Source organism: Epinephelus fuscoguttatus, linkage group LG7 (genome assembly GCF_011397635.1).
Source record: "Epinephelus fuscoguttatus linkage group LG7, E.fuscoguttatus.final_Chr_v1".
Classification (NCBI taxonomy): domain Eukaryota; kingdom Metazoa; phylum Chordata; class Actinopteri; order Perciformes; family Serranidae; genus Epinephelus; species Epinephelus fuscoguttatus.
Genome location: NC_064758.1, coordinates 30645747 through 30716742, shown reverse-complemented (window position 1 = coordinate 30716742; position 70996 = coordinate 30645747). Strand labels below are relative to the sequence as shown.

The 70996-nt window shown below is 43.6% G+C and overlaps 4 protein-coding genes across 5 annotated transcripts in view; 2 read left to right on the top strand and 2 right to left on the bottom strand.

Moving 5' to 3' along the window:
* LOC125892232 (protein Wnt-7a) overlaps nucleotides 1–4471 on the bottom strand; it is an 8751-nt gene extending 4280 nt beyond the window's left edge. Inside the window, exons 1-3 of the mRNA XM_049582114.1 lie at nucleotides 3981–4471; nucleotides 3122–3348; nucleotides 234–505 (exon numbers count right to left, since the gene is read on the bottom strand). Coding sequence (XP_049438071.1) covers nucleotides 234–505; nucleotides 3122–3348; nucleotides 3981–4051 — 570 coding nt within the window. The 5' untranslated portion in view covers nucleotides 4052–4471. The remainder of the gene's footprint in view (nucleotides 1–233; nucleotides 506–3121; nucleotides 3349–3980) is intronic.
* A 521-nt stretch (nucleotides 4472–4992) lies between these two features.
* fbxw12 (F-box and WD repeat domain containing 12) lies at nucleotides 4993–13022 on the top strand. The gene is made up of 10 exons (XM_049581999.1): nucleotides 4993–5168; nucleotides 5266–5303; nucleotides 6851–7017; nucleotides 7111–7235; nucleotides 9685–9891; nucleotides 9972–10136; nucleotides 10327–10537; nucleotides 11826–12007; nucleotides 12110–12240; nucleotides 12363–13022. Exons 1-10 carry the CDS (start codon nucleotides 5070–5072, stop codon nucleotides 12460–12462), a joined length of 1425 nt encoding a protein of 474 aa, XP_049437956.1. The 5' UTR covers nucleotides 4993–5069; the 3' UTR covers nucleotides 12463–13022.
* A 54-nt stretch (nucleotides 13023–13076) lies between these two features.
* ptpdc1b (protein tyrosine phosphatase domain containing 1b) lies at nucleotides 13077–16277 on the bottom strand. Its single transcript, XM_049580977.1, has 9 exons — nucleotides 16229–16277; nucleotides 15828–16113; nucleotides 15628–15708; nucleotides 15418–15536; nucleotides 15203–15340; nucleotides 14061–15109; nucleotides 13616–13795; nucleotides 13407–13517; nucleotides 13077–13302 (listed from the first exon to the last, which is right to left on the bottom strand). The coding sequence occupies exons 1-9, from the start codon at nucleotides 16275–16277 to the stop codon at nucleotides 13168–13170; spliced, it is 2148 nt and encodes a 715-aa protein (XP_049436934.1). The 3' UTR covers nucleotides 13077–13167.
* A 7573-nt stretch (nucleotides 16278–23850) lies between these two features.
* Nucleotides 23851–69268, top strand: LOC125891272 (protein bicaudal D homolog 2-like). Of its 2 annotated transcripts, XM_049580400.1 has the most exons (11): nucleotides 23851–24395; nucleotides 43090–43302; nucleotides 52526–52678; nucleotides 53623–53837; nucleotides 53926–54172; nucleotides 56527–56784; nucleotides 56916–57119; nucleotides 57213–57761; nucleotides 58309–58460; nucleotides 63532–63763; nucleotides 67002–69268. In XM_049580400.1, the coding sequence occupies exons 1-11, from the start codon at nucleotides 24156–24158 to the stop codon at nucleotides 67002–67004; spliced, it is 2466 nt and encodes an 821-aa protein (XP_049436357.1). In that variant the 5' UTR covers nucleotides 23851–24155; the 3' UTR covers nucleotides 67005–69268. The 2 variants fall into 2 exon arrangements, with proteins under 2 accessions (XP_049436357.1, XP_049436356.1); XM_049580399.1 differs by having other exon boundaries at nucleotides 63532–69268.
* The last annotated feature ends 1728 nt before the right edge of the window (nucleotides 69269–70996 follow it).

Sequence of the window (70996 nt, the reverse complement as noted above, 5' to 3'; positions counted from 1 at the left end):
TACTGCAAGTGGATTTGCCTCTTGGCAAAGCTGAATGAGGACAGCAAACGTCAACAGGTGAAAACAGGTAGTTAATTTATTATATATACTGATAAATGTTATTAATGTTTGTTTATTAACTGGCCCCTGACCTCCTGTCACTTTTGCCAAAAAGCGCCCCAGGCAAAGCAAGGTGAGTATTCATGATCTGTACAGTCACTGTCCTGTAAAGAGCCTTATTGCTAACAACTTACCTTGCGTCCCACCTCGTTATTATGGAGGTTCATGAGTGTCCTCGCATTCTGTTTGACCTCCCGAGCGTCGATAAATACTTTGGAGAAGCCCAGGCCGTAGCTGATATCTGCCGAGCAGCCTCCCCACTTCCAGCCCTGGTCTTTGCTGTAGAAACCCTGCTTCTCCTTATCACAGCTACAGTCACTCAGGTTGCCCTGTGTACAGGCAGCTGTAATGGCGTGTGCCACCCCTGCTGCGATGATGGCGTAGGTGAACGCAGCCTCTTTGCTCCCTATAGTGGAACAGAAAAAAAAAGAGGGATGAATACAGTGTTGCAGGGTGAGATGTTTTTGAGTAAAGAATGTTATGATGTTACTCCTACAGTTGAAGCACCAGGATTTTTTAAGAACTAGATTAATCATTAACAGTATGTGTGCTTACATCACAGTGCTGCTGACATATTACTAAAGGGCTGCAGTGTTTTGAAACCTGACCTGGAAACTGTCCTGCCCGTGAACCAAAATGGCCACTGGCGGCATAGTCAACAAAGCAGTATGAATAAGAGGGTTGTCGTCAAGGAAGGGCTATTGATCCACTCAGAAACTGTCACATTCTGTGCAAACTCATAAGGCACTGACATCTGAGTCTTCTTCCTGTCGTTATCTCGCCCAAGTCTGGCTAACAAATCATTTACATGCACACAGAAATATCGACAAAACACTAAAGGTTAATCTGACAGGACTCATACAGACAGATCCTGAAACAAAGTTCTCCGGTCGAATAATAAGCAGAGGAAGAAACACTGATATATCTCATTCACAGCTTTATATGATGCAACTTTTCCCTCATAATACAATATGAGAAAAGCCCATACTGTAATATTCATATCCATGATCAACAAGTAGCATCTTTTCACTTTCAGATCTGTGATTCATTATCATGCAAACAGGAAACTCCTGATTATAACATCCATCATATCTATGTGTAAATAAACTCCTCTTGTCTCTGTTTGTTCAAAACAAACACCATACCTTCTTTGTGCTTCCTCCTACCACCCGCTCCACTATGTAAAGCCGCCATGTTTTTGATAAACATCTTGGATGTGTGCCCTTGCCATTGAAAAAAAAAAGAGCTCATATTGAGGCATCAATTATGTGGACGTTTTTATAGACTCGATGGGCTCCAAGCCAAAAAAGAAGGTGTGTCAGTCAGCTCTGACTGCACCGTTGTTAATTTTTCCCCTGCAGTTCTGAGTGCATGAGTTCACCGCAAGAGATGGTATGAATTCTTCCTAACCGTGTAATGAGAGGTGGAAGATATTAAAAAAGAGAGTGGACGAGAGAAAATCAAAAGCCTTTTTAAGTTGAACTAGAAGTGCCAGTTCACTGTTCTTCTGCCATGTTTGTTCCTCTTTCATCTCTGCAGAGTCATGCACCCTTCGGCCTCTTTATATGGACCTCATCTCATACAGCTTAGTGTAACTACAAAGTTCAAGTGCAAACACAGTCGAGGCCGAAAATGGCTCAAAGCTGATGCACCTTGCGTTACCCGTGAGGATTATGTCAGTTCACGGGTCAGTCCTCCTTCGCTTTAAGAACAATTGCGAGCACCACAGCTCCACTCAGCCTGGGCATCAACAATGGCGTTCATTTACAACCAGTGGCCTTCTACCCTAATCTGATCAGTGAAACCAATCTATTTGGTATGGCTGTCCAAGCCATAGACTTAAACTCCTGTCTTGGAAACACAAACCAAGACTCTTGATGGGCTAAAACCACTCATTCATAAAGGAACAGATTGTCAAACACCACTGTTTTCATTTCAACAGCATGAAGAGATAATCCTTTCTTTCCAACAGCAGCAGCAGGATGGCCTCAAACAGCTGGTCCAAGCTACTGACCATTGTGTGAAAGGGTATTTGGATTCTTTGTTTTACTTCAATAGCTGTGCCAGGATGAAAATATTTAAGAATTCTTATCTGAATGGTTTTACAAAGCATCCTCTGTGGTTTTTAAACTCTGCACGCAGGCTGTAGCCATAAAGGCATCATTATACTTCATTATAGATCTTCCTGGTATTGGTATCCTTGATAACTAACAATCTCTAATCCTCCTTTTCAGTTTATAGTCGCCAACAAACAGGTCACAAAACTCCAGCCACAATTTCAGCATTCCCTAAAGTCCGTCCACTCTCCACAGCAGACTTTTGTCTCAGATTTGAACTAATTTGTTCTTCTAATTTAGTACTTTCAGGTCTTGCTTTCCTCTTGGCTTTGCCCCGCTGTAACTTATACCCGTGGTAAGATCTACGTCCGTACAGTGAGAGCCACAGCACCCATCGCTAGACAGGATAAAGACCAGTGAAAATGTGTCTCCAGAGACTCTGCCGGGCTGAAAAGAAAGGCTGCCAACATTCACAAGAGCTTTGTTACAGCGCTGGCTTCAGATGCCTTTTGTAGAAAAAGCTCCACTCTGTGAAAAGTCTGGAGGAAAAACTAGGGCCTGATGTAAGTGACACTGACTCCTTTTGGGATGCTATGGATGATGCAGGGCAGATGATCATTTATGTGCAGGAGAAGTTTGTCTGGTGGAGAGTTTGGCTTCAGATAAAGAGCACCTGCTAGGAGATTAGATTGTGTAAAACATGTGGGAAAGGATGCATGTCAGTGTCATTTAAAAATAAAACAAAACTCCAACTTATTGACAGGCTAAATCCCGAACTTCTATTTGGCACTGTTTTATATTTAAAGGAATTTTGAGGGAAATCACAAAAGAGCCAGAGATGAAGCCTGTGCGCATTTTACGCACAGATGCGCATGGAAGCGTGAGGTGATTCAGAAATGGTGTTAACTGCTGTAAATAAAACATGTTTCAAACTGTAAAACAAACGTTAACAGACAGCAACATACCCACTTTCAACTCTTTTCCGAAGACTGTCCTCTCTCCAAGCGCAGAGCAGTTCCAGCGCCCGTTTTTGAACTGAAACTGACACTCGTTGATGCCCATTTGGGCTCCCTCTCCGATGACGATAATGGCATCGGGGCGACTCTGGCAGATAATCCGTTGTCTAGGGGCCAAACCGGGGATCTTGTTACAGATTATGCTCGCACCTAGGGCCACCACCGACGAGAAGCCACTGTGAATGGAAGATGGATATGACTGAGAAAATGCAGCCATCGACCATTTATCTATTTTCTGACATTTTTGGCTGTCACTTTGAGTTTATTTTTATCTTAAAGATCTTACATAACCTTTAAAATCAAATGTATTTTCACAGTTTGGTTTATTAAATAGTAGCTGGGGGTCATCATCCAAATATTTAACATATACCTCTGTAGAAAATACACTGGATTTTAACTGTATTTTAACAGCAGAAATTATCACCAGAATTATTAGTTCTACTTTTCTGTAACATGTCTGAACTAAAGTGCACCACTACACTGATTCTTAAATGCTGCGTAAAAGTTTCAGATACTTTTAAAGTCTGGTAAAAGCACGCTGGCATAAATATCAAAAGTATAATAAAGGAAATGTCATTGAGGTAATAATCATAAACCGGGAAATGCCACGAGTCTAATAAAAGTTTGCGCTCTTTCCTTTAAGCTTTGTATCGTTTATAAAATCACCTGCCTATTTATGAGCAAATATAAAATACATTGGCGCACAAATGGTCCAACAGCAGATTAAAGTCTCCTGTCATTTGTCAGTTTTAGTGTTTGAGAATAACCTACAACAATCTGTGTGTGAAGTCAAATAAGCGCAGCTCACCCAATTTTCAAATAAACAATCCCCAGACAAAGTAAAACTCTTAAAATCCAGCGTCTCGTTCTCCGACTCATTGCGGCCCCACTCTCAGTTTCATGCAACGATCTGCGGAGCTGATGAGTAACTCGGTTCGCTTATTCTCCGATCGATCACAGCCCAGGTAACTCCAAAGGAACTCCAAAATGACGAAAAGCATCAAAAAAAAAAGGAAAAGCACACGCTCGGGTGAGTTGTTTCTCTACAAATTGCCGGTTAGGGTATCCTCCAAGCTCCTTTTACGTGGCCCCCTTTCGCTGGGCCCTCTTGTCATTGCGAGGGTGTCACAGGTAACCCTTGGGGTGAGCAAGTGCGATTATCTCTTTCTCACAGTTCCTCTGCTACCCGCAGGTCTTGGCTATATATCTGGCTCATCTATCTGGGGCGTGTTCACAGGAGACATGGGGCCCTGCTTAAGAATCCCGCCAGGGCTGAATCTCAGCACACATACACACACACTCACACACACACACTCCTCTGCTGTGAATTCACCTTGACTGATTGGAGTGGCCTCTTATTTGGTTATTAAGTGGGTCAGGGCTCGATGTAATGTGCCCATTTACGCGCATTTTTACGCAGTTTATCTTCTCTAAATGATTTTTTTCCACACTTACAAAAAAGCATCACAGAATCCTGCAGATATATTTAAAACAATAAATAAAAGACAAGCAAGAAGCAACTTTTTAAAGCAATTACCTCAAAAAGAGAGTGCTGCTCTCTTCAGTCAGACAGCAGGTGGTTAAATCAAACATTTATGAAGTTAAATACAAGCATTCATGTCCTTTTTGAATTTTTCCACATTTAAAATTGGGATTTATCCATTAATAAAGCATCTGCTGCGCGCAACCGGCCGTGCGCCTCCGTCCTGTCCCTCACCTACCTTTTACAATGGCGACATCTGGTGGCGCAGTGGAGACATTGCAGGCTACCAGCTAAACAAACCACACCCCCATGTCCTTGTTTTGTTTCCGTAGTTTGCCCAAACATTGAGCTGCTGTTGCTCTCACTTACAGAGGAGGAATAGTAGGTGAAGGGGTGCCTATTATAGATATCAGTATGGATATTGATCAGCCGCACTTGATCAGTGATTGCCTTATTCTTATTTTTACCTTTCTGCCCGAGGAAGATTTAATCAGTGCCTCCAGTGTGTGTAAGGTAAGGAGTGTCCAAGTTGCGGAAGTAGTGACTGCAATATGAGCGAGCCTTTTATATGTTTTGTGTCTGATTAATATGCTATAATATATATTTTTAGGAGTGGAATGAAGCTGCAGAGACTCCCTGGCTATGGAGGTGAGATTTGTTCGTACTTTCATTTCTGTCTTTTGCAACGTCATGCACCTGTGGATAATATCTCAAAACAGAATAAAATGTCTTAACCTTAATGTAGGCTATTTTTTTTAATCAATATTAGGCCTTTAAAGTCATTAAATGGTTTTAATTTTTAATTTGTGAGTTCTTAATAGCCACAGAAATTTTATCTTATTTCATTTATTCATGTTTTAATGTATTTTTGTCAAAATGAGTCAAGCTCTTCTGTGTGAAGGTTCACATTTCTGATGTTACAAAACTTAAAACCTACCACTGAACCCTGACACTGTCTTTTTACTTTATACTTGCACTCATCTGTTGGCAAAATGTCGCTTAACTTAACTCTAATAACTATATTCCTACATAAAACCTACCTCTGCACGGGACTACATGTACTTACCTGCAATGAATGAATCAGAAAAAGATTATTTGTTTTAAATTTTGCTAAAAAAATATCTTGATAAGGTCTTAAAAAGCATTGAATTTAAGTGTCTGATACCTGTAGACACCCTATGTGTGCTATATAATATTCCAGCAGTTTCACACTCGTGTGTTTTCCCTGTTTTTGGGTTTTTTTGTTTGTTTGTTGTGTTTTTTCACTCTTGACCGTCCTGGCAGAAGGGGCAGTCTCCTGTTTTGCCCATATTGATGACAACTGACAGCTTTGGACTGGAGCTCTAGATATTAATCCCCTGCCTTTTTTTCTGAATGGCACTGGGTGCTTTTATGCAGTAGTTCCCAACCTGGGGCGCGACCCTCCTAGACAGGCACCAAAGAGCCGTGGGGGGTCGCAGAGCCCTCTTGATTTTAAGGGATGTGTTATGTGTCAAAATTTAATTCATTTATCTATTAAAAACAAAAGAATTTAAGGGGTATATTAAAAGTGTATTTGTTTATTTAAAAATGAATAAGTAAATTAGCATAGACATTTTTTAAGATATGCATCGTGAGGATGAGGGCGTGTGTAACATGTGTAGGGGGCACCAAAGTCTACAATGGTAAAAATATGGGTCCCTCAAGAAAAAGGTTGGGAACCACTGATTTAAGGTAAGGTAAGTAAGGTAAGGTAAGGTAAGGTAAGGTAAAACTTTAATGTCCCTAAGGGGCAATTTGAGATACAGACAGTACAATACATAACACACAGAATCCAGTATCACACACTGCTGCATTTAGGGAGGCAAAACCTCCGTCCTGATGGAAGCATCTGAAACTCAACATGAGGGGATGTTGAGAGACAGTAAACGTAGCTTTAGAGGTGATGCTCTCTTCACACAGATGCTGTAGGTTATCAAAAGTAACACCAGTGATCTTACAGCACAACTTGACCACTTTATCCAACTTGTTTTTGTTTTTAAGGCTCAGATTACCAAACCAACAGACAACACTGAAGGAGAGAACAGACTCAATTAAAGCAGAATAGAACAATGTCATGATTGTCCTATCTACATCATGTCTATTGTGTTTGTTTAATTCTTTAAAAAAATGAATAAAAAATATTCTTAACATCAAAGTCTGTGTTTCCCTCTCAGGAGGATGTGTCTGCAGCGTTGGAGTTTCTGTAACCTCGCAGTCCTGGGGAGTGAACACGTGAATCACTCGTGGAAGAAATACTTCCTGCGTCGTTGCCACTTAGAGGCGAATATGACGAAAGGCAGGTCAGGAGGTTACACCTGCAAAAGCCTCAGAGGACACACAGGTATGTTGTTTGTCTGTTTGTCTGGAATCTCCTGCGCATGCCTTCATGATGTCTCTCGTATCTCATTTCCATATCTGACGTGCTGTCCATCAGGCAGGGTGGTCGGGTTGGTGTACCTGCAGGGGAACTCGGCTCAGTTTCCTAACGTCTGGAGCAGCAGTGCCACAGTGTGCAGCGCCTCCTCTGATGGTACAGTGCGAGCATGGGACGTCCAGAATGTAAGTGCAACACCTTCAGCAAATCATTATGCATTCTCAGTATATATTGCAAAATGTTGGCTTGTGTGGAGGCAGAGTTTTGATTTTTTTACCCCCCATCTGACCTAAATTATATTGTATTACTTTAATACAGTATTTACAGGCAAAGAAAGGAACACTTCACCCACAAAATGATCATTTGTACATCAATAACTCACCCTGTTGTACTTTAAATTTAGGGGGAAAAAAACCTGTTTTTCTCACATGCCTCCACAATGAACAAAGAATCCAAAAACAAGAAAACATCCCAGATGTCCTCACATTGTCTGAGCGCAGTTGTACGAACTCTTTCAATGAAGGAGCAGCCAGATCATCTTGCTCAAACATTACTTCCACATAAACTCTCTCAGGCATGGACAGGTAGTGTGCCTTGGCAAGTGCATGTGTTTGAACTCTGCACATCAGAATGCACAAGCAGAGTTCAAACGCGTACGCTGGCCCGGACATGCTACCTGTATGTGGAAGTGCTTTAGTGAAGTGCATGTGTTTGGAAAGTACTGAGCATACGACTGGATGAATGAGGCTGTGATGATATTGCATGAGTTGTGTGACAGCTTACAAACGGATGTTTTCAGAAATCAGAATCAGAAGTACTGTATTGATCCCCAAGGGGAAATTATGATTCGTTACAGTGACTCCGATGTAACGAATAGAGAATTATAAGACTCAAGAATAAGAGTATGTAAAAAAAAAAAGTGTGTAAATATAAAGCAATAAATAAAATAAAGTAGGTATGGAATGTGCAGTAAAATAAAAAATAAGATGTGCATTATGCTACAGTGATTAACACTAGAATTTAAGATATGAAATTAAAATATTAAAAGAAAATATCATCCTTGTCAGTGTGAAAATTTAACTACAATATATACATCAGTAGAATAAAACAACAATAGAATCAGGGTAAATATAAGAAATATGTACAGTTATGTGCATTGTATGTTGAATTAATATATTCAAGAGGTGAAAAATATTGCACAGTTCAATAATTGCACTGAATATTGCAGCATTTGAAGTATTGCACCCAATAGATAACCAGGAATTATAAATGCAGAAGGTTAAAAAGCCCAAGTACCAGTCTATTGACTCTGACACTGATTTCCTGTGGCGCTCTGTGGTGCATCTTGGGGGAATGAGTCTGTCACTGAATGTGCTCCTGTGTCTGTCCAGCACATCATGGAGTGGGTGGGAGACAGTTTCCAAGATGACGCATATCTTAGGGAGGCACGGTGGTGTGGTGGTTAGCACTGTCACCTCACAGCAAGAGGGTTCCTGGTTCGATCCCTTCTCGAGCCCTTCTGTGCAGAGTTTGCATGTTCTCCCCGTGTCAGCGTGTGGGTACTCCAGCTTCCTCCAACAGTCCAAAGACATGCAGGTTAATTGGTGACTCTAAATTGTCCGTAGGTGTGAATGTGAGTGTGAATGGTTGTCTGTCTCTATGTGTCAGCCCTGTGATAGTCTGGTGACCTGTCCAGGGTGTACCCTACCTCTCACCCAATGTCAGCTGGGATAGGCTCCAGCCCCCCCCCGCGACCCTCAAGAGGATAAGCGGTTGGAGAAACAAAAAACACATATCTTAGACAGCATCCTCCTCTCTGATGCTGCCACCAGAGAGTCCAGCTATGACGTTACTGGCCTTGCTAATCAGTTTATTGAGTCTGCTGGTGTCTGCTACCCTCAGCCTTCTGCCCCAGCACACAACAGCAAACAGGATAGCACTTGTCACCACAAACTCATCAAACATCCTCAGCATTGTCCGGCAGATGTTAAAGGACCTCAGCGTCCTCGGAAAATAGAGGCGGCTCTGGCCCTTCTTGTAGAGAGCTTCAGTGTTCTTGGACCAGTCCAGTTTATTGTCAGTATGCACTCCCAGGTACCTGTAGTCCTCCACAATGTCCACACTGACTCCATTGTCTTTGTCACATTAAGCTATGGATGGTTCTGCTCACACCATGTGACATCTGATATAGTTTTGCTGATGTTAAACGCTGCCCTCTTTTACTACAATTATCAAGAATTTTCTGTTTTTGAACTCTGTGGAGGCATGTGAGAAAAAGAAAGTTGTCTTCATCAGTTGAATATAACCAGGGACGACTAACTGATACACAAATGGTCATTTTGTAGGTGAACTATTCCTTTAAGTGTCACGCTATAAGCTCGTATCAGTCCATTTCCACAGTACATTTCCAACTGGTGTTCTTCTTAGATCTGAGATGCCATGAAGTAAAGCCCGAGTTAAAAGTGACACTCATTCAGACCGTGATCCGTACTGCCGTCATGTGCCACTGCAAGCTGCGTGTATGCAGCTTTCATTCCAGCTGAACATGACTGAAATTGATTTTCACAAGCCACTGGAATAAATAAATGCCCTCATCAAGACATTCACCTGATGTTGCACCTTTCTCTCTCTCAGGGTGAAGTCCTGTGGTGCAGTCCTGTGCAGAGTCCCCTGACAGCGATTGTAACTGATGAACAGCGTGACGTTGTGGTCACAGCAGACTCCACGGGCCTCATCAAGACCTGGCACGGTCAGACTGGCCAGGAGGTGGCCTCCTTCTCTGCTGGATCCCCACACTGTACATTAGTACAGTACAATATCAGCAACAATTGGTTTCTGTCTGTAAGTTCAGAATTCTCTCAGAAGTCTGGAAATAATATTTTATTTCGTCTAGGAATGGTTTTCATTATATTCTCCTCCAGGTTGGAACCAGTCAGGGATCTGTGTGCACACTAGCTGATTCAGCTTTGACTAAAAAGTCCAGCGTAATGGTGTGTGACACCTTTAAAGTCAACACACTCCTAGTCTCACCTGACAAGAAATGGATTACTGCTGGAACCAAGGACAATGATGATTTAAGTCCAAAGGTATTTCTTGTTGTCTTTGACAGGCTGACTGTATATTTTTGTTTCCTGCTCTGGTCTGTTCTCGTGTGTTTCCTTTTGCCAAATTACCTCAGTGCAAATAACACAGTGGGGGAAATAGGTGTTCTGGGATGCCAGGAGTGAAACATTACACACAGATTTTATAGACTTCTGTTGTTTGGTTTGTTTGCAGGTGATTTATACAGAGAGTTTGACCTCGCCTTCTGAGGATGAAGATCCTCTGTGCCAGTCTGTGCCAGTTACTGGGTGCCAGGCTGCTGTCTTCATACCCACCCAGCCTGCCAGACTGGCCATCATCCACCACAACGAGCACCCAAACAACAAAGCCCTCACTGTGTTCGATGTCAGCATTAAAAAGACGAAGTACAAGTCAGATATCCTGGGTGAGGACTGATATACGTGACTTTGAAATGCTACAGTATAAATGTGGTGCAGAATCTTATATTAGTCATTAGAAAACTGCAGTCAGTCGGTGAATCATTGTAGGAAAATCCACTAGTTCCTGCAGGTATTGTTAAGCTGCTGGTACAGATGCTGCCAGACAGGATACATTTGTCATTGTGTATTTTGCTTATTCCCGTGGATGACCGGCATGCCAACATCTCAAGAGTGGAAGTTTAAAGGGACAGTTCCTTCCAAAATCAAACATACCTATTTTACCTCCTACCTGTAGTGCTGTTTATCAGTCTAGATTGTTTTAGTGTGAGTTGCTGAGTGTCGGAGATACCAGCTGTAAAGATGTCTGCCTGCATTACAATATAATGAGACTAGATGGCACTCGACTTGTGGTGCTCAAAGTGCCAAAAAAATACATTTGAAAAACTCAACAGCAATGTCTCTTTACAGAAATCATGACCTGATTACTGAAGATAATCCACAGACCTTGTTGTGAGCAGTTTCATGTAGGAACTATTTTCTTTTTACCAAACTACACCCGCTTACTGCATCACAGCGCAGAAGGAAGCGTGCATCTACTCACAGAGAAGGCTTGTGCTTCTGACAGTGCCAGATATATACATTTATGGCGTCCTCCTCAGCTGAGCTGTAACAGTAGCTCAGTGGTGTTTTGTGAGCTAGCAGTAGATGCACGCTGCCCTCTGTGTGGTGAAGCGGTTGACGGATGTAGTTTGGTAGAAAGAAAATAGTTCCTACATGAAACTGCTCACAGCAAGGTCTGTGGATTATCTTGAGTAAGCGAGTCATGATTTCTGGAAAGAGACATAGCTGTTGAGTTTCTCAATTTTTTTTTTTTTTTCAAATTTTTAAAGTAAATAAATTAAATTAAATTTCATTTCATTAAATTTAATTTAATTTAATTTAATTTAATTGTATTTAATTGTATTTTATTTTTTTATTATTTTATTTCATTTTTTTTATTTTATTTTATTTTATTGTATTTTGTTTCATGTCATTTCATTCAATTTTATTTCATCCTTGGTGTTTTGAGCACCACAAGTCATGCCATCTAGTTCCACCATATTCGAGAGAAGGCAGACACCTCTGTCCCTTTAATATTAGTGTTAATATAAGTGGGTACTTCAGAAAATGAATATGACAACTCTACATCTCAGAATTACTCCTGCTCAGCAGTTCAGGGGTTTAAAAGGTGGATGGATTTTTCCTAAATATTGCTGTAGGCTTGTGCTGGTATGATTTTGAATCTCTTTTTAGTCCAGCAGGTGGAGTCCTTCCCATTGACACTGAACACCTGGTCCTCAAACATCCTTCTGGAGGCCAAGGACAGCAACTGCTTAGTGCTGGCATCTGGCCAGGAGCTGTGGATCTACTCTCTGAAAGGAGCCCAGCTCGCTAGCTTTAAAGAGCATGTTATGCCAATCTCTTCTATATGTGTGGTAGGCTGTTTTCTCATTTGGAATTCAAAGAAATATCCCTTCACTTATTGAAAGTATTTGTTGTACACACTGCAATTATGGTCTTTGTCCTCACATTTACAGGATAGCTTTCGAGCAGTGACAGCATCTCAGGATCTCTCCTTACGAGTGCTGACATGGAAAAATGACAGAGATCGTGGGTTGACCCTGGAGAGCCAATACCACTTACTGGGAGGCTCTCACACAATGTCAAGGTACTGTATGCTTTAGCACTGGTCCGCAGCCAAGACACTAGTAACTCAACAGCCCAATTACGGGTGGGTTTTCTAATCTACATTTCCTAACCTCACTTCATGCTTTGTGTCCTGTTTTCCAGAGGGTTCACTCATGTTGCCTGTGACTACTCAAGCATTGTGGCCTCAGTTGAGGGAAACGACGGGAAGGATGTCCTAAAAGCTTATTCCTTCACCTCCTAAGCGTCACTTGCTCACAGAAAGGTGCCTATAAGCAGTTTGCACAACCCATTAGAAGGAGGAACATTTGCTTTTATTGTGAACTCCATCATATATACTGACATCTGGATGTTCTTTGGAAAGTCTATGTTTACAGCAAACAGAATGTAACAGTCATTAAAGATGATATACACTATGTTATGAGACAGGAAGGCATTGATATGCTGTGTGATCAACATGCTTGTGAAGAAAGAAGTCCAGCGGTACTCAACTTGCTTTGCCCAGGGGCCACGTTTGCAAAATGACAGGAGGCCAGTGGAGACCAAATGGTCAGTGGGTCACCCGGCACCTTATCGCTTGTCAGATTTGGCCCATGGGCTGTAAGTTGAGTATCAGTGGAGAAGTCTGTAATAATATGTTCTTTAACTACTCTTTAGGAGCTGAGGTATGTGCTGTTGATTATGACCAGTCTTAAGGCATCATGTTTAAAAAATATATTGGTCACCTGTTTGTCTATATGTTGCCTCCACTCATGACTGAGGTAAGAAAATACTAAGGCGTATTAAACGACGATAATCTGTGTACCACAAGTGTTTATATTAATCCCACAATGACAAAATCTTGAAAAAAAGTTGTCACAAGGCACAAAAGCATCCCTTCCTCTCTCTCATGCCTCCACATGGAGGTACAGGCGGTGCACCACATAAAGATGAATGGTGGTATCTATGTTTAAGGGAAGGTAGGTGGAGACATTGGCGTCTCATCTGCTTTGAGGGCCATGCATCTCATCTCCTCAAGGACACTCCGTAGGACTTCAGTCATGGACTCATACACTTTGCTTCCATCCTCTGATTTATTGTCCAGCTGTTGAAATGCAAACAAGACTCAAGTTGTTGAAACAAAACCAATAACAAGGTCATTAAATTGTAAAATGAATCCCAAATAATTGGGTGTGTTGATTTTCTTACCCAGGTGAAAGCCTTGATGGTACGATTCAGGAATGCATTTTCAACCTCTTGTGGTATCTCCAGCATGTGAGCCATACAATCTAGTATGCATGTTAATGTTTGTTTAGAGGCCTGGGAAGAGATGAAAACGAGGGTTAAGCCAAATTTGGGAACTTTGTAGTCCTATCTCCGTTGCTTTAAATGTGAATCAATGTAGAGTACACACTGACCTGGTCAAGTGTGTTGAGGACAGTTTGAGGATCAGTGAGAGGGTTCAGGGCTTTGGCGTCCTGGATGGAGATGACCGGCTCTTTAAGCTGCTCCAGCCATGCCCACATGAGCCCAGTGAGGATGAAGGGATCCCGCTCCATACACAGCCTCTCCCAGCCACCGCCTTGGTTCAGCTCTGCCTGCACACATTTAGGGAGTCATGTTAGACCCTGTCTGCCTGTATGTGACTGAGACAACTTATTCTATGTGAAGAGTTTTCATGCCATTAATAGCTGCTTTGAACTTATTGTAGACACTTGATGCTGAGTCACCAAAATTAGAGCATGGATTCATTTAATAACTGGCATTTGTATGTTATGTATCATGCAGAAAAAAAACTTGAATTGCCTTGTCAAAATAAAAGTTCACATCAGGGAAAGGACCACTACATCACTGGTCAGTTACCTGCCAGGACAAGACTCTGGTCCTATGCTCTTCTTCTCCATCAAGAAAAAGGTCTACTGCCAGGGACTGTGCCACAAGCAACCTCCTGGCCTCCAGGGACAGCTCTGACTGCAGGGTAATAAAGGGCACCTCCGACTTCTCTGACTGCTCTTCCCCTGTAACTCGAGGCTTCTTCCCATTCATCCCTAACTCTTCCCTCTGCTCTGCCTTCCACCTGGACAACATGGTAGCATATTTGGTACTTTCGTTGTGTCCCACAGACTCACTGCGTTGGATGGTTTTCCCCTTCACTTTCTTCAGCAGAATGGATACATCTTTTTGGTTTTCTACATTCTTGACTTGCCAGAGTGAGCCTGTTGAGTTGTGTGAAAGGCCTGTTGAGCCACCTGAAACGTCCGACATGTTGCTGTTCCAGCCTGAGTGCTGGGTTGTAGCACAAGCAGCCTCCGATGGGGCAATGGATAATTCAGCATCGCTCTGCGACAAGGAGCTGAGAGGTTGTGTGAGGAGGTTGAGCTGTGAGCCCAGTCGTCTCAAGTCGGACTCGCTGTAGCTCAGACTTTTGCGATGGTAGAAGATGGGTGGCTCGTTAAAATGTCTGGGTAATGTGGGTGCGCCTGGTAAGCGGGGCTCTTTTCTAAAGAACTCCGGGCCCATCTCCTCAATGATACTGAGAGTCATCTCTAAGTCATGGATGTCAGGGGCCTCCAGAATGTCTTCCTCAATCACCTGTCGGTTTTCTGCAATGTCCAACAGCAAGCGAGACACTAACTGGATAATCTTTGGGAGGTACCTCAGCTCCTTCCTCTCATAGCCATGCAATATGTGTCTTTGGCGGTTCAGGTACTGGGACAGGGTGACTCGGTTGAATCGAGGCTCAGCACAGGAAAAGACACTCCTCAAGGGGGCAAGGAACTGGACAAACTCTCTGACACAGCTCAGCTGACCTCGGGTCTGGATGGAGTTTGGGCGTTTAGCACGTACAAATAAAATAGCCTGGTTGGCAGTCATCCTGGTAGCATAGGCCAAGAAACATGCTAACAGCACACCTGCAGTTAAGAAAGGGGAGACCATTTATTGTATGTCAGATATAATTCAAGACTGTCCCGAAAACTCAGAACACTTCATGCATAATTCCTTACCTGTTCTGCCAAGGCCAGCATGGCAGTGGACTGCTACCTTTCCCTCCTGCAGTGCGAAGGCCATGACCTTCACCATATCCAACACAGTGGTGAGGTTGGCCACTCCGTAGTCACTCCAGGCAAAATTGTAGAAATAAACTGAAATGATATTTTGTTTTCAGTGAAATCTGAGCAGCAACACAGAAACACCAATAACTAGTGTATAAAGTGCTTACTGTTGTGTTCCATGAAGACCTCTGGGCGGTACGAGAAGCCACTTTCTGGCTCCAGAGGGCTTCCACAGCTGGCATGTTCACCAGGTGTCTGTAGGTTGATCACCGTTTTAATACCAGTTCTTGAGACAGACACACACAAAGACAGAGACATGAACAATTCATTCTTTGGCAGTAAACTCCTGAGAGACCTTCAGACAAAGTTATTTGTACCTTCTGAACTGATCGATGATGTTATACTTCTCAATGATTTCTGTTGAGGGTCTGGACATAGCAAGAAGATGATCAGTAACCCTAAAACAACAGAAAAAAAGATAGTGGGGTTTAAAGCTACTGACACGAAAAAAGATCATTTGGAAAACTTATGTTTTGTTGTACTGTCAGAACTACTAAAGTAGACCAAGCATGTGTACCAGGATGAGTAGAGGCCTTGAATGGCCTGTTGGGCATCACTCCAGTAACTTGGGTTGTCATACTTGCAGTCTTGACCTCCACAGCCGATTGAGCATTGCAAATGTGCAGGGACGATATAACGTAAAGCTTCTCCTACTATCGTGTACTTTGCCCTGGGGGCTCTGACTGGAGTTATTATAGGAGGAAAGAAGAGAAGACAAATCTGATGATACACAAAACTTAAATCTAAAATTGTAAGCACTATACAGTAAAAAAGGCACACAAAAGGCTTAGTTCCCTCAAATTCTGTTCACACATAAATCCATGTAAGTGAGCACTTTGCCAACATAATCTATAATCCATCCACTGAACAGGTGTGGTGTATCAAGATACTGATTAAACAGTGTGAACATTTGTCTACCAGAGCTGTTGCCTGTGAATTGCATGTTCATTTCACTGCCATAAGCCATTTCTAATGTTTCCGAGAATTTGCCAGGACTCGGCCCTCTCATTCTTCCATTCCTACCTCTCTGACTGTAAACAATTTGTTACCCATGCTGGTTCCCCCTCCTCCCCTGCCTCCGTCAATCACGGTGTCCCCCAAGGCTCGGTGCTTGGCCCCCTTCTGTTCAACATTTACATGCTCCCGCTAGGCAAAATCATCCACCGCCATGGTCGCAACTTTCATTCATATGCCGACGACACCCAGCTCTACATCAGTACAAAACCCTCTGCCCATCTGCCCCCTCAGTCTCTCATCAATGGCCTCCTCAAAATAAAATCGTGGTTGACATCTAATCTACTCAAACTCAACAGCAACAAGACAGAGCTCATGGTTGTGGCCCCCAAGGCACTGCTCGGGAAGGTTGGGGATCTAATCCTAACCATTGACAGTGCCACCATCTTACCATCTGCTGAGGTCCGCAACCTGGGAGTGATCCTCGACTCCACCCTCTCATTTCAGACCCACATCAAATCTGTCACCAAATCTGCTTTCCACCACCTGGAAAACATCTCCAGACTCCGGCCATCACTCACCGACTCAGTTGCAGAAACACTCATCCACTCCTTCATCACTTCCCGCCTGGACTACTGCAATGGTGTCCTGTTTGGGGTTCCCAACAAAACCCTGGACAGGCTCCAATATGTACAAAACTCAGCTGCCAGGGTCCTCACCTGCACCATGCCCTGGCAGCACATCACCCCCACCTTCATCCATCTCCACTGGCTCCCGGTCAAGTCCCGCATAATCTACAAAATCCTCCTCCTCACCTACAAGTCCCTCCATGCCCTCGCCCCACAGTACATAACAGACCTCCTCCACCCCTACACTCCGTCCAGATCTCTGTGCTTCTCTGACTCCAGTCTACTCTTCATCCCTCACTCCCGCCTACAAACTTTTGGTGACCAGGCCTTCAGCGTTGTTGCCCCCACCCTCTGGAACTCTCTCCCCCCTGTAACCTGCAACGCCCCTTCACTGAACATTTTCAAATCCACCCTGAAAACTCATCTGTTCACCATGGCTTTTTAATTCGATAATCCATCTCATGCCCAGTGTTCCATCAGTTTCTCTGCTTTTTTCTGTTGTTTGCTATAGTTTTTCGCTTTTCTGTACTGCCTGCGTTGTATTGTTCTGTTCTGTTGGTGTTATTGTTTCATTACTATGTATTGTAAAGTGACCTTTGGTTTCTTGAAAGGCGCTATATAAATTAAAGTTATTATTATTATTATTATTATTATTATTATATCCAACCGGTCTAGTGAGCGAGACCAGGACCTCCATATCAACACACAATCACACAACCAACTGTTGAATCAGCTGTCCCCGTTGGCTGGTCTCAGACAATTTTGCAGGTGAAGACACTGGATGTGGAGATCCTGAGCTGGTGTGGATGCTTGTGCTTTAAGGTTGTGAGGCTGATTGGATGTACTGCCAAACTCTCAGAACCGACATTGAATACGACTTCATTGAGTGAAATAAATATTCAGTTCACAGGCAACAGTTCTAGTCAGACAAAACAAACCTTTGCAACATCCACGTCACTGTTTTGTGTGATAAAACTGCACATTTTAGAGAGGCCTTTTATTGTGACCAGCCAAGACACACCTGTGTACAAGAGAAGATGAAGTACTTAAACAAGCTAATTGTCTTCTTATCCACCAACTATGATGCCCCAACTGAAGTGGGGGTGGCAGTAGCTCAGTCCATAGGGACTTGGGTTGGGAACCGGAGGGTCGCCTGTTCGAGTCCCCCTCTGGACCAAAATATGGAGCGTGGACTGGTGGCTGGAGAGGTGCCAGTTCACCTCCTGGGCACTGCTGAGGTGCCCTTGAGCAAGGCACCAAACCCCCCAACCGCTCGGGGCGCCTGACCAAAGGGCAGTGAGGGGGCTGACCAAAGGGCAGCCCCCTCACTCTGATATCTGATATCTCTCCACTTTGTGCATGTATAGGTCCTGTTTGTGCATGTGTGTGTCTTTCAGACCTGTGTGTAATTGACAAGTAAAAGTGAAAAACATTGAATTACCCCTCGGGGGGATTAATAAAGTGGATTAATAAAGTGAATAAACTTAAACTTAAACTTAAAACAAGCCAGGTACTTGACCAAGATGAAGCAGCGTCAGGGCATGCTAGATGACCTCTTGTGGTATGTTCTAGAAATGAAACCAGCAATACACCGTACATTGAAGACCATCTAAGAATAACTTTTACACAGCTCCGGTTGTCTTCTCACAGATTGCGAGTGGAAATAGGGAGGTGGAGCCGTACACCACCAGAACAACGTGTGTGTTGCTGTAAGACTGGCATAAAAAATGAAGAACATATCCTTGTGTGCCCTCTTACATGGGCTATCTGTGAGAAATATGGACATGACTCCACTGAACTGAGCTGGCTCTTTGTGGACTACTGTGTAATCAATATCTGGATATACCACACCTGTCAGGTGGATGGATAATGGAGACAAAGTGCTCGCTAACACAGATTTATAAAAAGAAATGAGTCTTCAGTGTGCATTCAAAAAGCATTAGATGTTTCATTTCAACTGAAAAATGTGAGCATAAACTAAAGTGTTTGTTCAGTGATCTAACATACTTCAACATGTAACTGGAAGCTATAAGGTTAGTGGTCTCCCAGAGTAAACAGGTAAAATATTATTAAATTCCCATGAGGAGTTTTTATGTCCTTAACAGACACCACAGTGTCGCATAGGGACGCCACCAAATGTAGGTCGTTCTGCAACACCTCCATGGTTAAGACCATCAGTGGTGAGTGATCACTTAGGTGTCTAATCCTTGTCTGGCATTGCAAGTATGTCTTTGGGGCATTACAATAAAAATAGCCACTGGCACATTTAAAATGCACCTTTCTATAGTCATTGTTAAGTCACTGACAGGACTGAATGACAACCAACCACCATCCTTACTTACTGAATTCCATCAGAGCTCCACCTCTTGTCTTTGCATTGAGTGCCATCTGAACAGTCACTCAGGCTCACATCCACAGTCATAGCAGAGCCTGGACACACATATATTTACCATGTTACACTATGTTAAACACCTTGTTATGCAGTCTGTAAATAAGTTGTGCTGTAGAGCTTTACTGTAAGTCTGAAATACAATACTATACAAGGTATCTGATGATTAACCAGAGCTCTGGATTTTATTGCTTTTGGAGTTTAATATCTCTTTATACATGACAAGACAAGTTAGAGAAAACCACTTACAGATACTCACTTTGCTCAAAGATCAACATCATAAATCATATTCAGTCAAATGTAAAGTAGACATAATCCATTTTAAAGGATTGCAAGCTGCTATTCTTAGCTGATAGTTTTACCTAATCACATTCATTGTCACTCTTCAAGACCAAAGTAAAAAAAAACAATCAACTTTGAAATAGCTAACAAGAAAAGATCAATCCAATCATAAATACGCTAAATATATTTAATCAGAAAAAAAAAAAGATTTACCTGTAGTACGAGAGTCGAGATGCTTGTAACCACCATCTACCAACACAAGTGGTTCCCAGCTGCAGTCACCAACATTTCTGACATCAACCGTCCCAGCTCTGACGTTGTCCTCAGCTCTGTGGGAAGTCAATCCTTTGGCCTCACTTGATTTGATTCGTCTCAGATTATCCCTATGTGGCGGGGTGGGGTGACACAAGAAACCCAAAGGATCCTGTGCGCTTCTTTACGGAGAGCCATCTACCTCACCGGGATGACAGATCGAGCATGTAGATGAATCAACCCCAAGAATGTGTTGAAAAGTAGCTGAGATTGTGTCCTTTGTAAATATCTCCATAATCAGGTTCCTCCTGTCTAAGACTCTGGGTGGGGGAGTGTAAGGCTATTTCTGACTCCTGTTGGATTAGACTAATCTTATTACTGTTCTGTTACTGAAGTATAAAATAGGGTCCACTCCTCAACAAAAACTCAGACTATAGCCACGTCCCTATTGCTTTCTGTTGGACTGCTATGAGATACAGAAAATCACAATACATTCAGCTCTATTAATGTAATCATATTGTCACCAGTAAAGAACTGACCAGATCCTCAATGTATCTACTATTTAATTAATAATGTGCATGTCTACTGTTGTGAATGAGTACAAATACATTTGGGATAATTGTCATGAGTGTACAGATGATTTTTTTGAAATCAACACACTTAACTTTTTCAACTCTGTTGCTCCAGATAGTGGGACCTTAGTGGCATAGCAAGTAGATACAATCTGATTGGCTTACCTTGCACTGTGCTAAAGCTGGTTAAGATCAGGTGAGTGGAGAGAGATCAGTCTATGATGTATGGCATTTGGAGAGACTTCAAAGCCAATAATCCCAATCCAATGCTATAATGCTGCTTTCCCTCTCTGGATTTTTATTCATCAGAATTCAGAATATGCTACCTGTGTGAGCAGAACAATCTAAAATTCATACAGTTACTCATACAGTTTTTAATTAATCCATACCAACTAATCTATCTACTTGAAACTGATCAAATTATTAGTATTAAACTGCAATATCTTCTATCTATACAATTTATGAGTAATATATATATACATACTCACATATCTGGAGGTGCTTGATCGGTCTGTACAGATCCAGAAAAAAAAAATCAAATATATGTCTATAATTTGTCCAATACTTTTGCTCAAAGTTTGTCATCTAACCACTAACAGCAACAGAGAGAAACAAGGACAAAACTTTGCATCACCACAGAAGCTCAGCTTAATGCATGACATGCACTAGGCTGTATATAGTTTGATATAAGGTCCAGAGCAAATCACAGGCATGACTGTGATTTCCAGCCAGATGTCGCCCGTCTTACTGTGACAAATACTGTGGAGTGCAGAGCAAAGAGCCAGCCATAGGTTGAAGTGCTTTCTTGCTATATACAGCAGTACAGATGCCAATCATGTCATGGTGTAAAAGCAGTGGTGTGTTAAGTGCTCAAATACTCAACTTAAGAAGTAGCAATGCCAGATTATAAAATACTCCATTAAATGTAAATGTCTTGCATTCATTACTTGAGTAAAAATAAGGAAGAATAATGACCAAAATGTACTTAAAGAATCACAAGTAGTTAGGGGATACTGAGGATGGTTGCAGCTGCTCTTATTCCTTTGAGCGGAAACATGCTAGAGTGATGACATACTGCACATATTCAGTTAGACCATCCCCCTAACAGGAATACAGATGACACCTTCAAACTCTGTTGGTGCATTTATTGTAACAATTGTTTTGGAGGTGTGACAATATTTTTTTCAGGAATAGTATCTTTGTCATACTGACATTTTTTTATTAATTAATCATCGTGTACTTAGTTTGAGTCACTGTTTTGTTGACATCTAAGTGACGTGCGTGTGTTCAGGTCAGTGTGTCAAACCAGCACATGATGTTCTGTCACGGCTGATAAGGTGGTGATTTGTTTCAGCCGTCCCCAGCCTAAGCAGCCACATCAAAACACACCACACAACAGTAGTTTCCAACATGCACAAGTCATTGTGGTTACATAAAAAGATAGTTCCCCCAAATATATCAGCTGTTGTCTGCTACATTGGCATATTGATGCCTTTACAAATAAGTAAAAATAAGATTACCTTAAAATGTGTAGCCTACATTTATGCACAAGCCACTGTGAGTAACATAATCATCCATTTGTAAATAGTAAGCTGCTATTGTTTATTAGACACTAAAGACGTTAATCTAACAGTAGACATTTTATTCTGTTTGTTTTCACTATGCCAAGCAAAAGAACAGGGCTTACTAACAGAGGATTTCCCCACAAACAAAACTCAGTAACTGTTATTTGATGAATATTACTAAATAGATAAATGATACTAGAATATTGTTAAATAAAGTAATATTATAATATTATTATACAGTAAGGAATAATTTTAGCATATTATGCTTATTGGGACAAAAAGCAAAAGCTAAATACTGAAATATAATGTATTTTTAACATGTTGCAACTGTGTCATGTTGTCACTGTCCCCAGGATCTGACTTCTTCCATTAAAAAAGATATTGTGAAATATGTGTCATGTAATCATATTTTAATGGTATGGGCAAATAGCAGACAAAAGTTCAATGCAGAAACTTTTAAAGTACAAATTTAAAGTTAAGTCAAGTGAAGTCAATTTTTATATAGCACATTTCATACGACAAGCATAAACCCAATGTGCTTAAGATACAACATACATAACAAACATAAAATATATAAGAAAATAAAGTATTACATACATAAAAAACTATCAGGACATGATTAAAAAAAATCAAAATAAGAGAGTACTATTATTATTAATAATAAAGGGGAGATAATAACAATAATAATAATACTTATTCCTAACTTAAAAGCATGTGAAAAAGGTATGTTTTTAGTTTGCTTTTAGAAGAGAACGTACAAGTAGCCTACGCAAAACTGTATGCAAATACATTACTTGAGTAAATGTACATAGTAAAGCTCCGCCACTTCACACAGACCCTTTTTCCACAGCAGGCATTTTGATTTGTCATAGCAGGAAAAGCACAGGTGTATCTGATTACAATAATGATGGCTCTGTTCCATATAGTGTCTCAGTCAGCCAGCATGCACAAAACCAGGGCCAGTATTCATTTTATTATTCATACCTGTGCTGTTTGTCCTGCAAAGACACCTGAAATGTTTACCATGAAAGAGATTATGGAGTACCAGATAGGCTTCACTATGTTTCTATACACAAGAATTAATATAATACAGTAATATAATTCATAAAGGCTGCAGTTAAAAAAAACATGGGCCTACACCTGACTGTGAATATATGGCTACCTGAGTTGTAATAGAGAGAGGGGAGACTGTGAAAAGTGTAGGAGACAGTGCAGGCTAATCTTTAAGCCCTCCATGAATACTGTTAACGTTTTAATAATATTAGACTGAGGCCCTTTCATGCGTGACAAACTGTGTGAATGTCGGTGTACGTGACATGCAGTGCATTTATCTGAAGATAAGTTCTTCACTTCTCCCGACAGATGGCAGCAGATATTTGCCAGCCTGCCTATCAGCTCTATTTCTATGACAACAAACCACAAGCGGTTTGTACCGGGATTTCCGTGCTCCACATAAGCAGGTAAACAAAGCCTATTGGGAAGTGAGTTCACTTCCTGGCGTCCACACATCGATTCCGTTGGCTTTACGCTCTAATAGTACTACATTTCCCGACGAGCACCACCGCCCTTCAGGAGCTGTCCCAGCTGACTGCGTAGGCGCTTCCCATTTCCATAAATTGACCGAATTTACCGGATGTTGATGTGTTGTGGCTTCAAAATAAAACAAGAACGCTGTAACACCGAAGGAAATTATCACGGTATTTTTACTCACTATGTGTTCTCCCTTTATTGTATTTTAGCTTTTTATTTTAGAGCGTAAATAAAAGCAATAAACACAGAACTATACATGGGTCTGAGCGGTCTGAAGCGCATTTTCGCCGATAAGAGTTTTATTTTGAAAGTAAGAACCAGAAGTTGTACATCCGTTTTTCTTCCCTTGTCAGTTGGTACTCCTGGCTCCGGCGCAAATGCTCCGACAAGCCGGGGGAGAGGTGAAGAAAACGCAGTAACTCAGCGATGGAGCAATTTTAGGAGATAACGACGAGCTCCCCCGTCGGAGATAATTCAACCGAGTCATCTACATGACCAAAGAAACAAGACCGGCAACGAGAAACGCAAGCGTAACAATCATGCAATTTAAATACAGACGAATTTAAGCAACCGCTCCTTCTTCAAGGTTACGCCGCTTGAAGACGCCCCAACATCCCCCTCCTTGTCGCAGATCAGCTGGCGTACGTTGGTCGGTCGTAACCGGTACCCATCATGTCCGTGGAAGAGCAGGGCTACCCCGACGCTGTGCTGTTGCTGGAGGCCGCGCCGGAGTGGATGCGGGCCGAGATCGAGCGTCTCACTCGGGAGCTGAGTGAGACCACGAACGAGAAGATCCAGGCGGCGGAGTACGGGCTGGCGGTGCTGGAGGAGAAGCAGCTGCTCAAACAGCAGTACGATGACCTGGAGATGGAGTATGAGGCCGTCAGGCAGGAGGTGGACCAGCTGAAGGAGGTAGGCTGCATTTTAAAATCACAGAATATGCCTAAGAAATCATATAACATTGTAATTACAGTCACTGACGCATCAACCCCTAAAAACCTGAAGCTATGATTTATTCTGGGGCGTATACCCATTTGTTGTACCCAGCAAAATTAATCCCAGTGACCCTGTCATGTTTTTATTTGTATGGCCTCCTCACTGTAATATTCCACACAGGGACGTGGATTGCTGTGGCATTTATACAGGCATCACCTATAAAACATCTGTCTTTCATCCTACAAGGTCAAAACTGCAAGATGAGGAGGGGATGCTCCCTCTGTAGGCTGCTCCCCACCCCACCCCCTCCTCACTCAGGGTGTCCCCCATTGCACTGCCACCTTTATTTATTTATACAGCTTTTATGGCTCCTTCAAGACATTCCTGACTGACTCACAGCTAGTCTAGGCTTGGTGTGCGCCCACCCCCACTCCTGTAATGTCTTAATCATGAGTAGATCTGCAGACTGTACAGATATGAGCATTATTACATGCAGGCAGTGAACTTCAATACTTTGCTGTGCATGTTTGATATGTGACATTAAAAAAACGGAGTCATTCTGCTGATTTTTGGTTTAATTCTGCTCTGTGTGCACATTATAACTTTCTTTAAAATGACATTTATGTATTGAGATGATATTAAAAATAACACTTTTAGATTTTTGATTGGCTTAAGTTGTCTCTCAGCTCAGCTTCTGTGAACGGGAATTACTAGTTTAGGTGAAAGGGGCGGGAGTAGGTTTGAATTTTTGAACCTTCCCGCTCAGAGGAGAGAGGGATGAGTAACTTGCAGAAGAAACCAGGCGAGTTATGACCCTGTGGGAATGGAAAGAATGTTGAGTGACGGTTCAAGAAGTCAGATAAAGGATGTGTCTGTTTCTCTGGACAGTGGCCGCGCTTATTCCCTGCTGTTGTATCACGTTGAGTCCACTTTTTTTCATTAGCAGTCTGTCACTGTCATGTGATTTACAAGGAGAGAAGTTGGCTTTAGGGTGACGTTAGCCAGACGGTCCCGCTCACAGCTGCAGCCTCTCTCTGCGCCCACAAGTAGTCATGGAAAAAAAAAAAAAATCAGATTCCCGCTTTGTTCATGGTTGCTCACATCCTCCTCTAAGATATGAGCTCTTCCTGTGTCCTCCCACCAGGCCTGACAACCAATAGCTGAGAAAGCTGAGTTCATGGTAACCCCCTTATTGCCTTGCCAGAAATGTGCTCATCGTCCCCTTGGGTTTTTGTGCGTGTCAGCGGAGAGTCCCATACAGAGAGGTTTTCAGCTCTCTCCGCTTCTCCCTCTTTGCTGTCCGTCTTCCAGTGACCCCCCCTCTCTAGTCGTTGTTATTGTCTTTGGCAGGAAGGCCTCGCTCTGCCTCAGAGGAATGACCGCAAAAAGATGTGAATAGAAGAAACAGACTGGAAACGGTCGAAAAGAGTAACCATGGCAGCAAACTAAGGCAAATAAAAAGGAGCAGGGGCATTTGAGAAGATTTGTCTTGGTTTTTCAAAATATACCAGATGAAGCTCTCATTGTGAGTCTTGTTGGACTGCTAGACTGTGCCTGGTCTCTTTCTGTCTTATAATGGAACACAAACATCCATCTGTGTGGGCAATAAACTCAATTGTTTGCTCCAAGCTGTGGCAGAGGTTCTTTCTTCTGCCTCGGGGTTGGGTTATACTGGTTGTAGATCACTGATCAGATGTTAGCCTTTGAAAGACCATAGCTATGTTCCTTTATCCCTTTACCCAACCCCCCAACTCAGCCTCTGTATGAACGGCAGAAGTGATGTTATCACAAGAGTAATACAAACACATTCTCATGACATCCCTCTCCACTTCCTCTGTATTGTCTGTAGAGGAACAGTAGATAGTGGGGAGCAAACACAAGATAAGCTACTGTCAAAGCAGGGGCTAAAATTAAAGTTTATCTCAAACTTATAATTCAAGATTTTGTTGCAGTTGTGAAAAGACAGATGCCATATTTATTAGACGTCTTTTGTTGTTCTGATTTGTGAGACGTTTTGAAGAAGGTAGGTCAAACTGACCGCTGTGGCTTTGTCTGGCAGTTATTTACTTTGGTCAGGTAGAAATGTCATGCTCTCTTCGGTACACAGCGAGTATTTACACTCATGGAGGCAATGTTTGCATGTCCTTTCTCTTTTCGAGGACTTTACGAGAAGATTTACAGAGTAGCTCAACACTGGATCGTCTCCCGTGACCCCAAATGTCTCCTCTCACACACTGGTATGCACAAACACGACTTAAAATTAAATTGCTCAGATTTATGCGTGTTCATATTGATTTAAACACCCAGATACAACTCTTTTGTCTCATGCAAACAGCCAATCGGAAATCATCACGACAGCGAGCAAACTTCCCCTGCCAATTAAGCAATCCTCACCCTCTCACCCTCTCACCCTACCCTTGGGCAGGGCACTTGTACTCACACTGAAGCATATTCACACCCCCACATGCACACCACTCTCGAGGCAGGAAGATGGAGGAATTCTGTGCACTGCTGTTGCTTAGTAACGGCACAGCTCTGCGCCTTAATTTTAGCAGCTGTGCCTCATCCTCAGCAGGTGCTGCTTCCTCAGTGTGCTGGTCGGTGACTGCTTAGGGATCATCTCACAGCATAGCTAGAGTAGTATACACACATTGTAATTGGCTGGCAGTAACCACGTATTGGTTAATGATATTCATAGGCTGCTCCTCTAGGTTCTCTGATGTAGCTGTTATATTTGTATGTAGAATATATCTTATGGTCATTGACGTACTGCTGCAGCTGTGACAGTGTCATTCCCCTTGAGTTTCTCTTTTCTTATACAGCCCTCCAACCGCAAAATTATTCTCCAGCCATTTGCTTGTGCACTGGTGTTTGTCATTAGGGAAAGACTGCGATGCCTCCCTATGCTTAGCCATCTTCTCAGAGGGTACTAGCCCAACAGAGAGACCCATCTGCTAGTATGTTATAGTGAATGTGAGTTAGTTGGACCTTTGCCCCTGTTAGACCTGCACTGTAACACTGCTCAGACTTCATTTGTCCATTTGCCTGATTGTGCATTTCTTTGTGATTATGCAGTTTTTCCTCTGGGAAACTTTATCTGACAAACAGAATCTTAAGTCAACAGCTGATTGTACACAATACGCTGCGCCCTCTCTGAACTGTGCTCTGATAAAAGGCGCCCTTGAATGCTAGGCTGCCAGTAAAGATGTGAGAGAGAGCTGTGTGGACTTTTCCCCAGTTCCAGTGCAGATTGCAGAACACAGGCTCAGTCACAAGGTGATGGAGCTAATGCCATTATACCACACTCAGTGGAGGAGCGGAAGGTGGTGCTCCCTCAGCTGTTGTTGATATTCTTAAGTTAAGCCACTCACAGGTGACATCATGTGCCACACCTCCAACTGTTAATGCAGTTCCTGCATACAGTCTGCCTGTATGGAGAACTAAACAGGCTTTGGTAACTGCTGTGGGCTCGATGTTTAGTCTTTCGGGCCGTCTGAGGTCTGTGTCAATGTAATGCGATAGAACACAGTGGCCACAAAGATGTCAGCTTCTATCATAAGACAAGAGACCCACAGAGCACCCCACAGTCCTCAGTTTTATTTATTTTTTTTCTGGTACTGGTTCATTTTCAGACTGCAGACACATAGACAATGGCCTTTATAACAAAGGCCTAGAGGTCTTCAGGCCCTTGTTGTGGTGTGTCAAGCGTCAGAGACCGCACAGAAGTCATTCAGTCCCACACAGACCCTGTTCGTCCCATGCGACGCTCCTATCGCTGTAGCGGCAGCTGTGCAGTGCAATGTGGAATTCAACCAGACAATCAGAACCCTAAATATTGTAAAGCTCAGTGAAACCTGGGTTGTCTGCGCTCGGCTCGCTGGCCCTTTGTGTGTTTGAGCACACTGGGGTTACCAGGTCTTGGGCGTCACAGATGAAGAGAGGGTTAAATGCCAGCAGAACACAGTGTATGACAAAGGAGAGTGAGAGAGGCGTCCCATTGTGGTTACATTTGAAAGGATTGGGTACTTTTGTCCCTTTTGAAATGGCAGATCACTAAAGGATATATCCCAATGTCCTTAAACAAAGATATCTGGTGTGACTCTAAGCCCTTTCTGTGGTGTTAAATGGGTTGGATGCTGATTGGATGTTAGTAGAAAATACGAGGACACCAAACCCATCTGGTCCCTTATATGAAGAGTCATAAATAAAGTCCATCTCATGTTGTTGGGTTGCAACACCAAGCTGTGTTTCATCAGCAGCTGCTCATCTCTTACTTCTCCTAATCTTTCTTTTTTCTATTTTCTTACTTACTTCAGCCATTCTTGTATCTTATCACAAACTCTCAGCCCGTTCCAACAGCCCATTCAAGTCATACTCAATCATGTCTGTACCCATTTATGGTTTTGCCTCTATGTGACCTAACTTATGCTAAACCTTTCAGCATTGTTTGGGGTATTCTTTTATCCATAATGTCTTTTAGTTGACGGCAAGTCTGCAGTTAAGGGGTAATCTTTTCTAAATGGCACTAAATAAAGTCCTAAATCCCCTTCCCTCTGGGCCTAAGAGGATGAATCCCAGCCGCTATGCACAGGGCTTACGGAGGTCTGGGAGTCTGCCAGGCCCAGTCACACTCAGCAGCTTCCAGAGACAGGGACAGATAGGTGCATTTTGGGGTAATGCTGCACAGAGGCTGTCAGGTGCTGCTGGGAAACTGCCCTGTTCTCCCTATCCTGGCCCAGTAGCCTACTCCAGTGGCTACCAAGCCCTAGCAGTCTGTTCAGAGTGCTGTCAGGCCTGGCATACATATGAATCCCAGCCTCAGTAAGAAGGTGCAAATTATTGTAAAGATCAGCTACACAGTCATTCTGTGAAGAAATTCCCACTGGTAGAATTTTATCAAGTGTCTGTACAGGCTCCATAACATCCACTCACACAGACTAATGTTGCCTTCTGTGTCACAGACGGATGACCATATGGTATGACAAAGTAATGAAAGAATCATTCCAGCCAGTTTTAGGTAAAATGGCCCGCTGCTAATCCGTAATGATTTTAAGAGCTTTTGTCCTTAACACCGATAAACAAAATACCATCAGCACCCGTCCACAGTTCAAGTGGAGGCCACATTTACTCAGGAGCATTAGTGGAAGGCTGTTTGAGTGTGTCAGGTCTCAGTGGGTGAATTGTTTGCTTGGAATATTGCTGGTTTGTATAAAGAGTGTGTTTGTGCAACGTGTTTTTAATGACAAGAATCATGCGTTTGTGACATCTTGCATCACCAATAGGCGGTGTGGAAGGAGCAGAGTACTCCTGGTATGTGGTAGTTCGTTGACCTTTTACATGACCGATGGTCATCAATGAAACTCTTGCATCGAGTTTCACCCCAGGCCACTCGGGAGTTGTTGTTACCTACTGATAGGAAAGCATAGCATTGTGACTGCCCAAGGGCGTATTGTATAACATTTGGGTGCGTCATTAGACACTGTCCTCTGGCTTCAGTAAATATGGATGAAGTTGTTGGGTAATCTAAAGTGTGTTCATAATATTTAGCTGCAAAGTAGCTGGTTTTACTTTGCTTGATTCCCCATATTGCAGAGCCTTACATTTATTATACATGGTTAATTTCACACAGTTCGAACCCCCCTAGTGTGAAGACTACTTGAAAACATTAACAGGAGTCAAAAGTGCACGTACACCAGCAGTATGGCAGCCTCGCAGGGTCATGATTCTACCAGTATAATCCAATTACTGACGACTAGGGCCAGATCAGGCAGGAGGCCAGGCTAAAAGCAGAGGATGAGGTCATAGTAATGGCCGCATGCTTCCGACAATACAACACGGTTCACTCAGGCAATAGGTCGTTCTCTAGTTTCCCTTCTCCTGCACTCCACAACGACTATAAACTGTTATAAATCCGTCAACAAAGAAGCCAGTGTGCATGCACGTGACCGAGCTAGATGTGTGTATGTGTGTGTCAGAAATACAATGGCTACTTATCCCTTCTCTCCTACGTGTCCAGCTGTCTTTATTGTGTGGTTTCATTGTATCTCTTGCATCCTGTTTTGTTCCTCTATCACCACGAAGAGCCTATGTTTGATATTTAGTGTGTTATTTGTTGTATTGAATTGATTTAAATTATTATTTGTGGGCTTTCTTTATTGCCATGGTCTGTGTTGAAAAAAAAAACACTAGTGTGTCTGTTAGGTAAGTTGTCTCCATGGTAATACTACCTTGCTGTATACGCTTTTGGTAACTCAAGCTACCATGTTACATAATATTGAGATTGATCCTCTATCTTCCCATTGAAACCCGTGGTCCAGTTAGCTCTAGGCCTGCAAACTGCAACTTAACGAATTCAAGGCAGGGTCATATTTGTATTGAGACACTGATTTTCTTATATAAACGGATGAATCAGCAAGGCATGTGGGTAGAGAACAAATTTGTGGCTGTTTGTTTTCAACCCCGCCTGCATCATTCTTTTAATAGTCTTTAGATCAAGTCTGTGGACTGTATCAGATTGCTCACATACCTTCCTTATCATTTGTGCCACTGAATCCAAGCAACATGATTGACACAGCGTGACACCCGCATATAAAGCTTAGTGTTTTGCTAATAAAAATTGCTGTGGGTTTCCTGTAAGCGTAAAGACTCTTGCTGAGCTCTGCTCCATCAAATTCTTCTTCCTCTTATTGAAATGCATTGAGAACTCACATCCCCTGCCCCCCGTGCTCCGCATCCTGTTTACTCGCAAGGAGTCTGGCTTTTTATAGCAGATGGGAAGTGTATGAAATATGGCTCTGTACCAGTCCGGATATCTTTTTAGTGGATCAGAGGACATGACCGCACAAGGTTCATCAGGCAAGTCACTTCTGTCACCTCTGTTCGATGAGGAATACATCGCAACAATACACTTTTTTTGATGAGAAGAATGTGCTTGCCTTCCTCTCCATGTTAACATCAACACTCATTATGCTGCATTTCCTTTCAGTGTTCTGGTCATTTCCACGGCAACAGAAGCAGGAACTAACATTCAATAGCCAGAGTCACCTAGGTTTAGATACACTCAGTTTTTTGAGCCTCAAGCTCTCGAGGGCTCAACAATAAGGATTGCCTGATTGCCTGGGGCAAGCAAAATGCCACTTCTGGCTAGTAAGGGGTAAAAAAGAATGTAACACATTGTTTTTACTGGAGCTGATGATGAAAGTAGCTAATATTGGCAGGTAAAGACAAAGTTTATCAGCTGAAGTGCAAGCAAGCATTTTAATTATCATGAAAACAAGAGTTCAGTTGGGTGGGTTGGAGGATGTGGGCGAAACTCCAACTACGCATTGCGCAGTAAGCTGCAAGTTTGAGAGCAAGGGGGATGAATTGGGTTGTTTTTCATGACATGCCTTAGTTATCTGGTAACCACTTATAGATAAAACAGTTTGTATAGGGGAAAGGAGAAATTGAATTTGGACAGGTAGATTTCTGACCCAGTTGCCTAACCGAGCAAGTGAAAAAAAACCATTAACGTTGAATTCTGATATCCATCAGTATTTGTTTTGTCATGTCTGTGGGTGTTCAAAATATGTGCTGAATCAAATAAAGTCTGCTTAGTCATGCATTGGGAACTTTTTGAACAGGTTAGTTGGATCTGCAAGTTTCCGTCAGCAGTCTAATCTCATCTTGACACACATGCTAAGCAATCAGAGACACGCAATTTTGACGTTCTTTTAATGACCTCCTGAAATCAGAAGTCCACATTTCCCAATGTTGTGGGACACTTGACTCTCCTGACACACAGAGTATATTGAGGCTTTCTCTTAGACGTCTTTTTATCCAATTGAGTTTAAATATCCCTGGAGAATCAAAAAATGTATTAGCATATGCAAAGAGGAGGAATAAACTGGTGCCCCATCCCTACCCCTTGATGTAGACACATGCACATATCGATAGGGTATGACCGGCCCTATCCATATCTTACATCTAAACAGGAGTTTTGTTGTGCAGTTTGTCCCAGGGCGTTCAGTGTTTTGGTGCAGTACATGAAGAGATCAGGGATGAGCTGTAGACAGATTGCATTCTCTGTTTACATGAGTTCATCCTGGCGCACACCCCTCTCCGGTTCCTCCGAAATTCTACATAGTCCTCTCATCTCAATTATCTCCTGACTGGCAGGGTAGTGCCGCCCATCTCACGTAAATTAATCAAACCAGAGGGCAGATTCTGAAAACATCTCCTCATTTTAATAGCCTATCTATTCAAACATTAGCGAACCCAATTTGAAAGGGTTGTCCCCTCGCCCTGGGGGTCCTTTTAACTTCAACACCACGGTGCAATCAGAGATCAGCAGTATGTCTACAATCCTTCCACGCTCCATACCCACTCCCTGCCACCTTCCTTCTCTCCTCCTCCTCCTCCTCCTCCTTGGGCTCCTATTGTAAATAGGCTAGTGGGTCTGGGTCCCCCTGTCGCAGTGTGTCGCACCCGAGTCTCACGGAGCCCACGCTTTGAAATCCTCAGGCATTGTCGAACAGGGGAGAGGGAGGAATGAATTGGGAATAGCAAAGGGGTAAAAGGGAGGGGAGATAAGAAGACAGAGTTGTATAGTCAGGCAGGGGGTTGCCTGTACAGCAATAACAACATTAGGGTTTGGGCTCAGAGAGCGTGAGGAGAGGAGGGGTTTTAATTGGATGTGTGCCAGTCTCTCAGGGGTCCTTGAGAAATGGGGATAGCAGACACAGAATGGGAGAAAGGTTTGGATGGGAGGGGCACCGGGCAATGCCTGAGTTTCCTGTGGGAACCAGTTCACTCCCTTTTTAAATGGGAGAAGAATAGGGGTTCCTCTATCAGCTGGATTAATGAGTTTAAAGTGCTGGGGCTTTAAATAGAGAATAACCAGCTATCTCTTTTCTGTACAAACATAGCTTGATAAATATGTAACTCATGAAAGAGCAGCAGGCTGTTTGCCAGCATTTGATCAGGACTTAAGGGCATTGTGTTGGAGTTAGGCTTATCTTTCATCTCTTTGCATTATTTTACTTTAATGCTCTGTTGTTGCAGAGATGGTCCAGAGACATATTGTAGTGCATTGTTTACCAAGTATGTTTTGAACATGGAATAAAAGAACTTATGTAATGCAAACCGTAGACAATCATTTTTCTGCATTATGCATGTTCTGTTAACCTTCAGTACTATTTGCATTCACATATGATCCATTATGTGCACAGTGGTGAGGATACTGAGCCCCCACCTCATTCTTTACAAACTGACGTGGCCTCATATGGTATAGGCTCGCCACCCTGACCCAAGATCTCACCCCACTGTTAGAGAGAACGTGCGCACATGCAGTCACAAACAGGATTTAATTACTGCAAATGGGGATGGGAGGTCATTTGTCTCTGTCTGGCCGGGAGCAAAGGCAGGACCTGCCCAAGAGACCGTCTCCTGGGTTTGGGAGGGTGAGTGGAGGGATAGCAGAGAGGGGTTAGGGACAGCACAGAGAAGAGATTGGGAGACAAGTGTAGCCTTTTTTATGAGTGGAGTGGTGGAAAATTTGACACTACATCAGGAGTGATGAATAGTTGCATTCAAGTGGCAACATACGAAGCACCATAGATGGAAAACCTCAGGAAGATGGCGAATTGATTTTCTGCAGTCCCTCCCCCATCCTGTCAATGCCTCACTCTGATTGTCCAGACATGTCTCGGCACTAATGGATGAGAGTATGATGAGAGGAAATGCATTAGGGTCTCATGTGCAGCATTCATCTAATAAATGGTTATGGTAAAGGTTGGTAGCAGGCTCAAGGTTTGATTAAAGAAAAGTCTCCACATACTGACCATGAACAAATACACAAACAAATAGATTCAATGTGTGCTTTACCTTCACTCTTTTCCTGCATACCTGACCTTGGACTTTGGAAGAATATCTAGTCACATGTCATGTGTGGGTGTGTGTGTGTCTGAGCTCACACATGTATGCATTTATATGTGTGTGTTTATATGTAGCCCTGGCCCCAGCTGCGGCCCCAGCTGCTCCCCTTCCCTGTCATTTATGTCAGTAACAGCGAGGGGCTGTTCAGCTGTGGAGGTCATATGCAAAGGCTCCACAGGGAGCAGTTTCTTTTGGGGAAAAATGCTGAAATACACACTAAATAGAAACTCGGTCTGACTCACTGGTTGTTTACTATGATGGAGGCTTGGCCAAAGCAAAGAGCAAAAATAAAAATAGTTCAAAGCATGAGACCAGCGAGCTCTTTGTGCAAACAGATCTCAAATAGGAGAGGCATGGGACACGGGTGAAGACTGCTGCCAGAGAAAGAGGGAGGAGAGCAAGCTGTGCAAGGCTGAGCTCTGAAACCGCCATCTGTGTCAGTGCCCTGCCTCTACTGAACGCCTCTCGCTCTGTCACTGTAATTGGCATTGTAACCATAACGACGGCTGTTCCCCTGGGGTGCCGGCGCGTGGACCTGGGAGATCTCATCCAGCCACGGAGTGTCAGGCAGAAAGGGGAACCGACAGGCTGACTGCAGCCAGGCACAGATAAGGCAGTCTTTGCATTGCAAATGATTGAGGTTCTGAATGCCCAGAACTGGAGCTGGTATGTAACCTTGCCGTGATGTGACTGATGATAAAGCACTCAGACTCCGGCTCAGACGCCGATATGGTGGTGCAATATACCAGACCTATTGAATCCCTGCTCTCCCTTGAGACGCTGGCTTTTTCCTCCATTCTGTAGCAGATTTAGCAGCTGAACAATAGAGTCAATAAACAGCCGGGGATAAACAGATGCTTCCTTGTGATTAATTGACTGCTGAGATTAAAAACGGAAGACAGAAGTATAGTTTAAAACCTTGTGGTTCATCTATCCGGTTGCACAAGACAGAACAGATGATTTTTTATGGTGTCATAAAAGAAACAAAAACAGTAACGTGAGTCAAGACAAGTCTTCACAGGAGGCACTTAACCCCACTAAAATATGTTTTTTCTGTAAATGTTGATAGTGGAACATGGTTTGTTTTTAGACTCAGCTTAGATTTCACTCATAAGTGGAATGAAAACGACCTTTTCTCATTATGCTGCTTATTCTCTGTCCTTTATAGACATGCTCTGATACCATTTTTTACTTCCAGTTAGGGATTCCGATACCAGAACGATACAGAACCCTTTATAAACAGCAACAAATACATACACAGAATGAATGCTCTAGAACTTTCTTTTATCGGGTGTAAAATATGGCATAATTGCAGACATTTTGCTAACAGATAACGTTACACTGTGTACTGGAAATCAATTCCTCTTCATTGCTCCAAACAGTAGTTGCCAGTGCCTGCACAGCGCAACTTACTGTGTAGGCTACTGTTTTAGAGGGGGGAAGAAAAATTGATTTCTGGGAAAACTGCAGTTTTGTAACTACTTTTAAGGTTTAAAAATAAATTCTGGGGTTCAGATTGGTGCATATCCTGGCGTATTCGCTGATATGTGATCCAGCATTTTAGGTATCAGAGGCATCTCTAGGGGCGCATTCACACCAGGGTAGTCCGGGGGACTCGGTTCAATTGGGCGGGAAATGCCGAAAAACTTTACACCTTCATTTGGTTCGGTTCACTTTCACACTGCACTTTTTAAAGCAGACCAAACCGCCTGGACAACATCACGCAGTTACAACAGCCGCTCGTTCGGGGGCGGTATTGTCTAAAACGACCACTGACCACGAAGAAAAAAGCAGGAGGAAGAAGAAAACTCGGCTCAATGATTGGCCAGGACCAAAAACAGCAATCCATCCCCTTTAGCCCGCTAAGTCACCACAAAAACACCAAAATGCACAGCGCTCTACGTCACTTTCTCTCTTTGGTTCACTTCCTCTCTTTGGTTGGATCTTGTTGGATAGTCCGTTTGTATTTCCCACTGTAAGCGAACCGCACTAGGGTTCACTTGCAAGTGAACTGAGCCCTGCAGTTTTCAAGCAGACCAGGGCTTGACTGAGCTTTCGCACCACTCCAAACGGACCGAATTATCTGTGGAAGCAGACCAGGGTTCATTTAAAGCGGACCAAATAGCACCAGTGTGAATGCGTCCTTATGCTGGTAGAAGAACAACTCTACTCTTATACACTGAAGGCTAAATAAACTGTGCACAGCCCAGGGTTCTTTAGCTCGCTGACAGAAACATAATGACTGTTTTTACCCTGTAATAACACAGCAGCCAGTCCATGAACACTTATATAGCACCCTCAGGCTGACACAGACACTATAATGGCAGCGTGGAGCTCGATTGTCCTTTCTTTGCCGGTGCTTCACCTTTATAAATGAGATATAATTTCTCAAGGCTCTTGTCTTTGTAAACGTGTGATGAATACAGATGCAGCTTGTTTGAACTTGACGTCTGATCTTAACAAAGACAGACTTCACACAGAGTCTGTAATGCTGACTTGTGGCCTGTGTAAAGTCAGAATAAAATATGAAGTGTAGTTTTCCCCAACCAGGTCTGATGAAAGCAGTAACTGCTTCTTAATCATTACAGCCTGATGTTAGCTAGGAAAGTGTGTGTAGAGCTCCTGCAGCCCAATTAGGCTATTCTGATATTTTTTATGGTTGAGGACAACTTCCTCAGTGAGGCGTGTAAAGGGCCTCATGAGTCTGATTAGTACACCGCTTGTATGCGGAGACCTGTGTGTATGTATGTATGTGTGCGTACATGTGTGTGCTTTAATTGCATGGGTCTACCTTCTCCCAATGGCTCCATCCCCCCTGGTGTTCTCTCCTTCCCTGTCCTGCCCTGCAACTCGGGAGATCCAAAATCTGGCACAGCTTTGTGGTTGTTTTTAGGAGGTCAGCCAGTCCACTCGAGGCTAAATAACTTCTTTTTTTACGAAATATGTATTTCTCTAACCTCTGCTTTCTTATATTCTCTGTAGTTTATTCCTTGCCTTTGGCATTCTGTGCATCGCCTGTACGTGTTGACAACATGAGTTGCATACAGTGTTGGTGGAATCCCTACAAGGCATGAAAACACTCGCCTCTTCCTGCTTTTTCTCCAGAAGGGAGAGCAAGCCTCAACACGGCAACACCAGGTGCTGCATTATGGCTGACTGCAGGGCACACTGGGAAAATTGGAAATGGGATGTGTGTGTGTATGTGTATGTGTGAAATTGTCCAGGCCTGTGTGTGAATAATAGCCCAACAGCTCTGTGCTATGCAGCGAATCAATGTGGCTGTGCGCCAGGCAACAGCTAATATCTCAGCCTCCCTCGTTCGCATTTCTCTCCATTTCTCCCTCTCCTCTCTCCTTCTGTTTGGCACATACAACGCCTTGCATATATTGAACTGTTAAATATGACAAGTTTGCTCCAGAATTTTTCCTCTTGTAATTTTGCCATAATAAATTCCTGCTTGGAAGGTCCAAATTTTAGAGCCGCTGATATGGTGAGAAACTGTCAGTAAAGCGAGAAGGGGAGAATTTAAACAAGCGGAGAGTTAATCGTAACCTCCACGGATTTGCCAAGGGATGAAAGAGAATGTCTGTCTTTTCAATTTCCATCCCACTGAGGGGTAAAGTCTGAGGTAAATAATTAGCTTCTCTGTTACTCATTATAGCAAGTGTCATTGGCTTTGGCATAACATGCGCTAATCAGCAACAGTGCTGTCAGTAAATTGAGTTAACTTAAACAAGCATACGCTGCCACGTGACATGGTTTGAATTCCAAACAGATTACAGTACACTGAGCTATCATGTCCTAATGAAATAAATGAATTAAAGTGTAGTGAGGCTGGTTTGTGTAGAATAGTGGGTCAACCGCCAGTCTAGGTCATATATGTGTTGCAGGAAGCCACTGGTTCACCAAATGCCTTTTAACTACATCCCCCAAGAGATCTTTGTTATGAACAGTTGTTGATGGACAGCTAAATATAGAATCACCACACACCTCGAAGCAATCTGCCTCCTCTACATCGCTGGCTGCACAGTGGCCTGTGAATAAAGAGAAGAGTCGGACTGAAAGAGGGCAAAAGAGAGCATGTCTCTGTTTATCATTACTAACTGTGTGGCTCCACGTGAGCTGCGATTCACGAGGCAGAGGAATCCATTCAGTGTGTTTTTTCCTCTCGCCCTGCTCCTCCTCCCCTCCTCCGCGATCGCCTACAATGACAACTCTAACACTGACTGGCCTTCAGTGTTGCAAGAACACTGTTTTGGCGTCCAGGGTCAACCCCAGCTCGCTCACCATCTGTATGACTAACTAAATTGATCTAAATGACATAGTGTCGTATTGTTCGGCGTTCATCACAGGCCGTCTTTGTCATCGCTCAAGAATGCCGCTGTAGAGACTGTAGAGAATCTCAGCTCAGCATCAGCCCACTCTAGTTCACAAGTCTCGCCAAATGCATTCTGATATCACATTTCTGCATCTCATGGCTGTGTCGTCTGGTATTGCAGAGTAGGCACGCCCTGCTGTGACCTATCTGGCATCATCTAGTGAGATTATCATGTCAGCATTATGCTTTAAAGTCAGTGTATCTCACTGTCTTTTTTTATTCTGTCCAATGAGGGAATTTCCCCCACAGCATGCAGATGAGACTGTGCCAAAACACATTCTCACTAAATGAGACTTTTGTTGGCTCCATTTTTTTCCTATTCTTATTCTCTTTTGCTTTTCACTGACCTGTCTCCTGTCAGTTTTATTGGTCTGGAATTTTGGTTTTATTCTTCACCAAGTTTTTTGTGTTCATGCATGTCTTTAATTTCATTTTATTTTGAGGATGTATCAACCAATAGAAAATACAATGGTCACTGGGTCCCTAATTCGTACAGCTAAGTAAAGGTTGTGGATAACTTCTATGGTTGAGGTTAGCTTCTTTCAATCTGGCTCAGCAACAAAGAAGCTGTCCGACTTCTTTCTCTGTCTTATCCTGTTTCCATTTCTCCATTTCCGTCTGCCTCTCCTCCTGCAGCAAGCTTTATTTTCTTATTAAATCCAGGCTGTGAGACCACAGGGGGCTAAATGGAAACTTTAACAATGAGATGATTATAGCCGGACCAGAGATAGACGAATCAGATCCAAATCCGGAGAGTTTCCTAATTGGGTTTTGGTCTTAAGGCAGGGGTTTTCAAGATAACTCACCAGTGCTGATTGAAATACTCCTCTCACTTAAATCAAGCCCTGTGTACAGACCATGTGTGTGTATGTACCCAGTTGTTTTATTCTTCAGGGTCTGAAGTAACCGTATCTCTGGATACATCTCTTGCTTCCTATTCTCGGTTCATGCCACAGAACAAGGCTTTCTGCTAACAGTAGAGAAACTGAAAATAGAACTTTGCATTCGGTTCCTTGAGCTCCACAGAGCCTCAGAGACTGGCAGTATCGATCTTCCCTGTCAAAGACCAAAAGCCCATCTCCCTTGTGCTCTTGACTCAACGGATCAAAGAAACATGCGCAGGAGGATTTGAGTGGGGGAAACCACAGTGAACTCTGTCACCTTTTTTTATCCCTGCTTTAGCTTCCCTGCGCCATGTAAGGTGTTAGCAGCAGGGCTGTGGCCCTCAGAACACAATGTTTAGTGTTCTGCCTTTATTACTTAACTGGGATCATATAGCAATAAGATGTGATTGAACGCTGAGTCCTGATTGTCTCACTTTCTAATCAGTGGACTTTGCCTCTGCAGGCTGTGTCTTTGGTCAAATTAAAGGACGACACAACGACTAGACCGTGTTCCAACATGTTTTGAACACAAACACACAAGCAGTCATGCCGTCGTCACGTAGCAACATTTGTTTTGCTGAAAAATGAACCTGTGGATAGTGGATTAAGCTAAAACCCTGGGTGTAAATTAAACCTTATTACTAGAGAAACCAGTGTTTTGATATAGGTATTACTTAAAACTCAGAAAGCAGGCATAGCAACATACTTCCTTAAATTAGTCTGCGTTGATGCACCCACGCGAGAATCTTTATTTATACCTTTGAAAGTTCCCATATGTTGATCTTATGACAGTCAGAGCCTCTGATGGGGAAGTAATAAAAATAATTCTGACGGCAGAGAGAAAAAGAAGTGAGATGAGCAATGACTCGTCTCATTATATCAGTCATCCTCAATCACATGATGCTTTTGATCAGTGATTATGTACTTTGATCTCCACATGGCAGACCCGCCCAGCAGGGTGTCTAACCTCAGTCCATCATGTATGCACTCATCTGGAATCAGACACCGGGCTCTGTAGAGGGATAAATCTCTTAAATTATTGACTTTTCCTTATGTTGCATCATAACGCTAGCCATAGCTGTCCGCATGGAAATCCAGTCCAGACAGTGAGCTAATGATTAAAGACCTGCTTTTGATTAGCTTTACAAGAGATTGATAATCCACACTCGCATGTCCAATGTAAAAAAAACCCTGCAACATATGGCAAGATAAAGATGAATTATAAATTGGGTGGGCAGCTCACTGTGGGATTACAGGCTTGGTCGCGTGCGTCCCCAATTTACCCTCCCCTAAAAGTAGCATAAACCCACGCTTGGAGAGTTGAGATTAAAGGCATTGGGTCAGAGGGTTTTTGGCTACGGCATCTACTTTCTGTTTGAAGGACAGGCCTCTTAGATTGGGTTGATTGGAGTCCCTTCAATATCCACCACCATACATCGAGATTACAATGATGGGATTCCCCTTTTCTGATTGGGTTAATCCTGTCTCTCATAATGACTTTCTAATCAAATGCTGGTTGATGGTGTGATTTTTGGAGATGGGGGAGGTCATGGGGAAGGTATTCAACAGATACTCTTATCTAAAGTTACTGGCAGTAGGTGTTTATTGACAGAGACTTTGGCTGTCAATAAACATCCATTTGAACCTTGGCGATAAGATTATAGAAGCACCTATCATTGGTTAGGGTGCCATGATTACTAGCTGTTTTATTATTTTAAGATGACGTTTGTTTGGTCCATAACATGTCAGAAAACTACCATATCAGTTTCCCTATACCCAATGTGATGTTTGCAGATTGCTTGTTTTGTTCAAACAAGAGTCCAAAACTCAAAGATACCAAGTTTATAATCACATAAGACAAAGAATAGCAGCAAATCCTCACTGCTGAGAAGCTGGAATTTGGCAATATTTGGCATTTTGGCTACAAAAATAACATTTAATTTAAGTCAGTCATCAAAGTAGTTTCTTATTTATTTTCAGTCACTCAACACATCGATTAATGCCCTCATTTCAGCTCCTCAGTAGGTATTTGACCCACTGAAAATGTCAGTCATCAGTTCATCTGTAGAAATGAAACAGTCTCGTGACATTCTTTGGTAAGTTCGCACCATCAGGCATGTGTCTGCTTCCTCGTGTTACTGACACAGTTTGCAACATTTCAAACTGCTGTTGCTTCTAAATAAAGCACATCGCATCTCAGTATGAGGGTTTGTCAGTTCATCCCTGCTATCTCCCCGTGTGGGTTGTCATCTTTCCTGGAATGTGAGAGATACCGCAGCCACCCTGCACGAGACATGATGTCACGCACTCCTGTAACCCACTGAAACAGTTTTACGCATATTCGTCTAAGTCCCGCAAGTAGGCCAGTTCGACTAATGCAAATTTCCAGATTTTCCTTTCTCTAAAGGAATTACTGGGATTAATACGATACGCAGTCAAACAGAGAAAATCCCGCAGCAGCCAGTCACGTGCAGCTGTAAGGGGGTAGCAGGTCACAGAGACGAGAGAGTGCTCTGCAGCTGCAAACAAGGTCAGATTCGGCGCCTCAGGTGATTTCAGATTACTGCCAGCGCTCGAGCTGTGAGGCGAGATGAGAATCAGAATTTCCATTGGATCACTGGTGGTTACAGGATTGGAAATGAAATCTGTAATCAGGGGGATGATTATTTTGAGAAGGCGGAGAGTAGCCTAACCTAGATTCTGCTGCAGTTAAGGTCTCGCTCTGTCTCTGCCTCTCTGTCTGTCTCTGTTTGACTCTCCATTCATATTGTGCTGCCTTGCAGGCCATTAAGAAATTAAGGTCAAAATTAAGGCAGAACTATTTATAGTGAAACTGTGCTTTCATATTGCAGTCAAACCACATGCCTGATCTTCTTTCAGCTGCGGATATCTCCCGACAGACGGCAGAAGCCTATATGTCTTCTTTAGTTATTTAATCTTCATGAATTTCATCCTCTTCAGACAATCCGTAAAAATCAAATCATATCTGATGACCTTCCCATACTCTGCTATGATCTCCTAAGGTATTAAGAGCATTAGAATACAGGCCTCTCAGGATCGCCTAGACACTAGGCCATTTGCTCTACTTTGCCTGTTTGGTTTTCCCATCTGTGGAGTCACTTCAGAGCACGTGCAGGGGAGGCCAACTTCCTGCGGGTAGGGGAGGGAGGGATGGGGGAGCTAGGGGGAAGACGGGATGATGAGGCCCAGATGGAGCCTAACTGATTATCTCTACAGGCCGACGGCAGTATTTTGGGAGGTTTTTGAGCCCCGGTCCCCATCTGAACCAGAGTAGTAGAGAGATTAATGTCACTTTAAAATGGCTGAATCACAAAGCAAACTTTTTCAGGTACAAATAACAGTACAAATAACCAGTTAATGCTTCATCCACTGATTTCAATGCATTTCTAGTTTGGCCACTAAATTACCTGTCTTTGTCTTTGCACTATAGCTTCTAAACAACAGCTCTTTTCCTCCTTTCCTGTCTCTCCAGGCCTTTGGACAAGCCTACACCAACCACAGGAAAGTGGCAGCGGATGGGGAGAGCCGCGAGGAGTCTCTCATCCAGGAGTCGGCCTGTAAGGAAGCCTACTACGAGCAGAGGGTCCTGGAGCTGCAGACCGAGCTCCGCCAGGCACGCAACATCCTCACCAATACCCAGTCTGAGAACGAACGCCTGAACACCATCTCCCAGGACATGAGAGAGGTAAGAGTCGGGGACACACAACCAGAATTAAAACTGAATTATTGCGGGGTTTTAGAAGGGGTTACAGTTTAATCTGTTCAGTTCAGTCAGCTCGATGTGGATCACAGGACGCAGCTAATGCACGCTGCACGTACGATGAAACATCAACACAAGATGGCTGATATAGTCACTTCAAAGAAGGCTGTGTATCATGGCGATCTTCTTCCTGCGTCAATACTTTGAAAATGAACTCACTTCTGGGTTGAAGCAGAGGGTCGTGTGTACTCTTGTTTGCCCGCAGCTATTGAGAACAATCGGTGTGTTTGAGTATGTTTTTTTTTTTTAACTGTGAAGCAGATCACTGACCCATCTAAAGCCCTGTGTGGTTGAGCCCTGGAGGAAACAGGGATATACAGCTTTTCACTTTTTATTGGTTGCAAAGAATAGTTTAAAGTGAAGAGGCAAATTTTCTGTAGCCTAACATGAAATGCTGCACGCACATTCATCAACCTCTGATACAGGTGATACCTGATGACTCAATATAGTTGTTTATGTCTCTTTAATTTAGGGTGTGATGGCAAATTCAACAACTGGTGTGTTTCTGACATGCTAAGACAAGACTAATCGCATGTTCGTAGGACAGAGACAAGGCTGACTGAAGCAACACCTTGCCTTCAAGCTTAATGTGATGTTCTCCGTTCCTATTGTGAGGCAGGGTGGAGTTATAATTACAGGCAGAAGGAAAATGCTGAGTCCATGGGAAACCTGCTCTACTGCAAGAGATGGCGTGCTCCTACATGACAAATTAATCAAATAATATTTCACATTTGTGTGAACTGTTCCATGACAGTAGTGCTTACCTGTTAGCCCAACTGTGACACAAGTGATATGCCTCATTATAAGAACTCCACCCCAGACATGCACTTCACCAGCCTGCTGTTAACCGAAACCTGTTTTGCTGAAGCCATGTCCCTAATGCGGAGCATGCTCTTTACAAATTCCAGCAAACATTTTCATACTCTCCTCCATTAAGCTTCTCTAACTTTCATAATGCTAACCTTTATTGTCTGCGCCCCACTTTGGACAATGTCTGACCTCTTCACCACTGCCATTTACATACACTCACAGCTAATTGACCTTATTAGAGGAGACAAGTGTGCAGTGCAGAGCGTGGGTTGTGTGGCTTCACCAGTGGCTGTGCATGTGTGATTTTGCATGATGGAAGTGGTGATGAGCAGATTAATTTAACAGGAGAGCAGCACAGGTTGAAATTACACTGACTGAGAGGCGTAAGGAGCTTTGAGGAAGCCTCTTTGACACAAAGGCAGGGAGACATAAAAGGATGAAAAGAGATGAATGGAGTCTGACAGGAGGGCAGAGGGAGCCTCGCACCTTTAGAGTTTCTTTGGTCCGTGCTCCCTTGACAGCCAAGTAAAGGCAGGAATAATAACTAGGGGGTTTGAAGTAGCAACTTGTTTAAGAAGAGAAGGAACAGACTGCTCATGCTTGACAGAAATCACGTCTCAAGGTAGGTGCATGGAACAACACAGACTGCACCAGGAAGATGCTCCATTTTCTGTATGATCTTAGTTATTGCATCATATCAGTATGTTGTGCAGGGATTCTTCGGTTCCAACAACACTTAACCACAACTGCATTTTGGTGCAGAAACATCAGTGTTGTTCCCCGTTCCATGCATACCTCTTCACCCATGCACCAGTAGATCCAGTTAAGTAAGTAAGTTGTTTTGTTTAAAGAATCAAAAATGTCCTCTGGGCTTCACATTTGGCATTCTGCAGTATGACATTCAGCACTTCTTCCCTCCTCTGTATAATGCTCTCACTATGTGATAGTTAAACCCACCAGTGTTCCAAATCTTCCCGTGTTTGTGCACAGCAGATTTAGCTGAGTCCTCTGTTTTTGCAGGTCAAGTCGGTAATTCCAGTGTAATTGGGAGGGAGGGGGGCAAGTTAAAATGGGGCTCCCCTCTGGAGTGAGACTGAAGTCTTTGGCAGGCAGCTGCAGGAATCACTGCTGATTTCTGTGAGTCACTGCTTGAGAAAGATGTCAGCGGCGTTACTTACTGAGATTAGCGAAAAAAGACTTAAACATGGCATGTCCCTCAAAACGACTTAAGTTCCGGAAAGCTCCAAATTCCACTATAATTAGGTCAGCTGCTGCTCAGCTCTGCGTCTAAGTTGGTATAAGTTGGGCATAATGGAAGCCAGATGTGCCTCACAAGACATGATTTTGAAACAGAGTGTGAGTTCCCATTTATGAAACTTTACTGCCAAGAGTCAGCTTGATTATTACTTTCTGCAAAAACATTGTGCCTCTTAAATCTCCCACCAGAAGTCATGAAATTTAAGAGAAAAGCAAATGTAGTGTTTGCTGTGTATGTGATCTACAGCTTAATGTAGCTGGTGTTGCACTGGTGGTCTCCATGATGGCCTTTCTGCAGGTGCCATTCCCATTATAAACACCCGATGCAGCACCATGAGCCCCGGCCAGCGGTAATTGGCTGGATAAAAGCGGCTGGAGTGTAAATTGCCTCATGTATGGGAGATAATGACACCCTTCCAATGGTACTTCTGTGGGTGCTGGGAGGAGTGTGTGTGGCAGGCAAATGGAGGGAGCCTGGGCACTGACGCTGGCATTGTGACCAGACTGACGGGACTCAAAGAGGCCTTTGTCTCCTGGGTTTCAAATTAGCCCAAAACCTCATGCAGGGAGGGAAGGAGTGGGGGCACTAGGAGATGATGAGAATGGTACGAAAGAAAGAGAAGGAGGCCTGAAATCCGTTGGAGAAGGAGAAAGGCTTAATGAGGGTAAATTCAGCACCAGTGGTGGACTTTGCTGCTTCCTGGGACAGCATGGCTAATCATATTGACTCAGGAGGTGGATCGAATGACTCAATTTCATCATGGAATCCAGCTGACAGTTGGGCTGTAACTGTTGCCTTTTGTGTTTGGTTTAAAGTGATTTTTCTCCTGCGTTTTTCTGTTCGGTTAAGATACATTTAAGGTGAGAGCTTTCATTGGATCAGTGCAGCTGACAGAAAGCTTCCAGAAGGCTTACAAAATGTAATTTGGCTGCGTGTTATTCACAAATCACACACTCGATAACGACATTAATCCACCAGTCTACAGATCTGGAAGCTTCACTCTGTGTAAAATGGCTTTTGTCTATGCACAGGCCAGTTCATTCACAACCATTTAGTTACAGCATCTCAGCTGTGTACTGACATCACATCCAAACCTCCCAGGCAGGCTCCCATGCCAAAGACTGGAATGTTAGCCCTGAGCACCGATAAGACATATTTCACTGTTACGCTGCAGTCTACAGGATTAAACCTCCACAAAGAAGCAGTAACATTGTGAGGAGGCGCGCTGTAATAAGCATGACTTCATTAAATTCAATCTCATGTCTTGAGAGGAATGTGCCTACAGTGATGGCTGCCATTATCCCCACAGAATGAGGATCCCCATTGCCTGCCTCTTAGCAAATTATCAAGCAAAGCCAAAGATAAAAATGCTGAGAAGTGTTATCATTGTAGTCCTATCTTTACACTCTAGGCACACTCATAAAAAATTGAATGCGTTTCCACCTCAGCATCACCACGTGATCACTTGCAGTTTTTCCTTTCTGCATTTGTACCAGCGAGGATGCTGTGCTGACACACTAACTGTTGCCTTCCCTCCATTTAACAACTGTTATCCTGAAATGATTCCCTTGCTCGGACCATTTTCCCCCCGCAGAGACATAAATTACAGCGTTGTTCTTGTTGTCAGTCACCATAATGTGGAAGCCATTCACATGTTTAACATGGTTTTTCCACCTCATTAATGCAGTCGATGGAGCTGTCAGACTGATGTCCCCTTAATTTAAGTGCTGTTTCATTAGCTGGATTAAACACCTGATAGAGGAGCAGGGGATTGAGAGAGGAGAGGAAGGTATCTGCACTGATGGGATGAGTTTAGAGGGCAGAGGTGTAAAGCTCATTGAGAGGAAGCCCATTGTTGCTTTTGCAATCAGAAGAAATGAGAGTGCAGGCGGTACATTAGGACATGAGAGCAGGACTCTGGTTGTCACGGCAATGCTGGAGCTTTACATTGATTATTGAAAGGTCAGAGTTGAGTAGTAAAGGGATCCGAGAAAGGTTGCTCTTTGTTTGCTATTATTATCATCTGACGTGAAGCTAATGTAATAGGACTCCTAGAAGACTCTGGGGTGTTGATGTCGACTGCGTTATTATTTCTTGACACAAATGCCAAGACAGATGACCTCCTGTCCTGTGCTAGTTGGGAGGAGGGGAGAGAAGGTTAAAAAAATTGGTCTCCAAAGGAAAAGACACAGACAGCAGAGGAATATAAAAAAGAGAAGAAGATGAATGCTACTTCATTTTCCATTTCTGCAGCAGCCATCACTGTCACGAGTGACCCACAACTGGCTCCAAAACCTCCAGATGTTATGTAGGTTATCTGGTCACAGCACCCAACACCACCTAATCATACTCTCACTTCGGTTAGCTGCCTCATGAGTGGCATGTCTCAAAGATCGACAGCTATTTTTAGCCCTTTGGAGGGGTGCGTCTCCAAAATACATTGCCAATGATCCCTAATAATATTTGTCTTTTGGTAATGGCTTTAAGGAAGCTCTGAAAGTGTGTCGTTCTTGATTTAAATCCCCGGCTGATAGCACTGAAGAGGTTTTCTGTGCTGGATCAATACATCCCAATAATACACACACAAACATGCCCACACATTCACTTCAGCTAATGGGTGTGAACATGCTCACGTGCACATTTCTCCACTTTCATCCACATGACCTCGAAATCACTAATTCACTGTTAAGTGCACGCAGGCACACTTTCGCCCTGTGGGCTTTTCCACAGTCACACAGTGGGCAGTGTACCATCAGCGTCGCACTTACAAGGTTCCTTTCGCTTTTTAGTTTTTAATTGTCTCGTTGAAAAGTGCGACCTTGACGGGGTTTTTTTTCTCCATAATGGAGTCTGAGAAGGCTGAATAGAATGACAATTGCTTGCAGCGAAGAGGAGGATAAAAGCAGATCTGCTTTCACCCACATTCTCGTCTCTGACAGTAGCAATAGGCCCCTGAGCTTCATTATTCCTTTGCTCTGTCTGAACCTATACTGGGGGGGTTGGTTGAGCTGTTGTGCATCTGTGATTCATTTCTCGTCCATCCTGAAGGTAATCCTGGGATGTGCTCGGCTTGGTAGAGTTAGATTTAACTCGGGCTGACGCGACCTTGACGTGCTGCAGAGCCTATGGGACATATAAAGTTTTTTTCTCATTAGCGCACTCAAGACCAAAAGTGCTCGCTGGAGCACAGTATCTCCAGACATCTACAGGCAGATGTGAAATAACTGTCCGTGTCAATTCTTTCTTATCTGAAAGACAGATATGATGGAACTAAAGCTCAAGCAGGAGGAAGGAATTCAACTGTGACTGATGTATGGCCTCTAAAAGCACACTGACACACGCAGAGGAGAGATGGGAGGTGGGGGGGAGTTGGAAAAACGGGAGCAGTAGTGTTGGTGAAATGACAAAATAGAGGTCAGTGGTTTTCGAAAGAGAAGCCGAGAGAGGGTTTTTAAAAAACAGTATTGACCTGCAGTGGGTGTCATACCATCTGGGAACCCCTCTGCACTTTGTAGGAATAGTAATTTGGCGGAAAAATCTGGTGTAGTGCATTCGACTGAAGTGCTAAGTGGGCAGGATGAAGAGTGAAATAGAGGTCAGCGGAGTGAGAGTGCAACAGAGAGAGAGGAGAAAGGAGATAAAAATATATATTTACACTGAGCCCGTCTGCACCATTATATCAAGAATACAGTCTCGTGCCATCTGGGAGTCTGGGCAGCACTTTCGAGGGAACCAAACCAGGGGGTTAAAAGCTAGTAAACATGGATTTGCTGAAATGCATATTTTCAAAAATTCTTTGGAGTTATTAAGACCGGAGCAGAGCCTTTAACAAAGCATTAAAACAGTCCTAATCTACACTTGCGGTAAGCCTGAAACTTTGCCACTGTGGCTTACTCAGTGATGGAGCTATTTCCTATAGAAGTGGAGGTTACAGTGGCTCTAACACATTTGAGAAATTACTCAGAGCTTTGGGGAGATTTAAGCAGGCTCAGCCCCACTGTGCTGTCAAAAGCAGTTTAATGGCAAAAAGAAAGCTTTGGAGCTGAAAGTGACCCACGGAGATGTGTGCTCTCGTGACTTTGTGCAACACTGTTTGACCTGGTGAGGGCTCATTAGAGTAACACATGCACGCACTAGTCCTCACTGCGGTTTTAACATCTAAAATGCATTTGCCTCTCCTGCCAGTTTATTGTATCCTTGTACAACTTAGTGTTTTTGCTGCCACCCACTTTGCATGGAAGCGACACATTTGCCTGTGTGTGTGTGTGTGTGGGTGTGGGTGTGGGTGTGGGTGTGGGTGTATTCAAGCAGCTGCCCAGACATCACCTGTAGTGACAGCAGGCAGGAGGTCATTACAAACCACACACATAGGTCCACGCTCATGAACAGCCTCCCACTGACAAACTCTATTGGTGGCCCCTCAAACACGCAGACATTCCCAGGGGAGACGTGTGCACCTCATGATTAAGTATGATTCACACTTTGAAGCAAGGACGCACATGACCAACCCTGATGAGTCTACTCAAATCAACTGTCAAACAGCAGGTCAGTGTAAACCCCGCCCCCTCAGTCTCTGAGGGACTCAGTGCCACAGCGGATGTGGAAGCGGGGTGAAAGGTCACAGCCCTGCTATGCATTGTAATCAGATTGGAGGAGGATCCTAATCAGGTTCAGCGGCGGCCTGTATTCATCGGAACCAAACAGCACTGACCGTCCAGCTGAGGCACATAACCATGACCAGGAAAAGACCTGAGCAACCAGCTGGCACAGCTTTGAGTTAAAAACAAGAGATTACTCCTGCAGTGTGGTGATTACACCGGAGATAAAGACAACAATTGTGGACATGTAGTTTGATACTCCTACTCAAAGCTGACAGCTAGAGTAACACAACCTATTAATGCTTTGACTGATACCAGCTCTCTCTTTCATTTTTTTTATTTGTTTTTGCTTTAATTCAGTTCACTCTCAGAAGTCAAAAACCACTGCATAGAGGCTTAGTGGGGGGACTGATCTGTATTGTAAGCTCATGCATTATTCAGTAAAGCACTAACATCAGGGCTTTCGCACTGCAAACACCCGCGCTCATTAGACATGCGCAAAGCCCCGATGAATATTAATGCACCTTCAAACGTCAGCCGCAGCACAGCTCTGCACATAGTGATTAATTATTACACAGAGCAAATGAGGAGCGTGTACTCTTCATCAGTGGGGAGTCAGCAACATAATGTTTGTCAGTGCATTCCTCTCAGTAAGCCAAAAAAAAAGCAGTAAATTCAAATTATAGAGTTAGTAAGTAAAACAAATTGTTTTTGGTTGCGTGATCGTCTCCAGAGACACATTAGTTAGATAATAGAGTGTGAATTGTTGTTGATTATTAATAAAGCTTTATTACTGTGTGATACTTTACTCAGTTATGAATAGTGTGTGACTAGGAAGCTGTGGTGAGGAACCAGTGACCCCTCTAGTTATTAAAAGGTGTGTCTTGCCGTCCGGATACCTGTCACCACCGGCTCATTATCCACGTCAATAAGTCATATTACTGATGCTCAATCTCAAGGGAGTGGTGACACGAGAAAGTCAGCAAAGCGAAAGCCTCTCAGGACCGACTTCCTGTGGTCGCCGAAATGATACGAGAGCAGGGATTGTGATGCGGCCACATGGTGACAGCGTGAGAGGAAGGGACCACCTGGCAAGGGATTGGGAGGCTAATTGTCTCTCTGGTATTAGGTTATCTCTGCCAGCTCTCCTGAGAGAAAGACACACATCTCACACACACACACACACACACAGCCATTAACATACACAGGCAAATCATATCCATACTGTAGATACAGAGACTGCCATTATTCATTTACCATCTCACGCACATGCAAGTGTACGCACATTCTGCACGCGATCAGGAGATAGCAACACTAGCCGTGTGAGAGCGCCATTAAATTCATGCACTTGCACACACACTGTTGAAAAGTTTCATGTTTGCTTGCACACATGGACATCCAAGGTCAGCTCAGACATCGCTGAACACACAGTTCTATTTCACATGCTTTCCCCCACTTTCTCGCATTTCACACACACACATGTTCGTGCATTCAGTTCAAAAAGGGTGAGGCCCTCCCTCCTTCAGCGAGTATCCCCTTACTTGCGAGCTTTTATCTGCTGTTTCTCTTAACGGCCGCTGGCTAAGATTTCCCCCACCCAAATGTGCCGTGGGGCTCTCATGTTTTGGGATGTGCCAGTCAGCGGGGATTGGAGGGCAGCAGCAGAGCCTGAAAGAAGAGGATGGAGGGTTAAACAGGGTGCTAGACGAGGTAGTGAGGGCACAGGTGGCTCAGTACGGCTGATCGGATCCTTCAGTTTGTGTCATAGTCTATAAGTGGGGGATGGGCATGTGTCTTACCTCTCTAACCTTTATATAATTAATGATTAGAGAGAGCCAGCTGCACTTACTGTATATAACAAGCGCTAGTGTTAGCTTGTAACTGGCGCAAGGATAGTCATGACACAAAATTTTCATATCATCCCTTCTTAAAATACGAGCATATGTCAGCAGAAGGTTGTTCTGATTCTGAATTCCCACTGAAATTCAGACACGTTTTACACAGCCTCCATGTCCTCAGTTTGCACTGAGTGGTCCTTTTATTCAACTGCACAGAGAACGAATCCTAATCTGACTCCTCTATAGAAAATTAGACCACTTCGATTCTTCCCAGCCACTGAATGCTTGTCACCATTAGAGAGATAAGTAGGCTTCAGTCTCTTTGGTGCCATCAGAGCTGGCAGGCAGGCACACTTGTGGCCCACTGCCCAGAGGGACACCTGGCACCTCCCGCTCAAACATGAACAGGCAAACGCACACTCACACATACACACACACGACACAAGACGTTTGGCCAGATGGGAGCCCTTTCTTATCTAGCGAGATTTAGAGCGTTAAAGAGCCAACGTGACACAGACAGTTACACTAAAGCAACAATATCCAATCAATCGCCGTCTCTCCCGCACTCAGTCAAACGAGATTGAAATAGTGGTCCCTGACATCTCTTCCTCTTCTTACACCGTCTATCTCTTTTGGCCCTACAGAACAGCCAGATGGTGGAGCTCCAGAGGAATCAGCTGCGCGATGACATCAAGGAGTACAAGTTCCGTGAGGCGCGTCTGCTACAGGACTACACCGAACTGGAGGAGGAGAACATCTCGCTGCAGAAGCAGGTTTCTGCACTCAAGCAGAGCCAGGTGAGGATGAAACAGTGCTGCAGCTCTGGATGCAGAAAGTTTGAATCATGCAGCAGAACATCCCCTTCTTGGTAAATTCACCTTTGCCGCAGGTTATCATAATGCAGTGTTGTTGGTTAGGCTTAATTAGACTGGTAGATTTGGGCATCTTGTCCATATAATTTTCCTTTAAACACACACATGTACTGTATACTATCTTACAGCCTCTCAGTAGCACTTTAGGCCATCCACCTCCCACTCATCAGCTGTCAGTCTGTCTCCTCCTTATCTTGATTAGACTGCCAAAAGAAGTGTGAGCACTCCAATATTCAGATTTAATCAGGATAATAAAAACATCCTCTGATTCAGGAAAGCGATAAGCAGCTGGTGTTGTTTTCTTAAATGCTCGGAGCTGTCGTCTGGTTGTAGAAGTGTTTGACAGACTCTTTCACAGCTATCATTCTTCAGAAAGAGATTCTTACACTTCGTGGTAGCAAACACACTTCCTGGGTTTAATCAAATGAGTGGAAAGGAAAAAAAATCGCCTTCGCACATCTGCAGACATGAAACAGAGCTGAATTTCCAAGTAGGATACTTCCATTTGATGTTAACTTTTATGCCTGAGCTGTTAATTCTTCCCATATGCCCTTGTCATCTTGGATTATGTTCTCAGTGTTCATCAAAGAGGGCATGAAAGACAACAAAGGCAGCTCCTACTTTTTAGACATCCAATATAAAAAAGGGATTCCCAAATCCAATTATCTTAAAAGTAATTAGAAAGGGAAATTAAATGGATATGTTCTCTATTACCATTATCTTGAATAATGCCATTCTTTTTGATCCAGCTGCTTTGCCACACACAAACCAGCCTGACAGCTTGTTGTCGTAGGACATGCATCGAGTCGTATTTGTCTGTCTGTGGATCCAAAACACACTGAAGGTGTTCCCTCTCCTCTTTTTCCCAGGTGGAGTTTGAGGGTTTGAAGCATGAGATCCGTCGTCTAGAGGAGGACACTCAGTTCCTTAACAGCCAGCTGGAGGATGCCATCCGTCTGAAAGAGATTGCTGAGCGTCAGCTCGGCGAGGCCCTGGAGACCATCAAGACTGAGCGTGAGCTGAAAGCGTCCCTGAGGAAAGAGCTGTCCCACTACATGAACATTGGAGACACTCTGTGTCACAGGTATAAAGCACACAAACAAGCTGCTGACATGCCTCAGGATACACTGTAAAGAACACTAAATGACAGAGTTCCCATTTTTCCCCCTCAGCCCTCTCAGCATTTCTCTGGATGGTCTCAAGTTCAGCGACGACGCCTCCACTGAACCCAACAACGATGAGGCTCTCCACGGATATGAGAATGGCTTCACCAAACTGGCCAATGCCATCAACTATGACAACCGCATCTCCACACCCACGAAGGAAGAGCTGTTCCATCCTGCGCCCAGCCTCGTGGATGACCTGCTGAGCGAACTCAACATCTCAGAGATCCAGAAGCTCAAACAGCAGCTGATGCAGGTTTGTAATTAACTATTATGGGAAAACTGAAAACATTAGCCCTGCTTGTTTACTGCGGGAATGTTGCAGTGTTATTCAGCCTCACCGTTTTGTATTAAAAGGTATGGATACAAACTGAGGGGGACAGAGTTGTTCCAGCTGCCAGTGGATGCAGTAACTGGCAGGACAAGAAGGGTGTGACATTTTGACGACGTGTTATGTGTGCAACCTACTATTGGGAGATTTAAAGAGCAGCTAGAAGCAGTTAGCAGCTAACTCAAAGAAGCAGAACAGCAACTGAAAATGTCCGCATATTGGGGAGAAAACTAGGTCTAGGACTCCTTACCCTCTGAGAAGGAGACAAGATCAACCGCCATATAACGGACGTTAAATGATTGTTACTGCCATGTTATGCCATTGTTACTGTTCAAAAAAAAAGCGCTGCACGACACATATATGTCACAAAAGAGGCTGACATGGTTGTGTTACATATCACAGCCATGACACCTTCTTTGCCTCCAGAGCACCGGTGTCTACAATCACACAGGGGAGGCATTTTGCTAGTGCTGTTTAGTGCTCTGTAAAAATCAGGCGTGATGAAGGGACATTGCTGCAGGAGTTTTGCAGGATTTCTGTGTAAAAAGGAGCTACTGTTTGTCTGTTCACAGTAAAGGATATGGCTGATCTCTGAGATCTGCTTATACTGAATAATAACCCATTCATTCTGCAGACAAGTAACAACCGATGAATCATTTGCAGTCTGACAGATTGGAATGTAATTGACTTGTTTCAGCAGTGATGCGTTCACTTTCTGTGAAGGGAGGATCAGAAGCAAGCTGAGAGTTGAAAGAAATAAAGCACCTTGATTATTAATGTAGATATTCTTGATATTGGAATAGATTGATGAGATGTCTTTGCTTATTATATTATTTATCATACTTAGAATACTGTGTTGTCCTTCGGACAAGCTAGATTGACAGTAGTTGTCACAAAACAGCTGAGGATGGCAGGGCACGTATTCGAGTGGGGTGGAGGTGTGTCTGAGACGTGAGTGAGTCAGTATGTTTTGGCTACATCCTGACCCAGGCTGCTGCAGGGATCTAAATCCCCTTCCAGCAAAGTTAATCCAGGGAGACGCACACACCCTTCAGGCTCCGCTGGGCTGCGAGGCAGCGGGTGGTGGCACCAGCGGACCTGCCATCTGCTTGCTCTTCACCCCATGAGTCCAAGGCCACGCCTGACTGGGCACCATGGTTACCAGAAAGTACGGGGAACCTGTGGATAATGATTGTTTTGAGGTCTATGGGATTAAGGATTTTTCTTTGCCTCCCTTCATCAAACGTAAACACGGTTGCTGGATTAATGTGTAAAGTTGAAGTCACCTCTGTGCCGCACTGCTCTGGGCAGCGCTCTGGTTTTCAGCCTGATCGTTGTGCCGAATCTGGCGAGCTGTGACAAAGCCTTGTGTTTGATATGACCCAGCAGCGTGTCATGCTGCCTGCTGGAGCCTCCTGCCAGGTCATTCCATAGATACCAGGCAGGAATCAGAGCAGAGCAAACAAAAGGCTTCCTTCACTCATTTAGCCATGCTCTGTCCCTCTCATACCTTATCTCATTTTACTGATAAGGTACTCAAATGATCAATCCCAGACATCCGCTCCTCGGATACCTCCCTATTAGTCCCTGGCGAATTTATAAGAACATGCTATATGGATTCTGCAGGAGTAGGATAGGAAATAATGTGTTAGCTGCCCATAAGCTTTCACACAAATTAAAGTAATGTGAGAGTGTCAGCGCCAGTATTGACTTTATTCAAATTATGGACATTTTTTAAGTGTGACATGGGAAGAACATCATGTGATATAAAGGAATGTGAATTAGGGAAATCTTCAACATGACAAGCCATCTTAATTAAACTTTCCATCTCTTTTTGAAACATATTCCGCACTAATAAATAATGTATTCAGATGAGCATGTACATGATAATTACAGATCAGTTTTCTGAAATAGCTCAGTGCTTACATCAGCACAACTGTGTGCATGCGTATAAGACGACCCATCAAGCATCTCTGCCAGTGCTCAGCTGATCCCCGTCCAGCAAAGAGGCAAGGTCACCCTGACTCTGATGCTGGGCTACTGGGCAATGAGCCCTCACATACTTTGGCAACACAAGCCTGATAGTGGGTCGAGTTACCACATGACAGATAATCCACTGATTTAATATGATCTGTCTTTGGAGGAGTCATTCACACCATCAAATTACGGAGAAATTCAAATGTGAAATGACATGTGTGCAGCACTGTACTCTCATGACGGACATATAGTGTGATGACCTCACATCTGATCGCTCTGTGCACCACTGCCTCTCTCCTCAGATGGAGCGGGAGAAGGTCAACCTGCTGTCAACCCTGCAGGACTCCCAGAAACAGCTAGAGCAGGCTAACGGCGCTCTGTCAGAGCATCAGGAGAAGGTCAACCGCCTCACGGAGAACCTCAACGCCATCCGCAAGCTCCAGGCCAGCAAGGAGCGCCAGTCTGCCTTGGACAACGAGAAAGAACGTGACAGCCACGAGGACGGAGACTACTACGAGGTGGACATCAATGGACCTGAGATTCTGGAGTGCAAGTACAAGGTAGGAGACAAAGAGTCAGATTAAATTCAAAATCAGGTGATCGACATTTTGTCAAGTGAGAAAAGTCAAACTTCTTAGAGTGTGTATCGTCTTTGTTTATTCTCAGCTTTTTATATATTCTCTATCTCTAGGTTGCTGTGTCTGAGGCAGGAGAGCTGAAGGAGGAACTGAAGACTCTGAAGACAGAATACCAGGCCTGTCAGTCACGTTACGAAGAGGAGCGCACCCGTCTGGAGAACGATGTCACAACGCTGGGAGGGAAGCTGGCAACTCTGGAGAAGTCCTGTCAGTCAGAGAGGGAAGAGAAGGTTAAGCTGGAGAAGGAGCTGCGCAAGGTGAGAAGCTGCTTTTTATATTGTCATCCTGATAAATACTTGATTTGGTGTTTTTGTAAACTCTAATTTAAATTTGTCTCTCTGCGTCCTCAGCTGAGCGATGTGGCAGGCGAATCCCAGGGTAGCCTAAGTGTGGCTCAGGACGAGCTGGTCACCTTCAGCGAAGAACTGGCCACCCTCTACAACCACGTGTGCATGTGCAACAATGAGACACCCAACCGCGTCATGCTCGACTTCTACAAGGAGGGTAAGGGCGGTCGCAGCAGCCCAGAGGGCCGTGGTCGCCGCTCTCCCATCTTGCTCACCAAGGGCCTCTTCCCCGATCCCGCTAAGAGCGACCTGAGCGACGGAGCCCCTTCACCAGTCTCCTCGCTGCCTTCTCCCGTGTCTGACCACCGCCGCGAGCCCATGAACATCTATAACCTGGTGGCCATCATCAGAGACCAGATCAAGCACCTGCAGCTGGCCGTGGACCGCACCACAGAGCTGTCGCGCCAGAGGGTGGCCTCCCTGGAGCTCGGCACCGTGGCTGACAAGGACAAGGAGGCCTGCATGGAGGAGATCCTCAAACTGAAGTCCCTGCTCAGCACCAAGAGGGAACAGATCGCAACCCTGAGGACTGTCCTCAAGGCCAACAAGCAGGTCCGTTGTTCTGTCTTTTATGCACTCAGAGTGTGTGTTCATCTAAGTGGGTATCACTCCCAAACATTTGTCAGTTTTCATTGAAAGACAGAAGCAGAGGAAGAGGGTGTCAGCTATTTCAGGTCTATTCAGCTGTCACAGCAAATGCATTGCAGACAAGATCTATAACAAACACTGGAGACAGCAGCAATGATGTCAGCTGTCCGCAGTATCTGTGTGGTTAGGACGAGGAGAACAGCCCTCCAAAGTACAAAGAAGCATAACCCAGAGACACAGTGTGTGTGCAGTTGCTCTGGTAGCCCTTTAAAGTATGTGTGTGGTTACTCAGTGACCATTAAACCTCAGACATGAAAGCCCCTCATTAACCACACACCTATGGTTTTAAACCAGCAGCTAACAATAACATCTACAGGCTGCTGAGCCTTAGTGGCTTGAAAAAAATATATATAGGTGATGTGGTCCATATGAACAGATTTCTTGAGACGGGAAATACACCCCCGACGCCTTCCAGCTGCTCTGACCCTTTGTTCTTCTCGTCCACCCGCAGACAGCTGAAGTCGCTCTGGCCAATCTGAAGAGCAAGTATGAGAACGAGAAGGCCATGGTGACCGAGACCATGATGAAGCTGAGGAATGAGCTCAAAGCCCTGAAGGAGGACGCAGCCACCTTTTCGTCTCTCCGAGCTATGTTCGCCACACGGTGAGAAACGTGACCCCGTCTGACACAAAATTAGAAATAATATGAATTTTTTTTGTTTTTGTTTTTTTTATTCTAATCCCAAAGTGTGCCAGTATTCTGTGCTACTGTAAATTAGCTTGAAGAAGCAGCAGTAGCAAAGCAGACTAAATGCTATTTTTAGAACTGCTACACGTGCACCATACAAAGACCATAAACTGCATAAGCAGGTAAGTTAAAGATAAGATCGTCATCATAATGTAATCCTTGTTTACCGTACGCTGACTACGTCTGTGGTGTTATTGTCACGTTTGAATTGTTTGTTTTCGAGAATCGCGGTCAGAAAGGGATGCTAGCATTGATACTGACTAATATAGAGCACAGAAGGTATCTAATCTGGGTATCATTTAAATATGTCACTTAAGTAGTGTTTTGAACAGTGACTTAGCGTGTGTGTGTGTGTGTGTGTGGATGGGCTAACACACTCGCTAATCTTTTCTGATTCCGTGGAGAAGCCGGTCAAAGGTTCTGTGCATAATCCCACCTCATCTTGGTCTGGATTACACATTCACCCCTCAACACGTAGTAGGCTAAGTGCTCACACACTTTTCGTTTGTGTGTGTGTGTGTGTGTGTGTGTGTGTGTGTGTGTACATATTAGGAAAGGTAAGAAAATGAGTGATTCCTCTATGGGTGCAAAAATATCATTTTGAATTGCCTTTCCTCTTTGTGAATGTTTCTAAGGTGTCCACTTGTCCCATAAATATCAGCGCCAGTCCAGATGGCTACGCTGAGATGCTGAGACAGTCTTTCCTTGTGCATTTAAGACTCCCCCGCAATCCACAGCAAAGCTCAAGCTGTGCAGAGGGAGGCGAGGTAGAAGAGGAGGGAGGGGATAGACGGCATTACAGAGGGAATGTGTGGTCAGCTCAGCAGCACCTCGTCTTACCCGTACAGTAGCTCAATACCTTTTCCTTGAAGAGTGCTTGCTGAAGTAACTCCATATACCTGCAGCGTCTAATCAATTAGTAACAGGAGGAAAGCTCCTCTGTCTGCAAATGGCAGAGTGTGTGTTGTCATGGGTTTTTGGCGCACTGCAGAGCCAGATGGTTAGAGGATGTAGGTGTAATGCTAAACCATTTGGACCAAAGGCAACCAGGGCAAAGAGGGAACCAGATCTCGCTCCTACTAATGACGTAATTTTTACCCTCTAGGGGAGTTGTGTCTTTTGTCATTGTGGCAGCAGTGAAGGGAAGGTGTGAGATTATATTTGCTGTAAGAAGTAGAGCCAATATGAAGTGTCCGTGTCTTTAAGCTTCTTCAGCTGGAGAGGCTTAAGATAATGACAACACATCACAGCTTGCTGTTTACCGCTTGCATCAACGCATGTGTTTTCCTCGTCCACCGACGGTGAGGCTCTTGAGGCTCCGACCCCTGTCTGTCACTGTTGTGGTGCCTGTGCATGAATTACACTTGGTCTGTTTATGAGATTCACGTATTGGTATGTAAATTCCGTCCTATACGGCGCAGAGCTGGGTCAGGGGACTCATTGAGAGGCTGGGGGACTCGCCTGAGCAAGGTTTCCCACACTCCCCCCTTCCCTTTGTGTCCCCGTCCCCCCTTCCGTCCTTCCTCACCGCCAAACACCCGCTTCTCTAGTCATCTGGAAAAGAAAGAGAGGAAGGAGGCAGGCTCTCAGTTTAAAGCCCACTCCAGGAGTCTAATTTGACAGTCTTTTTTTTATGCTAATCATCACTCTGACAAAGGTGGATTTTTGGGAATCTCTCAGATACAAATGTGTGGTCTTTGAAAAGACGTGGTACAGTGCAGTGACATTGACAGAATGTGTAGGTTTTTGTGAGAGCCTTTGTGTGAATTCATGCTGCAGTCAGTGCCTCTCATAGATTAGAGTTACTTCAAAGTGTATTTTGTGCGGTGAGAATTTCATGAGAGAGACGCAGGGTCCAATGTTTTTCAAGTATCTGTACGTGCCTCTCTCTCTGTTCCTGTGTGTGTGTGTGTGTCCCTCTCCAGCTGCAGTCTCTGGTGTCATGTTAACAGTAAGCTCCTGCCTCTCGCATTCCAAAGACATGCCTCGACATGCTCTCAGCTCCTGCTCATACTGATTAACAGTCAAACCATTACCCCATGTTTTCTCCTCAAACGTGCACCCTCGATCATCCTGCCGCTCTGCTCTTAGTTGTACTCCCTCTCCATCACTCTGCCTCCTCCTCCTTCTCCCTGCTCTCTATGAAATCATCCCACCGTGACCAATCAAGCTCCAGACAACAGCTGAGGAGGTCATGTGTGTTTCTGTGCGTTATTGATTGTCAACCATGTTTACATGAATGCTGCAATAGTTGAGGTTTCCTTTTGGAGCCATAAACACCACCGGCAACTGTAAATAATCTTAGCAAACTACAGAGAAAGTGTCTTTCTGTGGTGTGAATATGATGACTGTTCATCCGCTTTCCGACTCCCCTCAGCCATTGTGCCACCACACCCCATCAGCAGGCCAAAAAGGCCCCCATTGTATCCCCACATTTGATAGAATAGACTCCTCTGTTTTTTTCCCCGGGAAAAACCGCACAGCTTCTCACCCCCCACGCTGGAGTGGCTGATCCGTCTGAAGGCACACCAGCCCCCCTACCCTCTAAACCACCCTCCTGGGTCGTCCCCCCACATCTCATACTGGGTTTAATGAAGCAGCACTGATCCCTATTGTCTGGGTGTGTGTCCCACTGGGAATCAAACTGCATACACAAGAGGGGAGGGTATGGTTCGTGTTTGTATGTTGGTCTGGCAGGGGCCAGAGTTCATGTGCCGCACAACCACGTGCAGCACCACACGCAGCAAAAACATCTGCGGTTGCTCGTGTTTTATTTGGGTTTTAAATTTTGCCTTCGGGACTTGTTTTTCTGAAAACAGGAAAAGAATTTTTAGGTGGGTTTACACAGTTTAACTTAGAGCAGCTTCTAGAGATCCCAAACTGCTTTAAAAATCGCACGTGAATCCAGAAAACACTCAAAACAAGTTTATTTTAGTTGGAAACAGGTCAGGAATCTGATCCTGCTGGGAGATTTCTGCTTGTTTTCAGAAAATAATTTACGACTCAACAATAACATATCTTAGTTGGAGGAGTTTTTTGCAGTGCAGCAGTTCAAGCAGCCACTAAGCAAATAATAACACCACATGCCTAATGAGAAAATGACAGTTATAGCTTGCAGACATCAGAACACAAAAGATGAACAACATTACGTGAGCAAGATTTCTGCGTTCTTGTGGTTTTTCCAAGTATAAAAGCGTTTGTGAAGTGTCACCGCAGGTTGGGGCGTTTCCATGTACAGTAAATACATAAACACCAGACGGAGAAAGGAGAATAGGGCGAGCCCACCTGCTAAATTATTTCGGAACAGTTTTATTGTGGCATCGTTGTGGGAGAAGGCGCTGCTTACGAGCATAACAACCCCTCCCTTCATAGAGGTGTGTCACTCATTACCGGAGAATGTCACTCAGAGTGCTTTGTCAGCAACACAGAAAGTAGGGATGACCAAGACAGGGAGAGAAAGTGATTGTCACAGGCAGACAGACGGAGACGGCCGCAGGGAAGCGACGGAGGAAGAAGAAGCCTGAGAGGCGAGATAAGAGCGAGGAGAGAGGAGGTGATTGAAAAAGGGATGAATGAGAGAAATGCAATGAAAAGAGGGAGAAGGTTTGGCAGCAGATGGAGAGTGGAGATAGGAACCCCCCACCTCAAAATCCCCTTTGGTGACCCACTTTCTATACCTGCCCAGCCCCAGACACAGACACACACACACAGAAGGGCACAGGGAGACAGGTGATAATGTCGCAGTGCAGCACTCAGTGATATTTACCGGTACGGGGACAGTGGTCACATCTTGTGCTATTTTGCACAGAGATGTCGGGTGGAAGAGATGGACTAAAGTGATGCAGTCTCACTCCAACTGGAAAAGTGGAGCTCAGGTGTGAACAGCTGTACAGCTCAGACCAATGAACCGTATTCCTCTCGTCCCCGTCTTCATTTTTTCTCCCCTCCTCAGCCTGTTCCTCAGGTGACGTGCACAGGATCTTCTCACTGACCCCTGGGTTAATGCTTTCATCCTTTGTGTATGTGATCTATTCTTAACATCCTCTGCATATACACTCCTCATATTATACAGAGAAGCTGTAAGCTACGCTCAGATGTCTCCCCCTGTTCATGAATGTTAATTACACCCTTCAGCAGGAGCCATATAAACCCAAGAAACATGGATTTGTGTAGGATTTTTTTTTGCACTTAAAGCACAGAAGTCGTATGTATCCAAAAACCTTTTAAGGCAGGAGCTGCACCAATAAAAGATAGCAATAAAATATCAAGAAATGTCCGCACGCTGTAGCTCCCTTAAGTGCACTAGCACATCCACAAGTGACAGTTCGAAGTGCAGTGTGCATCCCTTTCTTCATGTATACAGTTTTTTTGGAAATATATAAAGAATTCAAAGAAAGTGTAAAGGTACAGGGTGAAGTTTGCTATGTTGCAATATTCAGTTCAAACATGTGTCACCAAGTGTTGGCCACTGTGGAAGAACAAAGATTGTTGCTGTATCTTGTGAAATATCTGCTCAGATTACTTAAAGTGAGCTGAAAACACTGAAGTTTGGAAAGTTTGGTGGACAGAAATAGATGATGAAATCATTAGTAAATAATGCAGGAGCTCTGCTGGTCTCACCAGGTCTGCACTGTGCAACAATGGCTCCACCCGGTGGTGCCAAAAAAAAAAAATAGGAGAAAGGTTATGGTGAAAGTACGTCAGTTGTTTCTGTCTTCATGATTGTTGGTGTTAGGATCTCAAACATGCAGCTCAGGTATGCACTTGTGCAGTTTTGATATAGCTTTAATGCAGACATAACAAAAAGACAATGAATTGTTTGCTCCACTGAGGCAAAGGCTGTTTGATATTATAGGAACTGGCAGTGCCCCCTTGTGGTTTGACACAGGAAGCTACTGATGGTGTAAAAACAACCTGATATTTTCTATTTCATCTGGAAAATGTGTATCTGGCTTAGCAGTTTTCTCTCTGTGTGTCTTTGTTGCAGTTGTGACGAGTACGTCACTCAGCTGGATGAGATGCAGAGGCAGCTGGCTGCAGCAGAGGACGAGAAGAAGACCCTCAACTCCCTGCTGCGCATGGCCATCCAGCAGAAACTGGCCCTGACTCAGCGTCTGGAAGACCTGGAGTTCGACCACGAGCAAGTCCGCCGCGGAGGCAGCACCGGCCGGGCTAAGGCCCGCAGCAAGGCCACCATTGGCCCCTCCAACAACCCCCACGTAAGTCAGAGTCTCACCTGCTCTGGCTCTGGCCGGCCAGAGCTCAACAATGCTATGCCCAACGGCATTTTGGGAGGCCCTCCGGTCTTTTGCAGCGAGAAGTACAAGATCTACTGTGACTGAGGCGGCTGAGATGTCTGCAAGGGACTGCTGTGTACAGAGGGGAGGGGGCCTACGGGCCAAACCCTCCCTGCCTTAGTGTTAAAGAGCCCCACTCGCTCGCTTAGCTCCCTGGCCAGCCTGCGCTCCTCTAGGGACTGCTGTGTTACTAACCGGCTGCTCGTGTGTGCTAGTGTAAACGCTTAGGGGAATGCAGATGTATGTACAGTGTGCACTAGACGTTTGGACTGTAGTAGACATATATGGCATGTGGATTATAGGGCCCCGGTTATATTGGGGGTTTTGTGGGTCTAATGGAGTGTCTATTCTTTCCGCTGTCACAGTGCCGTACGTATGATGTAAAAGGTGGCAGCTTTTGTGCTTGTTTATTCTGGCCCCCTGAGTGTATTGCCTGGTGACAGTAACACATCATGGGGGTGGGGACTTGTAAAGAAGATGTCGATCTGACGGTCTTGTGTCTGTCGGCATTGGTGCTCCTTTAAAAAAAAAAGCCCCCTTCGCTTCCCTGCCTCTGTGTCCTGGCCCCCCAGGACTGACCTGTGTCCAGCAGCCCACTGTCTAATCAGGTCACTCTCAAAGAAAAAGGAACTTTGAAGACAAAGCAACTAAAATATGCAATCTCCCTCTGCTGTCTTGCCGGGGGAGCACAGTATGATTCTACACAGAAATTCAAGAAGTGGGTTGGCTACTGGTTTTATGATGGAATTCTACGGGCAGAAAAGGAGCACCTGTGGCCGCAGGTGTTTATTTCAGGATCATGTTAAAGCTGTGATGCTAGCACACCAATACAATAGGGTCAATAGAATCGCATGGCTTCGCAGCTGAAAACGCTTATGAGCTTTTTTAACTGTCTTTCTGTTGTCAGGTGTGTGGTACAAGACAAACTCACGTACTACAGGGCTCTACATTGTAAAGAGAGGAGTTATTTGGTGTCTGGTGAACTACAGGAGGGCTATTCCATGTGACCCATTATGTTGCGATGGATTCTTTCAGAGCCATATTATAAGAGAGAAAAGAACGTTTGACAAATCGATCTCCACACCCAAATTAAGTGCACTTCAGCATAGGTGCCTCAGGTTCCTACTTCTGTTAAAGCGGATATAAAGATTACTGTGAACAGAGATACAATATAGTTTTGATCAAAGAAGATTTTTTAAATACGGAGTAAATCCTAGAAGAGCACAAATCAAAACGGCACCTACACGTGCACAATAAATCTGCAAACCAACCGACCACTCGGCAAAAGTGCCTGTCGACCCAAACACTTGATATATTTATCTATCTGTTGATGTAAAGCCCTGTCCTTGTGTCTCAACTTGAGCGTACACTGTTCCTTTGCTCCTCTCCCCCTCCTCTCCTCTTTCTCCCCGATCGCTCAGAGCTCTCAAATAATTTCTGTGTGGTTTTACGTGGCTGAGAACCCTTTCTCCTCATGTCTCTAACCTGTGTCTTGTCGCTCGGTCGCCATGATGACCTTCTCTCTTTTTAGATTGTCAGCAGCTTGCTCCCCCAGCGTCACCACTCACCCTTTAACTAGAATGAGGGACTGTGAGGAAAGAATATTTTTGTCAGGTAACGTCCTCCCGTGCGTAGTGTTCCCGCTGTTTGCCTGTGTGTGCATCAGCATTTACGTGAAGCGCCCTCATGTGTGTATTATGTTTTTAACCTTTGCAAATGGAGGGTCGCTCATTTCCTGTTTTTTTGTTTTCTGGTGTGTGAGGACAGAGCGACGCACTGTTTTTGTATCCACAATAGCTTTAACCCTTTGCAAGCTAGCATTACGCAAATAGGAGAAAAAATATAAGTGGGGCTTGTGTTTAATAAATCCATGTACTGCTTGTGGATCATAGACACATTAGCTTTATGACGCTAAAAGCAGGGTTGATGTGAGGAAATCCTGCAAGGTTGATCAAATTATGCGTTTTCTACTACCACTATGCTATATAAGAAAATCTATATTCTTAATATGATCACGTTCAGGTTATAATCTTGCAGGATCCGATAACAGTATTCCTTCCTCTCGGATATAAAGAGAGGGAGCTTAAATATTCCTGGAACAATGTCAGCGGTCAACCCTGCTTGAGTGTGCATCTGTAAGCCACAGCGCACAGCATGGAGACAAGGCTATCATACACACACACACACACACACCTCCCTTCGAGGTCAATCACTCTTTTACGTTCAAGATTCTCTTAACTTACAAGTGTGATATATTCTTTCTATCAGTTTGCGCTGACGAAGAAAAGGTTCGGGGAGTAGAGGAGGGAGAACTACTCGTGTTGTAAAACCAGCTCCTGAGAGAGGAGATAAGAAAGCCAAACATGCTGGTGAAGAAAGCCAGATGTCTGGCCCGAGAGCTGACTCTCATACTGTGGCGAAATGAGTCCAGGGGTTTCCCCAAGGGAGAAACTCCTGGTTAATTTTTATGGAGGAAAGATAAAGAAACCGAAAGACTGGTTGCTCAATCGACCAGAGGACATTGATTCAAATTAGTTGAGCCTGTGACCCTTCCCCTTGTATAGGCTCTGTGGACTCACTGAGCAGTAGATAGACCCCAGGATGTGATTGTGATTAGACCCCCTTCTCCTGATATAGACGAAATCCCACTTCGCTCCGTCTAGTTTGTAATCAATGTCTGGCTTGTCAGGTGTCATGACAACATGCCACCGAAAAAGCTCCTCCTACCTCTGCTTGCAGGCTCCTCCCACATCACCTTTGAGTTTTACCACATGATGCATCCAGTTCCTGATTTATAGTAAGCCTGCATGTCGACAACGTAACCTTTTTTTTTTTTTTCATTAACTTGCATGGCATATGAGAAAGACCCATCTCCTTTGGTTCAGGTGGTGTTGGGATCTGGTTTCAACTCTGTCCTCTTGGTACTTGGGAGTCATTGGCTTCCTAACTGCTTCCACATCAGCTCGTCACCGACTCGTGGACGATGTCGAAGCTCCCGACATAACATCGGGCTCTTAACACGGCTTCCGTTGTTCTGACTAACCACAGCCGCCGTCTTGCTTTGTCTTGTGTGGACTCAGCCGCTGACCATGTTAACAGTCACTCTAAATTGACAAGTAATGCTAACGCTGATCATTTTTCTGTTTCTCCCATTTTGCAGTAATTACAGTAGTTCTGCGCGGATGACGAAGTACCAACACAAGGTCCATTCTCACTGCTGATTGAGCTCACCGAAAAGAGTTAGCACTAATAGGCCATTTGGACTAAAACCGCTAAATGAAAACACTGATTTCCAGTCGAATAAACTGTCCTGCTTCCTTCTTATTGCTTTTATAATGTGATGGCTGTTAGAATGACACCTTTGCGTGCTGCTGCTGCTGCTGGAAGCCAATTTCTCACAGGTCCAGTGAACTGACCAGAGTTTGGCCGATCTAACCCTCCAATGAGAAGCCAAGGGAGATGTCTTTTTCTCAGTGTAAATCAACAAGCTGTTTGGTCTGGTTTCATCCTTTTTTTTTGGTTTTGTTTTAGTTTATTGTTTTTATAATCTGTGCACTTTCATTATATTGGATTATAACAGACTATTATTAACCTATAGGAAAGTGTGGTAGAACTATGGTTTGTGAGTTACTTGGTATAGGTAATAACACTATAGGATTATACGTCCTCCTGAATCATCTGATATTACATAAACTATTTACTCCAGTAAAGGCTCCACAAACCACAGACCTACTATTAAGACTTTATCCTCAAGATTTTATCCATCTAATAATCATTTTTAAATCGTTTTGTTACATATGTTATGCTGTTCTTTTGTGTTTGTTCTACTGCCATGTTCTACACAAAAAAAATCCAGGGTGATCAAATTCTGGGGTTTTTTCATGTATTTATTATTCCTAGGAATAGTTCAAAATAACACGATGAAACTTGACAACGCTCTGACTCAAGTAGGTAAGTTGTGTTTTGGGAAAAATTTTGAGTGGTATGATATATGCTTTTCCTAACCTCTTACCGAGGGCGTTCCACTGAAACGGGATCACTGACTTTCAGAATTCTCTGCAAGTGCGACGATTAAATTCCAAATTGGAATTGTTTCATTCTCTCTTCGTTTATCGTGCCAAATCTTGGTACACCGTTTAGGTTTGAAAAGAATCAAGACTCGGAAAGAAGACAAACCGTCACTGAGGAAGACGTAGTCGGGGCCATGGCACTCCGTCCGAGCGCCGGGGTTTTGTTTTTGGTTTGTTTAGTTCTTCGTTTCTGACCAGTAGTGCCTTTCATTGTTTCAAGGGAGAATCTTAGACTAGGATTTTATGTTTACTTTTTTATAGGTGAGGACTTTGGGTTCAACTGTGAGCAGCAATAAGTGCAAAGGGAACTGTCCCCCGTCTGCATGAGTGAGATGATAGTTTTGAAATTAGCTCAATAAAACTGACATTGTATTGAATTCTGCGGGCCAGTGATCCCACTCAATAAATTCAGGGGTATTACGAAAAGGTTGTTTTTTATCAAACTTTGGGAACCAAATGAAATCCCTTTGGCCTCCTGTTATTGAACAAAATGCTCCAAGCATCCGTAATGTGTTTGGGTAGATTGGTGTACTATTGGAAACATCTACGCATCTCTAGCTTTGTTTGGTGAAGGTAATGTGATATCAATAGTATTGTTGAAAAAATGTGCAGAGAGCGCATTTTCTCTTTCTTTTTGTCCAATTTGAGTTTTTGTTTGTTGTTTTTTTTATTATTATTCTTGAATTATTATTTTTTTTTACATCATTTTTGAGCATTATGTTTTCAGGAAACAGAAAACAAAATAAGCATCAACAAGCTTGAATAGTGCCATCATAGCCAACGCTTGTTTGTTGAGGCATTAAAGTTACCAATATGGACGAGAAGCTAGGAGATAAAAGTGCAATTCAGATAATGTTTTACATTTAAAAAAAAAAAAAAGAAAGAAAAGGTTTTCTGTTTGCTGGAAGCGATAGCATTGTGATAATAAAATTAGCTGTGCAAACTTTATATTGTCATATTGTGTTTCAGTATTGATCCATAATGAGAGTTTGATATCTTTATATGAAAATAACGACTTCACCTGTATGTTGGTATTTATTTGAATTGTCATGCAGTACTGTATTCTTATCAATAATGTGCATTATGATTAGTGGCATATTGATTACAGCTAAATGTCATATGCATGTTTCTCAGTCATGGGACCTTTACACAGAGTTGAAAACAAACATGTAAACTTTTGTCAGGGTGTTACAAAAATATGGAGACAAAAAAAAAATGAGAAGACGAGTTGAGTCTGATGTATTACTGCTGAACTAATCCTATGAAAGTGTTTTGTTTGTTTTCCAGTAGAGAGGTGAGATGTCTGTGTAAAGGTAGTCATACTGGCTAAAATCAATAAATGTGACTTAAGTTCCAAGTCGTCTCAGTGTTGTTATTTAGAGCTTCTCCTCATTTATTGTAGTTACAGGAAATCACATCTGACTTGAATACTCCAGGGTCCTCTTAATTCTTATATTTACAATTAAGATTATCTCTCAGGACATATGGTGTGCCACGGCAGTCCTCCCTGGTTGTTGACCAGCTCAACTCAACTCAAATGTGTTTATAAAGCACATTTAAAAACAACTCACATTGACCAAAGGGCTGTGCAAAAGGAATAAGATGCTAAAAACACGTACACAAAAGGCAACATGTCAGGTACACAGCTCAATCATTCAAAACACACAGGCATTCAGCAAAGAAAGCCACATCAGGGGGAGTCAAACACTAATGAATAAAAATAGGTTTTAAGCTTGGACTTAAACAAGTCAGTGGAGGGAGCAGATCTGATTGGGAGGTGGTTGCTGTTCCACAGTTTGGGGGCAGATGCAGCAAAGGCAACATCACCCCCGAGTGATCACGGGTGATTACTTTTTGTTATGTTTATATTATATATTATATTATTATTATTATTATTATTATTATTATTATCATTATTATTATATTATGTTTTACGGGTTGTCCATCCTTCCCATTCTTGTGAGCACAATGTCTCAAGAACTTCTTGAGCAAATATTTTCATATTTAGCACAAATGATGATGAATGAACTGATTAAGATTTGGTGGTCAAGGGCCAAAGGTCAAAGGTTAAGATACAGGAGTGTAAAAACAAGAACCACTCGGCTGTTGAACAGTTTTTCCCCACAGCAATTAGACTGCTGAATCAGAACAGGTGAACATGGAGCTGTTTCCACTGGCGTTTTATTCATATTATTTCATATTAATTATTCTCTTTTAACCTCACAGTTTTAGCTTATTTACTATTACTCTTATTTGTATTGACATATTGCACTGAAGCATATTTATGGATTGGTGGGGTGTATGAAACACTTTGGATTTTTATGTCGAGCATAAAAATGACAAATGAAGAAATCTGAATCTGAAAAGTCACTGTGACCTCATTAAACAGAGGAAGACATACCCTAATTATAACATAATTTCACACAAATGTCTAATAGGATAAAATAATAAAGTGATGACATGTTATATACAAAAGGTCAAAAGGTCAACTTCACTGTGACATCATAATGTTCTGTAAAAATACTTTTCTTGCCATTACTCAACGTCATAACTCAGGAACAGATGGGAAGACATTTGATCAGATACTGAATTGGTGACACTAATCTTGGGTGTCCACCTTGACACTCTGCTGATTGCACAGATCTTCTGTGCTGCCGGGGGAAGAAGTGTGTGAAGCATCCATGTTTTCACAGACGGGGACATAAACAGTAACTGCAACCTCACTGGTTCGCAGAGGCACGCAACCATGAGGCAGTTTCATATGTTTTATTGCTACTTTTTGGAAACCTGGGCATAATTCTTGATCAGATTCAACTGTGTTGAGTTACGATCCAAATCCATCTCTCTGTCTTCCAAAAGACAATTTATCCTTTACTCTTAAAGTATAACTTCAGTATTTTCAACCTGACACTTAGTATCTTTTAGAAAACACCAAACTACGTTCAAAATAAACTATTCTTATTATTATACTTTCACCAGAACTCAGACATGTTTTCCACTGTTGTTTTCCTGCAACAAGTGACATCTTGTGATTTCTTGTGATATTATAGAAAGAGACTTCTACTTAAAGAGGCATTAACAAACA

Excerpts from the sequence above, each read along its gene's own strand:
- fbxw12 (XM_049581999.1), top strand. The coding sequence starts at position 5,070 with ATGGATATTGATCAGCCGCACTTGATCAGTGATTGCCTTATTCTTATT. Across the intron at positions 5,304-6,850 it reads GAGACTCCCTGGCTATGGAG|GAGGATGTGTCTGCAGCGTT; the intron begins GTGAGATTTGTT and ends TTTCCCTCTCAG. Across the intron at positions 9,892-9,971 it reads GCAACAATTGGTTTCTGTCT|GTTGGAACCAGTCAGGGATC; the intron begins GTAAGTTCAGAA and ends ATTCTCCTCCAG.
- ptpdc1b (XM_049580977.1), bottom strand. The coding sequence starts at position 16,277 with ATGGCTTATGGCAGTGAAATGAACATGCAATTCACAGGCAACAGCTCT. Across the intron at positions 15,537-15,627 it reads ATCATCGATCAGTTCAGAAG|AACTGGTATTAAAACGGTGA; the intron begins GTACAAATAACT and ends GTCTGTCTCAAG. Across the intron at positions 13,796-14,060 it reads CCAGAGTCTTGTCCTGGCAG|GCAGAGCTGAACCAAGGCGG; the intron begins GTAACTGACCAG and ends AAATGTGTGCAG.
- LOC125891272 (XM_049580399.1), top strand. The coding sequence starts at position 24,156 with ATGTCCGTGGAAGAGCAGGGCTACCCCGACGCTGTGCTGTTGCTGGAG. Across the intron at positions 54,173-56,526 it reads TCAAACAGCAGCTGATGCAG|ATGGAGCGGGAGAAGGTCAA; the intron begins GTTTGTAATTAA and ends CTCTCTCCTCAG. Across the intron at positions 58,461-63,531 it reads CGAGCTATGTTCGCCACACG|TTGTGACGAGTACGTCACTC; the intron begins GTGAGAAACGTG and ends TCTTTGTTGCAG.